The 67,270-nt window shown below is 36.3% G+C and overlaps 7 protein-coding genes, 1 long non-coding RNA gene and 2 pseudogenes across 10 annotated transcripts in view; 7 read left to right on the top strand and 3 right to left on the bottom strand.

Annotated features, from left to right (window-relative positions):
• LOC104723652 overlaps positions 1-1,252 on the top strand; it is a 3,100-nt gene extending 1,848 nt beyond the window's left edge. Inside the window, exons 2-5 of one of the 2 annotated variants that reach the window (XR_002033890.1) lie at positions 5-125; positions 241-307; positions 438-864; positions 1,028-1,252. This is a non-coding gene — a long non-coding RNA (uncharacterized LOC104723652). The remainder of the gene's footprint in view (positions 1-4; positions 126-240; positions 308-437; positions 865-1,027) is intronic. The other variant, XR_757388.2, reaches the window with a different exon arrangement.
• LOC104723651 (probable protein S-acyltransferase 19) lies at positions 2,750-6,911 on the bottom strand. 2 transcript variants are annotated; one of them, XM_010442043.2, is made up of 10 exons: positions 6,797-6,911; positions 6,408-6,693; positions 6,138-6,251; positions 5,547-5,936; positions 5,366-5,434; positions 5,194-5,265; positions 4,984-5,112; positions 4,813-4,893; positions 4,269-4,469; positions 2,750-4,159 (listed from the first exon to the last, which is right to left on the bottom strand). In XM_010442043.2, the coding sequence occupies exons 2-10, from the start codon at positions 6,450-6,452 to the stop codon at positions 3,104-3,106; spliced, it is 2,157 nt and encodes a 718-aa protein (XP_010440345.1). In that variant the 5' UTR covers positions 6,453-6,693; positions 6,797-6,911; the 3' UTR covers positions 2,750-3,103. The 2 variants fall into 2 exon arrangements, with proteins under 2 accessions (XP_010440345.1, XP_010440346.1); XM_010442044.2 differs by having other exon boundaries at positions 6,408-6,690.
• LOC104723649 (DNA-directed RNA polymerase V subunit 7-like) lies at positions 7,712-9,263 on the top strand. Its single transcript, XM_010442042.1, has 2 exons — positions 7,712-8,123; positions 9,208-9,263. Exons 1-2 carry the CDS (start codon positions 7,712-7,714, stop codon positions 9,261-9,263), a joined length of 468 nt encoding a protein of 155 aa, XP_010440344.1.
• LOC104723648 (protein FAR-RED IMPAIRED RESPONSE 1-like) lies at positions 18,317-22,261 on the top strand. Its single transcript, XM_010442041.2, has 8 exons — positions 18,317-18,526; positions 18,806-21,037; positions 21,126-21,179; positions 21,308-21,376; positions 21,471-21,533; positions 21,627-21,695; positions 21,776-21,823; positions 21,919-22,261. Exons 2-8 carry the CDS (start codon positions 18,920-18,922, stop codon positions 21,970-21,972), a joined length of 2,475 nt encoding a protein of 824 aa, XP_010440343.1. The 5' UTR covers positions 18,317-18,526; positions 18,806-18,919; the 3' UTR covers positions 21,973-22,261.
• On the top strand, positions 22,723-24,044 carry LOC104723647 (extradiol ring-cleavage dioxygenase). The gene is made up of 3 exons (XM_010442040.1): positions 22,723-23,048; positions 23,185-23,564; positions 23,643-24,044. Exons 1-3 carry the CDS (start codon positions 22,812-22,814, stop codon positions 23,833-23,835), a joined length of 810 nt encoding a protein of 269 aa, XP_010440342.1. The 5' UTR covers positions 22,723-22,811; the 3' UTR covers positions 23,836-24,044.
• On the bottom strand, positions 26,929-28,104 carry LOC109127297 (uncharacterized mitochondrial protein AtMg00810-like). Its single transcript, XM_019231887.1, has one exon. It carries the CDS (start codon positions 28,102-28,104, stop codon positions 26,929-26,931), a length of 1,176 nt encoding a protein of 391 aa, XP_019087432.1.
• Positions 32,411-37,396, top strand: LOC104728068 (annotated as a pseudogene).
• Positions 37,544-40,806, bottom strand: LOC104723646 (cytochrome P450 97B3, chloroplastic). The gene is made up of 14 exons (XM_010442039.1): positions 40,562-40,806; positions 40,162-40,342; positions 39,961-40,068; positions 39,795-39,879; positions 39,461-39,702; positions 39,197-39,370; positions 39,085-39,132; positions 38,951-39,010; positions 38,779-38,865; positions 38,613-38,701; positions 38,440-38,531; positions 38,273-38,334; positions 38,037-38,186; positions 37,544-37,904 (listed from the first exon to the last, which is right to left on the bottom strand). The coding sequence occupies exons 1-14, from the start codon at positions 40,699-40,701 to the stop codon at positions 37,686-37,688; spliced, it is 1,737 nt and encodes a 578-aa protein (XP_010440341.1). The 5' UTR covers positions 40,702-40,806; the 3' UTR covers positions 37,544-37,685.
• LOC104728067 lies at positions 41,988-44,447 on the top strand (annotated as a pseudogene).
• On the top strand, positions 53,776-54,598 carry LOC104723645 (VQ motif-containing protein 22). Its single transcript, XM_010442038.2, has one exon. The coding sequence runs from the start codon at positions 53,826-53,828 to the stop codon at positions 54,405-54,407; it is 582 nt and encodes a 193-aa protein (XP_010440340.1). The 5' UTR covers positions 53,776-53,825; the 3' UTR covers positions 54,408-54,598.

Here is a 67,270-nt window from a genome sequence, read left to right as displayed (position 1 = left end):
ATAGGAAGCCAAGTAGTCACCCTCGGTGTATCAAGATCTTGGTTTCGGACTATATACCAAGTGTTCCCATCTGTTGGAGCTTGTTGAAGAATAATAAATCCTCAATTGCTGATTTTTGATCCAAGGTAAAAAAGTGTTTTTATTTTTTTTATTAAGTCAAGATATTTAGGTGAAGTTAGTTTTTTTCTGGGATCTCATTGTAGATTGTTAGGTCTGCTAATTCGCATATTACCAATTCAGTGACTCTTGGTTCCAAATTCGTTTTGGTGGTCATAGTCTTCTTTAGTCATGGTTTGGTTCTAAGCGAGTAAGAATCTCTTTCCAATCTTCTCTGTTTTCTCTCTTGTGGTTATGTACCTCTTCACATCTGGAGTTTAGTTAGCTTTGTAGGAATCTGTACTCACATGTGATTTGTGTTCTTTGGATGTGTTTTGCAGTGTTCTTCACGAAGTGGTCAACAGAGCAGACGATGGTGGAATCACACCTCTTCATAATGAATGTAGAGATTCTCTAATTGAAAAAAATAATTCTGTAGTTTTGTTTTCGCTTTGGCGCTTTGGTTATCCATTTTAGGTGCTGGGGGTAAACAACTCTCCATTATGCTTCATGTGGTGGAAACACGCAGTGTTTTGTTTCATTTGGATCATATATGAATTCATTTGGCATTTGTTTTCACAGCTATTGATCGATAAGGGGGCCTGTTTTATCTGCCATGAACTCCAACGAGTTTGTTCTTCTCTCTATTTCTCCGCCTGTAAGATGGCTGCAGGATAGGAAGCCAAAAGCACATCTGCTTTGAAGTCCCAGATTGAATAGCTACAACAGGAGAGGGATGGATTTCAGAGGATGGTGATTGGAAACCAGGTTTGTAAACACTTTAAATCCATTTTCCTGTTCTTCATATCCCTTGTTTAATCCTTTGTAACATTTGCGAGTTCACCAACCTTAGGAAAGTAAGATTTTTACCATTGCTTATGACCGATTCAATTTTATTATGCTGACACTCTTTTATTTTTCCCACTTACAGTTACTATAAGGTGATCTGCTGATGGTATGAGTGGAGATCTATTAGCCTTCTTCCGTTTCTTTATGACTTGGTTTGGTGAAGAAATGTACTTGCCTACTTTTTCTTTATGACTTGGTGATTCAAACATTTGTATTTTTTGGGTATTTGATAGAATGATTCTATGTAAAATATATGTTTTATAAATTTAATGTAAGATTAATTTTATTTATGAATCAATTTGCAATTTATATTTTATGCACTATAGGTTTCAAATAATTGAAATATAGAACATAATAATAATATACATTACAGCAGCATTACCAAAATGAACAAAACAATATTTTATAGCACAAATAACATGATACAAAACAATAGTCTATAGCACTTACACAGCACAAAATGTTTGCTATAAAAACAAACATAATAGCACGAATTAAGCGCTAGTTAATAATATTAAATAGCAGAGTATTAGCGCTATAATAGATCAATCTATCATAGCGCGTAAAAAATGCTATGGTAGGGGGAGTCTACTATAGCTGCTCATTATACAGGTTTTTCAAATGCACTACGAAAACCCTTTAGTAGCATTTATCGTGTGCTAGTAATGTCCATATTTCTTGTAGTGTCATGCAAAATTTATCTCGCAGAGACTCTTCCATGGAAGTTTTACAAACATTACTACCTCAAATCTACTGCTGCAGTTGTTCTATCTTTCAAATCGGAGCTTAAGAACTTCTGGTGAACTCATTAGATCCTCCTTAAGAACCTCTGGTGATTGCATTGTAACCAAACAATTATATCCACATATAGAGCTCGGAGTACATTTTTGGAGTACAATAGGGTGCCATCACTTTTTGCCAACTTCGGGTCGGGTTTTTAACTAAAATTATAACCGATTCAATTATTTGGATCCTCCTTAAGATTGCCGAATATTTTGGACCGGTTTTTAATCCATAGCATACTTAATTACATCCAATTAATGCCCATTGTATCTTAGGAAAGCTCTAATTTGCATACCGAATTTTTTGGACCGAGTTTGACAAAAAGAATTGATAACCCAAATTATGTAATCACATCCTCTTAATCACATCCCTATAATATAGCAACTAATTCAAGATGAGTACATCTTAGGAAATATCTAATTTGCGTTTAATAAACGATTACATATTTGGTAAGATCTTATTAGCTTTAAATATACACTATTAATCCAATAATATCAATTGAGAATCATAATAAGAATATGCCAGATCATTCATTCCTAAATCATAACTAACAAATCGTAAAATGTATATTCTCAACTTGCGAATCAAGAGTTTCTACAAAACTCTACCTACAACCATTAACAATATAATAGACCCGTGGTATACCACGGGGTAAAACCTAGTATAAAATATAAACACGCAGTAAGGATTTGAGTAGGCATGGTACTTCCGTTCGGTTATTTTGGTTATTGCTTATTGGTTAACCAAAGTAAATTTGAAGGTCATCGAAATCAATCAAATAAATTTCGGTTTGGTTCTCGGTTAATATTAAAACAAAATTCACCGATTTTTAAAAGTCAAAACTATATAACTCAAAAAAAAAAAAAGTCATCGTCGTTTCTGTTGGTTTGGCAGCCGGGGCCGTCTACCGAGTGGTTTCCGCGTTGGCGCCAACAGTAGATTTTCATTTTCAGCGTGGTCTACTTTGTTCATATATGTAAGCAAAAGTTCACTCTTATATTTTTGGAGATAGAACAATAGATTACTCAATTTTCTGGATTTTAAAAAAAAAATAAAAGATGACAATAAGAGGAAGAGGTTAGAGATTCATGGAGTTATACAACAAATATTGGTTCTAAAAAGCGAATTGTGAAGAGTCATATCTGGCTAAGAATATCGAACCCGTGGGAGAAGAAATTATCACAAAGGATTCTACTTTCTACCTCATCAACTCATCTGCAAACCAATCCAAGAGATTCACACAATCATATCAATCCCAGAGACTTTCCTGCAACCGTTAAGCTAACTCCATCGGTTTTGGCCCTCAAGCAGCTACCTGTCCTTGTTCTGTCAGTCCTTATATCGGCGAGATCAAAGCCTTGAAAGAGTGATGGTTTTACTTGCGGGTACCCACAGGAGCAAACACTGGAAGTTGGTTTGAGGTTGTGTCTCTTTTGAATCTAGCTTCCCGAGGCAATGTCAATGTTATTCTGTCTTGTCCCTCTCTTCCCGAGTCTCCTTCGTGTCTTAGGCTATCTCTATTCGGGATATTTACCAAGGGGCCTCCAAAGAAGATTGAGTCACCTGTATACGTCAGCCTCTCTCCTTGCTGCTGCGGATGTGGAGCCTTTCCAGATGAAGAAGAATCTTGAGGTGGAAGAACAACTGGTCTTGGATTCTGAGTGTTACCAATGTGTGAGCTAGGAATGGGCTGGTTCTGTGAGGACAATCTGGTTTTTGGTTCAGATGTTGTTGCAGGAACTGATATATATCTGCCGGCTTCTTGGTCCCAAACAACTGATGTTCTTCTCACATCTCTCAGAAGAGAAGCGGCAGGAGCAGGGAGAAGCAGTGGATCAGGATGGTTTCCTTTTTGCATTATCTTTTCATCAAAGGTTGAGTGGAGCATGTGATTGGTTGCTGGATTAAGAGGTGGCCGGGAAGAATTCGACACAGCCGCTGCAGTGAAGCGGTGGCCAGCTGTATGATACTGGGGGAGAGGACTAAGTGAGACAGTCTCGTGAACATGACTTGGACTGCTGAAACTGCTCATACTGTGAGTCCCTGTCTCGTAATCGTCCCGACTACCTTGGCTTGGAGCAAAAGAGTTTCTAGAATGAGAAAACCTTGGATCATTGTTTCTCATCTCTTTACTCAACACACCCCCATTTGCATCTGTGCTTACACTGCTGACAACACTGATGGTGCCACTCCTGGAACTAAGTTCATCATCATGCAAATGACGGTTTTCTATTGGTCTAAGGACAGATGAGGATGCTCTGGCTCTGGCTGCTGCCCTAGTAGCTTCATTTGAATTCAACTTTGCAAGCTTCCAAGCACTAATTTTGACAGGTCTCTTTGGAATCTTGTTGCCCCTCTCTGCTGATTCAGTTGCATCTGGATCTACAGTCGATGGAATCATTCTGGGGTCCAAATGAGGAATCACTTCGTCCTGTAACATAGATAACAAGTACCAAGCAGACATATTATAACTAAACAGAAACCTAGTGGAAGCTCTATGAAAATTGTCTAACTAGAGCTCTTGGAAAAGCAAATGATACCTGATAATCAACAAATACTCTAGGAGGAGTGCACCAGGCACCCTTGTAAGGTAAACCGAGGGAGCTTCCACCACTAAAGCCAGTCGTGGCAGATCCAGAGGGAGAATACAGCACGTTAGGAAGTTCCTCATCAACAGAAGCTCCAGCTGGTGCCTCGCTCATCGCTCTCATTGCCACAACATACTCATAAGTTGTAATTCCCTATTGGTGTTACACAAGAAAAATGAGTTCACATCGCTTAGAACATGTGATCAGCCCAATTACAAACAAAGTAGAGGACATATATTATATACCACATCTTTAAAGCAGTGAGACGAGTCAGAGGAATGGATCATATGGACTTAATCATGAAGGGAAACAAATTCTATTTCACAACTATGAAGATCATGCATTTTCATGTGCTACTCAATTATTTTGGGAACCATGTTGACTACATGATTAAAATAACAATGAATTCTTTTTATACTTTCTTACCAAGATTCATACCAATAAAGCAAATACATTACAAGCATATAAAAGCGATATTGACTTCTTCCATACTCACCTTTTTAATGAGGAGCATGTGGAAAAAGAAAAGTTCACCCAGAGGAAACAATGCCAGCATGGAAACAGCAGTACAGACACCCTACATAAATTGTAAGAAAAAAATCAGGAACATCAACGATAGATGCTAACCCTATTGCAACTGCCACAGCCTTACACTAAGAACACTTACAACAACCGTAGCAAAAGGTGCGCGAGAAAATCCATTCCCAAGTCTATTGACGATTTCAGTTTCCATGTCCTTCTTATTAACAAATACACGCACTATAACTGCAATTCCAACTCCTGCTTCAATAAGGAGCTGAGAAGGAGAAAATATTATTAATTACTGGCTAAGAAAACAGTGAGCTTAAGAAATAGCATATCAGGAGAATATACGTACCCAGAGAAGACTGACAGCCATCAGTGATATAAACGTCATATAATTCTTGCGACCAACACAATTGTTAAGCCACTGTTACATTTAAATACAGCTGTGTCATTATTTGATCACACCCATAAACCGCTAGTCAATAAGTTCCAAGAAACAGTCAATTGTCATGTAAGAAATTTACCCGGCAATGATGATCGAAACAATCTACACATTTGTCGCAACTTCGACAATGCTTGCTGAACTTACGGACCTGTGACAGAGAACACAAATGAATATTAAGAACATACATATGCACATGAAATATTTATGCATTAGATGTAGCTTCCAAAAGCAAAGAACTAAAGCAATTGTAAACATAATACCTCAGCATTGCACAACGTACAAAACAGGGCTTCTTCCCTGTCCCCCTGCTGTTCATCGCTCTCTTCCTTGCCGCGACAATCTTCATAAACAAACACGCCACAGCATATCGCCAAAGGATTAAAGCAAGATTTTTTCTGAGTAGCTTCCACTCTCTGAGCATCTCCAACAGATCCCTTCACGCTAGAGTTTGCAGGTAAAGTAGAAGTCCTCGAGGCAACAGAAGGAGAAGACTGCAGCTGGCTGCCCATTTCATCAAATTTTCTCGAGATATCTTTGGCAGCAGGTAAGTCATCACCTCTGTTTGCACCTCTTTCGAATTCCGACATGATCCCTGGATCTGCAGGATTGATCGCAGTACACCGAACATAAAGAATGAAAACAACAAGAGCCTGCAAACACATGACATAAAGCAGCATAAGAGCGTCAGATATGATTGTCTCGTTACAAAAGCATCAAATAAACCCGGTTAGCCACCTAATCTGCCTTGTCCCCTAACTCTTTATCAGTTCAATGTCATTGCCTAAAGTGATCTAAACCCAACAACGAGCCTGAATCATAAAACCACAGCTTGAGGGAATAAGGTTACATACCACAGGAGAGTAAACACCAAGAAGAATATACTCCCAGATGCGTCCTCCAACAAAAGGAGCGAAGAAAGCATAGTATGCAACAGCCAACAAGCAGAACACCGTAATCGCAACCACCTGCACAAAAGTTCACAAAAGACCACAAATTTCATTAAGCAAAACGCATCAGAAGAAACAAATCAACTAAAACTCAAATTCGTGGACAAAGAAGCACAATGCAGAGAGAATCAAATGATATATCTAAAATTGTAGAGAAGGTTGGGAAATAAAGACCTGAAATTTGTGAGCAGGAAGTTGCCAACCATGTTTCCTCACCATTTTTGCTATCCCCCCCCCCCCCCAAAATAAAAACCTTACTACTTCAAGAATCACAAAATCCAAAAGCGAAACCCTAACGCCGCCGCAAATCGTGAAAAAGATACAATTTTGCTCGCAGTATCGTGGAACCCAGAAGAATAAAAGGGAAACCCAGCTGAGAAAATATCTTTTTTGTCTTCGTCTCTCTCTAAATATATGGTAGGTCAGTCATAGTCAAGTGACGAAAGAGGAAAGTAGACTGCTGTAAATAAATTAAATGTAAATATTAGAGATGAGCTAAGCAATTTCATAATTAGCCAAATATATCTATACTCGAATAATAGGAAGAAAAAGAAGAAACTTACAGGGTAGCCATGGCGGAAGACCAAAGTAGCTGGAGAAGGAAGAAGAAGAGAGAATGTTTTTAAGAAGAAGAGAGAAAAAAAAGACAAAATAGAAAAGCGTTGACAGGCTAAAAGAGTGCGAGACGGACAAATGAAAGTGGTTACTGGTTAGTAGTACCAAAGCTGTATTCTCTGCTGACGTGTCTACTAGGATATTTTCTCTTTTTTTTTTTTTTTGTAAATTTTAGAAAGATAGAAAGAAACTATGTATAATGATTAAAAGAGAATATTGATATAGACTTTGTGTTTTCTTGTTTTTGGGTCAGAATATTTTGTATATTTATAATTTGGATTTTTTTTTATAAAGACAAAATGAATTTATAGAACTTTTGGATGTATGAGTACTTTTTTTGTTATGCTAAATTTGCTAAGCCAAAGCCAAAAAAGAAGTTTACATTTTGGATATATTCATCCTAGCGCTAACGAGGTAACTTTAATCTTACAAAGTTTACATTTTTTTTTAATTACCCATATCTAAAAATCTTTCCTTGTTTTGTTGTTGTTGTTGTTATAATGATGTGGGAACAACACTTCTTATCTTTGAGAACTTTTTAGGGTTTAGTATGTTTTTGTGGATAGATTTAAAGACTTTAAAGACCATAGAGAACTTTTCACTGAGTGATTGACAAATGTGTAGTTTTCATTCCTATGAGTCCAGTTCATATTTGACATGGACAGTTGTTATGTTAATCTTTTGCTACTAGGAGGAAAAAAATATCTTCCAATATCCGGTTATAAGTTTTTATGTAAATGGGAAAAAATGACATAAAGAAAGAAGAATGTTCCTTTTTTTGTTATGCATATTTGGATGTATGATTTTGTTCCTTTATGTTCCTATTTGACAATGTTTTTGGTTTTGGTTTTGAAGGTTGAAAAATGTTTATCAAAGTCAAGTTACAATGGAACGTGATGATTGCAGCTAAAAACATGGACGCGAAAGGGCTGATTTTAAAGAGAGCTATACTCGTAGAGTTACTAGACGCATTTGCTTCCAAGAAAGCAACCAAGGAGCTTGGCTACTACGTGGCAGTGACAAATCTGGACAAGACTGGAGAAGGCAAAATCAGGGAGCACACGGGTGAAGTTCTGTTCCCGGTGGTGTTCAGGGGAATGCCTTTCAAGATCTTTAAAGGAGAGATAATTCACGGTGTGGTGCACAAGGTTCTGAACCACGGTGTGTTCATGAGGTGTGGTCCTATCGAAAATGTTTACCTCTCATACACGAAGATGCCGGATTACAAGTACATCCCAGGAGAGAACCCGATCTTCATGAATAATAAGATGTCTAGATCCCTGATTACAAGTACATCCCACGGTGGCTTTTTGTTTTTTCAAGTCGTTCAACTAACAAAAACAATGATCTTTAAATGTAACAGGAAAGGCTGGTCTAATTTAGGTATGAATTTGTCGGGAAGTCATGATGGATTCCCAACGGCCTTACGAGTTTTCTCGGAGTTATGAATTTCACAGCCGCAAACCGACGGCCATATCCGTTGGCAACCCGTCGGGAAAACTCGTAAGGTCGTTGGGAATCCATCATGACTTCCCGACAGATTATCAACGGACTTATGATTTTTTTTTCAGGTTTAATATATTAAAATTTTTATAATTTACTTTTTAAATTATTGTCAACGGATGGATCACCGACAATTTTCAAAAAACTTTAATAACGATAACATATGACCGGCGGAATAACGACAGTGTTCCGACGAAACTTTCTAACGGACATTGTCTGTTAGGATTCTGTCGGGATATGGTCCAAAATTCCCAACGGACTAAATCCCGTTGGTATTGTCCGACGGATTACCAACAGATTACGACGGTTCAAATCTCGTCATATATCATTCGAAAATCTATCAGAAATAGCCGACTGGAATTCCGTCGAATATTGCTTTGTTTTCTGCTTGCTTGGCAGGTCTAGGACCCTAAATAATATGACCCTACGGCTACGCGTATAAGTGGAGTATCTGATTATCAAGTCTGTTGATCTTAATCAACTCTCGTTGATCTCATCATCAAATCTCGTTGACCCTCTAAACATCAACTCTCTTGATTCTAATCAACGTCCCTCGTTGAGTTTTTGAAAAGAAGGAACTTGAATCTATCTCCATAGATTTACTTTCTTGTTTGGGCTTCCAAACTGAAAAGAAGGGGATGCATATGACCTTTACCATGACAGGTGCGCTTGCTTGGCAGGTCTAAGACCCTAAACAAAAAGATACAAAGTTTGGTTTCATGGATTGCAGGGTATTAATTGGTTAATATTCATTCTTGTCCTGGAGCTCCTTCCCCCTATACTGTGCGTCTCTCTTATCTTCCTGCTGTTTTCATATGTTTCTTGAATACGATCTTTGTGAATGAGAAGATGTCTTGGATTCAGGTTGAGACTACGGTTAGAATTTTGGTGATTGAAACGAAGTGGATGTAGCGTACCAAGTTTCAATTTCGGTGATTAAAGGAATAGACATCGTTTGGATTTTAAAATTGTTCAATATATAGTTTTTGGTCATATCATCATATGCTTGTGTTTGTAATACTCAAAATGATTTCTATGATTACTTTTTTTTCCTGGTTACTGGTTAGCTACCAAACTTTAAACAGACAAGATTAGCCAGTAAAGACATATACTCGATCGAGTAGTTTTATAAAGGACATATAACTCCAACCAAACTCCAACCGGAAGTCATCAACAAGAAAGATCTCTAACCAAAGTTAATCAAATTAAGCCAATATATCTACATAGTCGAGGTTTATATCTTTTATATATCGCATGGGTTATATATGCATTTTAATTTATGTATTAACTTGAAATAGAGATTGAAGTTTCTATTCAATTATATATGTCTTGCAAAATAATTTTCATAAAACTACGTTCAACTACAATATAATATTATAATTTACACATGTTATATATTGTTTCATAAAAGGCTCATGATGAGATAGAGAGAAAAGTTAAGTATATGTTACTAAATATTTGTGGTTACAATGTATTGTTGAAATTATTTAAACAATATATTTTTATAATAATAGAACCATTACTTACAGCAAAACTAATTATATTTGGAGTTTTTGTTACATATGAAAGCACATATTTGTGGCTAAGTCTACTTGCGTGTATAATCAATTTCGAGTTTGTGTGAGTATAAAGTAAATAACACTCGAGCTTTGTTCAAGACATTCAATTTTTCCTATATCATCGGGACCTAGTTCACAACAAATTCACTAGAACAAGATAGCAATTACAACTGCATATGATACAAGCACAATGCTTAAAGCACTACTATACTTATCATTCTTTTCTAGATGAATAAACTATCAAAAGATCTCTCTATCTTGTTGATGAGGCGATATGTCGTATAGGATTTCTTGTGGACACATCTTGTGTGCATCTCTTCAAACTACCTTGAAGCGCGCAAGTCTTCATGAAGGTATTTATATCAATTGCACAACCCATAAGATTGACAACTTTCCTATTATAAAACAAATAGGAAAGTTCCTATTATACAACAAATAGGAATTATGAGATTAACAATTGCACAACCCCTAGGGTTAACAATTTTCTTATTATACAACAAATATGAAAGTTTTTCTCAATGATCACATCTTGAATCTTCCATTCAAGACAAGATGTTCATCCAGCTCAGCACCCGCCACTTGGCTTGTCCAAGTCGGCTTTAAGCTTTTGTACTTCAAATTCTTCAATTCAGCTTCTTATACTACTTAAACTAGTACAAGAACTGCTTCAGACGTTTGATACATCCTCTGGTATATCTAATTGCATGTTCCTTGATTCAACACAACATATTCTCTAATTTGTGACAATTACTATGTCAGCACAATTACCAAGTGCTACTTTTGCTTTGCTCTACCAACATATGTATCAAGTAATAATTCATCCTCTGTATCAGCTTTACCAGCATTTGTATAAAGTAATACTTCATCCTCTGTGTTAGTTTTGTTTGTCTTTGTCTTAACTATTGCACCATCATTGAGACATCTATGATGTATCTCTGTATTCATGTCTCATCCATTACAGTCACTTAGTAGAAATTTCACCACATGTTCTAAACCTTATAAAACTTCAGTCAACACAATATTTTCAAAATAGTTAAGATAAATTATATTTATATCTATATTTGCTTTTTTTTGGAAAATAAAAAACTGAAGAGTAGTCTAGAAAGAAAAGTGTAAGACCTTACTTAATTACTTTATTATATAATTTTATGTTGTCCTATATATTAATTTCACTGTCATCACCTAAAAGTAATAGCTAACAACAAATAATTTTAAATACGATAAATCAATATTAAAATAATTTATTAAAATAATATCACAAAACAAGTATCTTATACTCTAAGTTTAACTCCTTTTTAATAAACATTCATGAAAATAAAAGTGTGTCAAATTGAATAGTTTTTTTTATTTTCTATATATTATCTCTATTTCTGATCATTTTAAAATAGATACTATGATTAACAATAAATTAAATTTTGAAACTATTTTTTTCTGTTATTACATTAGGTGATAAAGAAATTATGTTATGATACCATTCTGTTTATTTATTTTATTTCAGTACATATGTTTTAAAGACAGTCAAACTGTAACTTTAAAATAATAAATATAAATTAAAAATTATTTATGATTATTAAATATAATGTGAGTGTTTCATATATTAGAAAATCTACTTTATTTTTAAATTAGACTATCATAAATTAATTTAGTTTCAGTTTTTACTTTAAAATGTATGAAACATTTTCTAGTAATAGGAAAATTAGTTATAGTGAAGTCAATTAAATTTGGTCATTTTGTTAAATAGTTAATATAAATTAATTTATTTATAGAGATTAGTTATTTCTATATAGAGAACTCGCTTACGATCTTGCATCAATTCTTCAAAAACTGAAGAACATGATGTGGAAGAAGAAGATGATAGGATCGATGATGAGTTATTATTTCTGCAATTTTATGTCATCTTATTTTTATATATATATTTTTTGAAATCTCTCAAAATTACATCTTTGTGCTTTTTCATCCCTATTTTTTAACTAAAAAAGTATTAAATAATATGAGATTTTAATCAAAATCCTCCAAAAACTTTAGGGGGGCAAGGTATTGAATTAATTTTTTTTGGAGGATTTTGATTTTTTTTTGGGAGGGGGAGGGGGTATCTACTAAATATTAAAAACTAATGTTAAAAATAATGCATCAATATACTTTTAAAATATTATATATATATAGATATATATATTTTTATATGTTAAAAGGAAATATATTTAGCAGATGACTATTTTTTATTAATTACAGTTGGTCGCGCTCGCGCATAGGGCATTGGTTACTCCCCTATTATTAATTCAGAAGTATATTTGGCAAAGTAAACTTTTATTTGTATAATTCAAATAATTAAACTATTGCCATGTGAATAAATATCAAAAGTTGAAGTTATTTATTTTTAGTATCCAAAAAACATACTTAAAGTAATTCTAAAAGAAATTAGTATATATAATTTAAATATTTTAAATACTTTAACTTGCTAAAAAAATATTCTTGCAGATCATATTATTGAGCGGGTTAGAGTTTACAAAAATATGATTATTTAGCTTTTTACAGGTTGGTCTTTGTGTATTTTAGTCTGATATCAAATAAGTTAAGTTAACGACATGTATTTTTTTTTCCTTCCAATGACTTTATTTAGGACCAAAATTAAGGTCTGAGTTCACAACAAAATACAAAAACATTGGACATACATTATACAAGGCATATAGTTGGGTACTAGCGACTGCCGCTTTACTTAGAATATCTGCACATGTATTCTGCTCTCGATATGTGAAAGAGAACCGTATGGCGGTCATGATCATATTCAGATAGTGTTGCAGCGAGGATTTGTCATCTTAGTATTGATGAGCTTGATAATAGTGGAATTATCGCCTTCAAATTCTACAGAACGATATCCTAAACCCCATGATGATTGAATTGCCCAAATAAGTGTTGTACATTCTGATTCTTCAATGGTAGCGCGTCCATGGAATTTTCCCATGCCGGCTTCAAGGAATGCACCAGTTGTATTGCGGAGGATCCATCCTAAGCCTGAATCTCTGTCACCTTCATGGTGTGAGGTATCGTAGTTACATTTAACCCATCCTTGGTCTGGTGGTTTCCATTTCTCACCTCGTGGGCTGGATCCGTGACCCCCATGAACTTGGACTGTTTGTGATGACGTATTGGAAAGCCATTCATTTGCATCAGTAAGTGCTTGTGTGTTGATGACATTTTGATCAATCAATTTGTGACTGAATACCAGGTTGTTATGACTTTTCCAGATGTGAAACAGCAACCAGAACGGAGCATACCTAGTGATTTTAGGGAGGCTAGTGTCCTGATGAAGACTTAAGAGGTACCTCAGTTTGTCATCGTAGGCAATAGTCGAATCTGCTAACATGGTAGTAGGGATACTTAGTGTTCTCCATATCGCAATGGTCCTAGAACATGAGAAAAATATATGTTCACTTGTCTCAAGTTCTATACAGCAGGTGGAGCAGTACAGGTTGACAAGGATGTTTCTTCGTCGTAGATTATCAGCAACTCCTATTGCTCGAGAAGCCAGTCTCCACAAGAAATGTTTTAGTTTTGGACTAATATCCGAATTCCAAATATTGGCAGCAATATTTGGCTTAGTAGCTAGTGGAGCTTTAGGTGTGTCTTCATTTCTTGTCAAGGCTAGAGCCTGCCAATAACCAGATTTCACATTGTACAGACCATCTGATGTGAGGCTCCAGAGATAGGCATCTGACGCATCTATCTGAGGGAGATATATCTTCCGTATAAGATAATGGTCGTTCGGGTCAATATATGTGGCTAGCTTATCCTCGTCCCATTGGTTGGTGGCCTGATCAATCAATAGTTGCACTGGTAGCTCAAGACTATGCGCATTAAGTACAGTCGGAGGACGTGGGGGTGAGGTTGGCAACCAAGGGTCTATTCCTATCCTTGTCTTTTGTCCATCTTCTATGGTATATTGGATTCCTTTAGCCAATAGTTCACATCCAAAGTGAAGAGAATTCCATCCATAAGAAGGTTTGTGACCTTTTGATGCATCAAAGACATTTTTATCACGAAAATATCTGGCCTTGAGAAGACGATATATCAAACTCTCCGGTCTCTTAATTATTTTCCAGATATGATTAGCCAGGAGTGCTTGGTAGAATAGGTGGAAGTCACGAAATCCTAATCCACCTTCTTTCTTTGTTGAAATGAGTTTTTTCCAAGCCACCCAAGATATCTTCCGTTTGTCTTTTGGTGATCCCCACCAAAAATTTGCTACTAGCCTATCCAGTTCTGAGCATAACTCCATCGGTAGTTGGAAGCAATTCATCGAAAACACTGGCATTGCATATGCTACAGCCTTGATGAGTGTTTCTTTGCCTGCGAGTGATAAGAACTTGGTTTGCCAACCACCTGTTTTTTTTTGTAACTTGAGTATGGATATATTACAACATCTCCTTCTTTTTTCGGCCAAATTGCTCCGATAATCCTAGATATTTGCCACCACCTCCAATATTGGGGATCTGCAATTTATGTTTTATGCTCTCTCAAGTATGATGACATACTCTGTCTCCAAAAGTGATAGAGGATTTGTCAAAATTTATGATTTGACCTGAAGCCTCACCATACTCCTTGAATATTTTCAGAAGATTAGAATTGTGTTGGTGATCCGCTTTAATGAAAAATAGGGAGTCATCAGCAAACAGTAGATGATAAACACGAGGTCCCCCATTACTAATTTGAATACCCTGGATGCGTCCTTCCCGGGTTGCCTCACTCATAAAAGAACTGAGTACATCAGCACATAGAATAAACAGAGCAGGTGATATAGGATCACCTTGGCGCAAACCTCGACTTGGTGAAAACAAACCGTATGGACTGCCATTGACTAATACATAAAATGTTACTGACTATACACAGGTCATTATCAAGTTGATCCAGACAGAGGCGAATCCCTTCTTAGCCAACACGTCTTCGAGAAACCTCCATTCAATACGGTCGTGAGCTTTGCTTATATCTGTTTTAACCGCCATGTATGAAGTATCACAACGTTTTCGAACTTTCAACGAGTGTAGTAGCTCATGGGCGATCATGATGTTATCAATAATGTAGCGTCCAGGAATAAAGGCAGCCTGACTTTCGGAAACAACATCTGGTAGTACTGCTTTTAACCACTTTGTGAGGATCTTTGAAATAACCTTATAAGTGACATTGCATAGACTGATGGGCCGTAGGTCCTTCATTGTTTTTGGTTCCGTCATCTTTGGAATGAGACACATATTAGTGTGATTCCAGTTCTGTTGCATTACTCCAGTTTCGAAGAAAGCTTTAACTTCTGGTATGATTGATGGTCCAACGATCTCCCAATATTGTTGGTAAAAGGCTGCATTAAATCCATCCGGTCCGGGAGCTTTTGTTCTACCAATGGAAAACAGTGCAGTTTTAATCTCCAGGTCAGATACCTCCTTTGTTAAGCTCGTATTCATCTCATTCGTGACTACTCGATGTACATTGTGGAGGACATGTGGATCAAGAGTCTGAATTTTACTGGTGAATAGATCATGAAAATAGTTGGTTGCTTCTGAGGTGATATCCTTATTGCCATAAACCAGTATACCATGTGAGTCCTGAATAAAAGTAAGTTGATTCCTTGCAATCCGGGTTTTTGTTGAGGCGTGAAAGAACCTGGTATTCCGGTCTCCATGATTCAACCATAAGTTACGACTCTTTAAATGCCAGTATTTTTCCTCATCCTTGTATGCATTTGCCAAAGATCTTCGAAGGTCATGAAGTTGAGCTGTAGGAATAGATGCATCTGTGTGAGCATCGTCAATTTCCTGAATAAGCTCCTTAATACGAAGCGCAGAGTTGGTACCATGATTACGTTTCCAAGCAGAAATTTCTCTTCAGCAATTCTGAATACGCTCGTAGAGTGTGAGATCATAGGAATCCATGTCATTCCAGCTCTGTTTAACTACACTCCCAAAGTCTGGATTTTGACATAGTCTCGTATCAAACTGAAATGGCTTAAATCCACTGTCTGTAGTGTGTTTTATTTTGATGATAGCTGGCCAGTGGTCGGATTCTATCATCTCGAGGTAAATAACTTCAGAAGTAGGATAAATTGCTTTCCACTGGTCGTTTGTCATTGCTCGATCTAACCAACACTGGACCGTGTGTTTACGTCTTTTACCAGCCAAAGTCATATTGTTTCCTTTGAAAGGGAGATCCAAGACTTTGCAAGCCTTAACCATGTTTCGAAAATCTACTAAAGTCCAGTTTTCATGAACAGGACCACCACGTTTTTCATTTGAGTTTAGTATTTCGTTAAAGTCACCACACATCAACCACTCTCCATGTCTAGTAGCAGATATCCTTTGTAAACGTTCCCAAAGTATATGTCTCAATTTGCGAGTAGGATGGCCATAAACACAAGAGAAGTAGAAAGAAACTTCTTTATTATTGATTTTGCAATCGATAAGTTGCTCGTTTACATCATAGAAACAAACTGAAACAGAGTTCTTCCAAAGTAAAGCTAAACCACCCCCAGTTCCCAAAGGAGAAACACACTTAACATTATCATAACCCAACTGAACAGCAACATTATCGACTAGAAAGAGTAAGTCCAGGGAATAAGTTGCCTTAATTCCCTTTAGGCGTCGAACTACTAGGGACCCCTTCAAGCCCCCGCAGTTCCAAAACGCTGTATTCATGGTGCTTCCGGTGGCTTATGGCCCACCGTACCGTCACTGTTGGTGTTTGGGTTAGTCGGAGTTCCTCTCCCTATCTCTTGTGTTGGTTGTGCGGATGTCTCTTGTGGTTGAAACCAGTTGCGAACCTCGAAGACTTCTGACTGACGAAAGTTACGCTTAGAGATGCACTGCTGAGTATCGTCTATAGCAAAGGTTTGTTGCATATCACAGCAGAGTAGAGGCCAAGTAATGTATTATGTAGAAGCATATACCTCTGGTTTCCTCTTTTTAGGAGCAGTCGGATTCCCATCTTCATTCTTGTCCTGTGTAGTCTGACAAACCGGTGCAATTGGTGGCTCTTCGGGGTTAACTGCAGGACCATCAGGGTTGTAGTCGGGATCATCATCTTCATCCTCCGGTGGTGGTGGTGGGGGTTGTTCCCATTCGGACAATCAGATGCATCATGGGTCATTAGACCACAGATAGAGCAAAAGTTTCGGAGTTTCGCATACCGAAACTTCAGGACACAGGTCCTATCCCCAAACTGGAATTGTCTCTAGAACCTCAGAGGGGTGTCAATACTCCACATGAGGCGTACCCAGACGTAGTCCACCATCACAGCAGCCTCTCCGCCGAAATCAGTCTCCATAAATTGGCCTAGAGTTTCGCCAATGAAAGTTACCATTCGGAGGGTGAGGAAATGAATAGGGATTCCTCTTATCTGGATCCAAAATGGGATGGACTTAACTTCATCATCAGCAATCTCTGGATTCCATCGTTGAGTCACGCACATCCAATCATTAAAGGACCATGGGCCTCACCGGAGAACTGCAGCCATGGATTCCTCTGAATGAAACAAGAATTGAATCTTCTTGTTCTCCATTATCCGTCCTGATACCTCATCAGGAACGCCCCACAATCGTGGTAATGTACCTAGCATTGCACAAAGATTTTGCTTGCGAATGTTGACTGGCTTCACAATCAAGCTGAAGCGAGTCTCTTGGATCGCTTCTTCACACAAATCAACAGGGAGGGTGATCGTGTCATCGTCAATTCCTAGTGCAATTTCTTGCAGTTGCCGCCGGATTTTATCCGCCATTATCAATATGAACAAAGGAAAAGAGTAATTTTCACTCTGATCAACCTGACGGATCTAGAGAACAACGCAGGGTTTAAATAGGTTCAGGTAAGAGATGGTTATGGAAGTTGTAACCGTTTTACCGTTATTATCTCTTGAAAAACTGACGATAACCGGCGATCAACGTTCATAACAGAGAATGGACGCGAAGAGAATATGAAGCGATGCGAATGTCTCGAAAGAGAGATTCGTTCATTTTTTTTGTTAACAAGAGGTGTTATGCCAATCTATCAAATACAAAAAGTATTATTCCATTTACTTTTTTTTTAATAATTATTAAAAATTATCCGGCACTATAACGCATGATAAAATCTAGTACATAGTAATGCAAATCAAATTATTCTAAGCAACCTCATAAAAACAACATTCACCTCCTATATATTTCTTTTTTGGAAAAACAAAATTTCGTATTTCTGTTATAAAAAAAAGAAGTAAAATAAACGTCATACATATGTTGTTGATTCTTGACCGCGTCGAAATATGGAAACGCAACGCTTAGACGAGTGATCGAATAGAAAAGAACCTAAAACGACGACGCGCCTTAAACGCTAGACGCGCCTGTAAGAAGAAATCGCGTCAAGAACAAACGTCGTGTAAAGGCGAGTGAAACCCCAAAAAAAAAAACATGTTCAAGATCCCTAAAAATTCCAAAAAAAAATAAACGAACCCTAGATTTTCTCTTCTCTCACGCTCCTTTGTTCCTCACTCGCTTCGCTTCCCTCACTCGCCTCCTTTCGTGTTCTTCTCTTCTTTGCTCTTTTCACTTCTCAATTTTGCCTCCTCTCCCTTTGTCGCTCTCTGGGTGGCCTTAAAAAATATGAAGTAAGCCACCAAGCCCTGAGCAATCCCTCAAGGCTTGAAATTTCCATAATATTTCGTTCTTTCTTAGTTTGAATTCTCTATGATACAGTAAAGTCTCTATCTTTGATGCTTATACTATTGAAAGTTCAGTTCTTTCACCAATTTGTGTGAATGTTTTGGCTCAAAATTGAAACTTTTGTAGTATTATTAGTATGTTTGAAAAGTTCGTCTTTTTGGTTTGAGGGAATATAAAAACTGTTCAATGGTTCTTATGAAAGTTTGGTTGTGCCAATTTTTCAGGGGTTAATGTAGATTGTCTAGTAGTGGAAAGATTTTAGTTTCAAGTTTCATGGGAGCCAATGGTGGGCTAGTTGCTTTGGAGTGTGTTAGTGAATCCGAATGTGGCTAACTTGAATGATGGATTTGCAAGAGAATCTGGTTAGTGATCATGCAGGGGATGAATTTATGGTTGATTCGAGTAGTAGCAGAGATGTAGGAATTGCTGATGATCTCAAAGCAGGAGGGGATCTTGGCTTTAGTGGTGATGTTCAGGATCATGAGCCAAGAAATGGTATAAACTTTGAGTCTAATGATGCAGCGTATTTGTTTTATCAAGAATACGCCAAGTCTATGGGTTTTACTACTTCGATTAAAAACAGCAGACGCTCTAAGAAGACTAAAGAGTTCATTGATGCCAAGTTTGCTTGTTCTAGATATGGTGTGACTCCTGAGACTGAGGGTAGTAGTAGTAGTCGAAGGTCGAGTATCAAGAAAACAGATTGCAAAGCGAGTATGCATGTGAAGAGAAGACCCGATGGGAAATGGTTCATTCATGAGTTTATAAAGGATCACAATCATGAGCTTTTACCTGCCCTTGCTTATCATTTCCGGATTCAGAGGAATGTCAAATTAGCTGAGAAGAATAATATCGACATTTTGCACGCAGTTAGTGAACGGACCAGGAAAATGTATGTTGAGATGTCGAGGCAGTCTGGGGGATATAAGAATATCGGGCCTCTTCTTCAGAGTGATGTCAACAATCAGGTTGATAAGGGTAGGTATCTGGCTTTGGAAGCAGGAGATTCACAAGTGCTGCTTGAGTACTTTAAGCGTATTAAGAAAGAAAACCCCAAATTCTTTTATGCAATAGACCTAAACGGGGAGCAACGTTTGAGAAATCTCTTTTGGGCTGATGCTAAGAGTAGAGATGATTACTTGAGTTTCAATGATGTTGTATCCTTTGACACTACTTATGTCAAGTTTAATGATAAACTGCCACTTGCTTTGTTTATCGGTGTGAATCATCACTCCCAACCTATGTTACTTGGCTGTGCATTGGTTGCTGATGAGTCAAAGGAGACATTTGTGTGGCTGATAAAATCATGGCTTCGAGCAATGGGTGGTCGAGCTCCTAATGCTATACTCACTGACCAAGACAAATTCTTGATGGCCGCTGTTTCAGAGCTCCTACCAAACACTCGTCATTGCTTTGCATTATGGCATGTGATCGAAAAGATTCCTGAATATTTCTCCCTTGTGATGAAGCGGCACGAGAATTTCTTGCAGAAATTCAACGAATGCATCTTTAGATCTTGGACAGATGATGAGTTTGATATGAGATGGTGGAAAATGGTCAGCCAGTTTGGACTTGAGAATGATGAATGGCTGCTATGGTTGCATGAACATCGCCAAAAGTGGGTGCCCACTTTTATGAGCGGTGTGTTTCTGGCGGGTATGTCGACGTCTCAGCGTTCAGAAAGTGTGAACGCTTTTTTTGATAAGTACGTCCATAAGAAAATCACGCTGAAGGAGTTCTTGAGGCAGTATGGTGCGATTCTGCAGAATAGGTATGAAGAGGAATCTGTTGCAGATTTTGATACTTGCCACAAGCAACCTGCGTTGAAGTCTCCCTCGCCCTGGGAGAAGCAAATGGCAACAACCTACACCCACACGATATTTAAGAAATTTCAAGTCGAGGTCTTGGGGGTTGTTGCTTGCCATCCTAGAAAGGAAAAAGAAGATGACAATATGGCTACGTTTAGAGTTCAGGACTGTGAAAAAGAGGATGAATTTCTTGTAACGTGGAGCAAATCTAAGTTAGAACTTTGCTGTTTCTGCCGTATGTTTGAATACAAAGGGTATCTCTGTCGGCATGCCTTGATGATTCTGCAGATGTGTGGTTTCGCCAGCATCCCACCTGGATATATTTTGAAAAGATGGACAAAAGATGCTAAGAGTGGAGTATTGGCTGGTGAAGGAGCAGATCAGATACAGACCAGAGTTCAGCGTTATAATGATTTGTGTAGTCGAGCCATCGAATTAAGCGAGGAAGGTTGTGTGTCAGAAGAAAACTACAACATTGTATTGCGCACGCTAGTTGAGACTCTGAAAAGTTGTGTCGATCTGAATAATGCTAGAAACAGCATCACTGAGTCTAGTAGTCAGCTTAATAATGGTGCTCATGAAGAAGAAAATCAGGAAATGTCGGGCGTAAAAGCAACAAAAAAGAAGTCTGTTTGTAGGAAAAGAAAGGTTGGCTTTTATTGCAAACCAATATATTTGATAGTCGTGCATGTTCTTAGTTTCGAAGGCTTAAGCTCATCAAATTGATTTTATGCAGGGACCACAAGAAGCTGACCAAATGCTTGAATCACAACAGAGCTTGCAACCAATGGTTTGTGGTTTAATTTGAATTTCTGCAATTATTTTGGTCATTGTTACAGTGCATTTTCTTATATGAGATGAAGAGTAGGATGTCTTGAATATTACTTTATAGTTTAATCATTTTAATCGTTTCTGCAGGAAAGTATAAGTTCAGAGGGAATGGGCATGAATGGTTACTATGGTCCTCAACAAAACGGTCAAGGATTGGTATGCTATGTTAGTTCATTTTTACAAATCTGGCTAAGCGTTTCGACATCTTTTTCAACCCTGATACTCAAACCTGTTTTAACTGTGGATATAGTTAAATTTAATGGAGCCACCTCACGAAGGCTACTATGTTAATCAAAGAACCATCCAAGGCCTGGTGGGTTTAGTATATACTTGAATTCTTGAGTCGCTAAAATATGTGCCTAGTATAAGTTAGTAATATGATACGTTATGGTTTATGCGACTTCAGGGACAACTGAACTCCATAGCACCGGTGCAGGATAGTTTCTTTGCGAATCAGCAAGCCATGCCTGGGCTGGTACATTATAGAATCCTCTAGACTGATTATAGAAGCATGATCTTATTAGTAACTATTTTTCGTTTTATTGTCTGGCGCAGGGCCAAATGGATTTCAGGCCTCCACCCAATTTCACTTACAATTTACAGGTCTCAGCTGCTTGAATAGATTCTTCCTAGTTGCTTCACTTTGAATGAGGATTATTATCTGTGCTTTAACCACATGTTGATTTTTTATCTTTCAGGAAGAGCATTTAAGATCTGCCCAATTGCCTGGTAGTTCATCAAGGCAGCTATAGTAACACGTTACTGAATATTTTTGAGAGAAGGTTTGTCCCAGGAAGAAGCTGTTTCAAACATGAGGAAGAAAAAACGAAAAAACTCTCAGATTCTTTCTTGGAGCTGAGTTGCTATGACAAGACGAAATCGTTTAGATTGGTTCTTTCTGTACATTATGGGAATTGGATGCTTTTGATGTGTGGATGTGGGTGAATTATTGTGTATCTGATTGAATAATTTGTGATTACATAGAATGAAACATCTGTAGGCTGTAACACTTTATCTAGAAGATACACAAAGTCTCTGTAATTTGGAAACACTCAAAAAAGTAGTCAAAGAAGACAAGCTAGAGAAGATTAAACTTGAACAAAATTATCTTCAAATGCAACATAACAAGAGTTGAATTACAAAAATTAGAGAAAAGTAGTTAGATAGATTTGTTGTATAACAACAAATCACAAGTTAAAATTACAAGAGATAACAAATTCACATGCTTGTATGGTTACAAATAGAAGAAACACAAATTCACATCTGTGGGCTGTAACACTTTTTATCTAAAAATACACAAAAGTCGCCTCTGTGATTTGAAATACTCAAAAAGTAGTCGAACTCGAAGGAGCCAAGAGAGAGATTATTATTATTCTTTTTTTGTTATTATTGCTAATCCCGTAAAGACACTCCATCCCTGGTCGGTCGTTGGGGTTTTGGTGGGTGTGACGTGACCCAGAGTTGGTGAAAAAGATAATTAATTGAGAAAAAGATCAGAAATTTACCAGAGTTGGTGAAACAAAACATTTGCAAATTAAAGAGAAAACATAAATCAAAGGTTGAGACTTTGAGAGAGATACAATAATTCCCAATGGAGAAAGTGAATCAAACCTTCTTCTTGTCTCATGGATCTCCAACTTTAAGCATAGACGATACCTTGGAAGCGAGACAATTCTTCAAATCATGGACTCACAAAGTTCTTCCTCAAAAACCTAAATCGATCTTAGTCATCTCTGCTCATTGGGACACCAAATACCCAACCGTCAACACTGTTCTTCGTAATTCAACGATCCACGATTTCTCTGGCTTCCCTGATCCCATGTACAAGGTAACCAAAAAAAAAACCCTAACTTTGCTTTGGTCAATCAACAGATTCACAATTAGGGTTCTTAGATCGTTGAATGATGCATAAAGTTTTGATTTTTATAAATCTATTGGGACTGTTTTTTGAATGTTTTCTGTAGTTGAAATATGAAGCCCCAGGAGCGATTGAATTAGGGAAAAGGGTTAAAGAGTTGTTGATGAAAGAAGGTGGAATGAAACGTGTTGATGAAGATACAAAGAGAGGGCTTGATCATGGAGCTTGGGTTCCTCTTATGTTGATGTATCCAGAAGCTGATATACCTATTGTTCAACTCTCTGTTCAATCAAACCAAAATGGGAGTTATCATTATAACATGGGTAAAGCATTAGCTTCGTTAAAAGATGAAGGTGTGCTTATCATTGGCTCTGGAAGTGCTACTCATAACTTGAGGAAGCTTGACAATAGTATCACTCATGGCGCATCGGTTCCTTGGGCTTTGGAGTTTGATATTTGGCTTAGAGATTCTCTCCTTCAAGGAAGGTTAGAGAAAGTTTAAACCTTTTTTTTGCTGATTAAGTTTATGAAAACAAATCATTGATTGTGTATGTGTTTTTTCAGATATGGTGATGTGAATGAGTGGGAAGTGAAAGCTCCGAATGCGAAAATGGCGCACCCGTGGCCCGAGCATTTGTATCCGTTACATGTTGCGATGGGTGCAGCAGGTGAAGATGCAAAAGCAGAGCAAATCCATACAAGTTGGCAACTTGGTACCTTGTCTTATTCTTCCTATAGCTTCACTTCTCCTCTTTGAAACATTTTCAAGCTTCATCTCCTTCACTTGTCTTTGATTAAGCATTTTGTGTGTTCATCTAATAATCCTAATCCTGTCTTGTAGACAAAAATACAGATCCTCTGAGTCTGTACTATTATATATGAATATGCCATGTGAATTTGAATAAATTGTGTTCTTTGTATTTGTAACACTTTTCTCTGTTCAACATCTGAACCTTAAAATCTCAAGAGTGTTTCTACTGTTATATATGCTGAGTGCTGACTAGTCACTATGTCTATGTGTTGGTACTTATTCTGAGCAAGTTTCTCACAATCGTATTATTAGTGGTTAATATAGCCCGTAGCCACTACTTTCATATCATTTATGTAATGTTTAACAACACGTACTTGTCAAGTTGTCATACATCCTAGGAATTCATGAGTCATCCTAGTATTAAAAAGGGGTTTGCTTAGTGAATATGACTCATCCTAGTATTCAACAGGTGACAAACACTAATCAATAGAAAAATATATCCAATGTGAAACTAACTTAAAGACAGAAAAATAGATCTAAGTTAAAGTAGATCCAGGTTGTTAAAAAAAACAAAAAAAGTTAAAAGTAGATCCAATGTGAAACCAACTAAAAGACAAAAAGAAGATGGATTTTTTTTTTTTTTTTTTTGTCACAAAAGAAGATGGATTAGTATTAGATTATTATCCAACTGTGACATAAACCTAAATATAATTGGAAATTTATATGGTTTCTTATTCTTACAATGACTTGATTCATATAATTTTTGTTCATTTTTCAAATATGCGAAAAAGTATCTCTCTTAATAAATATAAAGAAATTATATCATTTTATTTAATAGAAGATCAAAAAAATTGACCCAAAAAAAAACAAAAAAATAGAAGATCAAAGACAAAGATGTAAAGAGGAAATATGAAGATCGAATGGGAGAAAGGAAACAAAAAAACTCAAGAGATAAAATAGCATTGAGTCTTTAACTTAACACTTGATCATTACATCTGATCATTTCACACTTAATGTCACATTTTACACTTACACTATATGGCTTATCTCTTTATTTTGGAGTACAATTTATGACTTCCCTCTCACTCACCAAACAAAGTTTGAGACCATGTCTTATACTCATATCCCAATAACCACTTTTCTTTTGTTTTATATATGTGTTCTCACATCTTCAAAACATGCTTTCAAAGTATTGCCGAGAGCCCGAGACGTACAGCTAGCTATCAAGTGAACTAAGCAAAGAGCCAAGAGTAGGACGTATGCATAGTTTACGATTTATTGAGTGGATTAAAGTGCCCACATTAATTGAAAATCCATTTTAGTTTTGATAAACGTGGTAAAAATCACTTAATTATTAAACCATGTATAGTGGTATATTTGTTGTGCTAAAGTTCTTACACCACTACTCGGGTTGAATTCTAAGCCTGATCGAGAAAAGGAGAAATTAGGTCCGATGGTCCCTCAAAACCGACTACAATCTCATACCCCCTTTTCCATCAAAATAATTTCTCAAAAACCTTTCAGATAATATTACCCTTAATGAAGGTTGTTAAAAGTTAAATATAATTAAACCAGTAATTTTTCAACGAAAAACACAGTAGCTCAGTGGTTGCGAGCTCCATGCGCACGTGCGCGCATCCAGGATTCGAATCCCACTATGCGGGGTACAACTAGGTACAACTAGGGTGCAACGGGTACAACAGGTACAACTGATACAACTAGGATGTTTGATTTTTATTTAAAAATTGTTAAAGGGGTAGTTTCGTCCTTTCATTAAAGAAGAGGGGTATGTAGAATTAAAGTGGATGTGTAGAAAAGAATTCTTGGGATAAGGGCACAAGAAAATTAAATCACCCCCAAAACACAATAATTCAGTCTTTTTTTTTTTTTGTCAACACTATAATTCACAGTCTAAAGTCTAAACATATAAATTTTATAATTCAAATGTCTTTGCTTTCGATCATTTCTAAAAGATTTATAGCATATTTGCGTTCGTTCATTTCAAGCGGTTCTACATCGTTATTTTATTTTATTTTTTAAAATATTGAATTTTTATTGCATATGTTATGATTTGAATTTCTAATAGATATGATGGATGTGTAACTAAATGAGAAATTTTGAAGTGCATTTTTTTTTGTCAAAAAAATATAAATATATATATATATATATATATGTACTTCTTATTTTTTAATATATGTAAATTACAATTTTAATTATTAAACAAATGTGTTTTGTTTTTTTGTGTGGTAGATGACTGAATTTGAGAAATAATGGTGTTTTTATCACTCTGAAATATCTAAGAGAGGAGGACATAATCGAGTTTGGTACAGTTTTAATTAACTCTAAGACGTTGATACTAACGGATTACAAGCATATATGCATTAAAGCATCTAGTCTAGGTGTCCCTCACCTCAACAATAAATTATGTTTTCTGAGGTCCATAGGTTTATTTACACATACCTTGATAACAAAGAATATACCATAACATTGAGATTAATGGTTCGAAAAAACTGTTTAGCGACTCTAACAAATAAATTTCTAGAGTTGAATGCATGACAGATATTATGGATTGATATAAAGAAAATTTTGGAGAGAGAATTGTTAATAAGTCGCTCGAAGGAGTTGCTAGAAACTATCAAGTGGATATTGGAAAGATTGGAGAAAAACTTGTTTCTCAATCTAGCAAAAAATTGCAAGACTAGTAGGTGAATTTTGAAGTTTTTAAGTTTTCTGTACACTCTAGGCGTAAAAAAATTGGTGGATATTCTAGCCGAAATCATATGATAAATAGAGGAAAAAATATCGGCTGCACCACACCACGAAAGAGGTAGACAAGGTGAGAGAGTTGGAAAAATGAGATAGATTATGATTTTGATTTTTGATTTTTGATTAGCTTTTCTTTGTTTCGGTTTATTACCAAACTAGTTGTTGTTGGAGAAGAGAGAGAATGAGTTTGATCAGAGAAAGTTTGTTTGAAAATCTTATCTCATTCAATTGATTAAATGAAAACTATAAAAGTTATGTGTTATATACAAGTATAATCTAAACCAACTAAACCAGGGCTAACCAATAAACCTATATACAAACCAATAGTCCCCCTCAAGATGAGACGAATATATTTTGAAGACTCATCTTGGATTTCAAATGTTCAAATTGAGGAAGAAACAATGGTTTAGATAAGATGTCTGCCACTTGATCTTCTGTTCGAACATGAAGCATCTTGATGAGACATTTATCCAGCTTCTCTCGAACCGTGTGACAATCAACCTCGATATATTTGGTTCGTTCATGGAAAACGGGGTTGGTGGAAATGTAGATAGCAGCAGTGCTATCAGAGAAAATAACTGGAGTGGAAGGAAGACCAATTCTCAAATCAGACAGCAACGTAATCAACCACATCATTTCGCAGGAAGCAAGAGCAAGAGCACGATACTCTGCTTCAGCAGAGGAACGAGAGATAGTCTGTTGCTTCTTGGATCGCCATGATATAAGAGAGGACCCCAAGAAGATAGGAAAACCAGTAGTGGAACGTCTACTGTCGGGACAAGAAGCATAATCCGAATCAGCAAAGCCTTTGAGAGTAAGGTCCGGGTCTGCAGAGTAGGAAATACCTTGTCCAATAGTTCCTTTGATGTATTGTAAGACCTGATAAACCACTGTGAGATGAGAGGTGCGAGGAGCAAAGGAGAACTGGCACAACTTATTCACAGCAAATGTAATGTCAGGACGAGTGATCGTTAAATACATCAATCTGCCAACGAGACTGCGATACATCTCCTTATCCTCTAACAAATCACCAGAAGTATTGGATAACTGCAAATTTGGGACCATAGGAGTATTTGCAGCCTTGCAAGCCAACATACCAGAAGTTGTGAGAAGTTCAAGAGCATACTTACGCTGACAGATCGAGATTCCAGAAGTATTGCGAGCAATCTCCAAGCCCAGAAAATTTTTAAGAGGACCAAGCTCACGAAGCTTAAAACTCTGTTTTAAAGCAGCTGTTAAGGCATTAGCACTCGATTCTGAAGTGCTGGCAATGACTATATCATCAACGTAAACCAAAACAGCAAGAAAATCATTCCCACGGCTTTGAACAAAAAGTGTGTGATCACCATGACACTTTGTGAACCCCAATTGCAGAAGAGAGACTGAAAATTTGAGAAACCATTGACGGGAAGCTTGTTTTAAACCGTAAATGGACTTCTTCAGGCGATAAACTGCATTCTTAGGCAAAGTAACTCCCATAATCTCTTCATAGCCCTCCGGTAGCCGCATATATATATACATATATATATATATATATATATCTTCTTCCAAATCACCATTTAAGAAAGCATTTGATATATCAAGTTAGTGGAGAAACCATTTCTTTGAAGCGGATATCTTGAGTAACATCTTCACAGTGACCATTTTTGCAACTAGAGAAAATGTCTCATTATAATCCAGACCCTCTTTTTGAGTGTACCCTTTTGCTACCAAACGTCCCTTGTATCTTTCAAAAGTCCCGTCGACATTGAACTTCAAGGTGAATACCCACTTGGAGCCAATGACTTTCTTGCCAGGAGGGAGGGTAGTGATATCCCAAGTGTGTGTACGTTCCATAGCTCCAATCTCCTTATGCGCTGCATCACACCATTCTTTGGAGTTCTTTGCCTCATTGTATGAATGAGGAATATGAATTTTAGTAATGTTATTGATATATAACATATACGATGGTGAGAGGTTCGAATAATAGAGAAAAGAGGAAATGGGATGAGTGATATCATTGTTCAGAGAGTAACAATGATAATCATTTAAATGAGCAGGAGGTTTCCTTACTTTGTGAGAAATTTGTGTTGATGGAGAAATTTGTGATGATGGTGAGGAAGGAAGAGGAAGAGATATGGTGTTACCTGGAGACAAAGAATCCATCGGTGTGACGTTGTCGGCAGGAGGAGACTGTTGTGGGGGATCTGCCAGTGGAAAGATTTGTTCATGAAACTCAACATGTCGTGATACAACAACATTACTCACCAAATCCATCACCTTGTAACCTTTAAAACCAGTCGGATATCCCAGAAAAATACATGCTCTCGATCTTGCTTGAAATTTATGTCGTTGCTTTGGAGAAGTCGAGACATAGCACATGCAACCGAAGGTTCTAATGCGAGAATAATCTGGTGACTTGGTCGTAAGAATCTCATATGGAGTCTTGTCGGAGAGTAATGGAGAAGGAGTCCGGTTTATCAAGAAGACAGCGGTGAGAACACAATCTCCCCAGTAAGAGAGAGGCACTTATGACTGAAAACGTAAAGCTCTTGCAACGTTTAGAATATGTTGGTGCTTACGCTCCACAACTGAATTCTGTTCAGGTGTCTCAGGACATAAGTGATATGAAACAATCCCTTTTGATTGATAAAATTGAAGGAACTGCAACTCTGGAGCATTATCTGATATGACTGATTTAACTGCAGTGTTGTATTGTTTTTCAACTTGATTGATGAAAGCAGGAAATACTGAGAGAACATCACTTTTGTTCTTGAGTAAGTAAATCCAAGTAGCTCTGGAGTGATCATCAACAATTGTCAAAAAATACTTATACCCTTCAACTGTTTCCACTGAAAATGGTCCCCAAATGTCTATGTGCAACCGCTCAAAAACCGTATTACAAATATTGTTTTCAGAAGGAAAAGAAAGTTTCCTCTGCTCAGCCAAGTGACAAACATGACAATAAGCAGGATTCTTATTCTTATGTGTAGTAGTTCCTAAAGCTTCAGAAATAACATCCAGTCTTGAATAAGAAGGATGACCAAGCCTCATGTGCCATGTTCCAACATCCACCATTGCATTTAGCGAAACTGATGAAGATGCCGTATCAAGCACATAGAGTTTTCCAATCCTGCGACCTTTACCAATCATCACCCCCTTGATAGGATCTTGTATTTCGCAACAAGAAGTATCAAAGGTCACACGAGAGCCAATGTCATCAGTTAAGGAACTGATACTGATAAGGCTCAAACGGAATTCAAGGATAAAAAGAACATTCTGTAGAAGGAGATCCTCGGTCAATTGAACCTTTCCAACTCCACTGACCAGTAGGCAAATTCACAAAACTAACCACAGAGGTATCCAAGGAAACAAAACTGTTTTTGTCATGTGACACATGGTGAGTTGCACCAGAGTCAATCACCCATTTGTCAGTAGATAGCATATGTTTCGAGGCTGCTAGAATACCAATAAAAGAGTATGTGGAAGGAGAGAATGTGATACCGGGTGATCAAGTGGAGATTGAGGTGTTTGTGAAGTACTCGCTTCAGTCGGAGTTGTAGCAGTCGGTGCATTAGACAACTGAGAGCTAAATAAAGCAATGATGTTCTGCAAATGATCCTTCGAGAGATTACCAATCAAACCATCAATGTTGACTGGAGACTTATCAGGTGTAGGAGAAAAAGAGACTTGTGCAGCAACAACAGGTGGTTTCAAAGATTTGTCACCAGATTTACCTTTAGGTGTGAAACCAGGTGGAAATCCATGCTTCTTGTAACATCGCTCAGCAATGTGTCCAACTCGGTTGCAGAATGAGCAAATAGGACGACCTTTGTGCGGTCCATTTTGCACATACATGACAGTAGGAGAAACAGGAGAAAATGGAGAAGAAGGAACAACATTCTGAGAAACTTGAAAAGCTGAAGAAGGAGCAACATGTGAGAATCCTTTCTGACTGTCGTCCTGATCCAAAATGTTGTAAACTTCAACCAGAGTAGGCAAAACCTTCTTTGCAATTATCTGTCTACGGACAATAGCATAAGATTCATTGAGACCAGCCAAGAATTTAACAGTCTTTGCTCTCTCTGCTTTCAGGTGAAGTCGAGCTCCTTTACCACAAATGCAAGGATCATCTGGTTCCTCCGTACCATCAAGTTGATCCCAAAGTGTCTTCAGATGAGTATAGTACTCAGAAAGAGACATGGAACCTTGACGCAGGTCTTGAATCTCCTGAGTGAGATTATATGTACGTGGGAGATTGGTCAAGTGAAAGCGACCGTAAAGATCATACCATATATCCGTAGCATCTCTTAAACGCAAGATACTACGGTAGATCTGAGGACAAACAGCATTTAATAACCATGATTTCACCATATTGTTGCATCTGGACCAGAGATCAAAGTTTGCATTGGTCACCAAAGGCCTAGGTAAACTTCCATCAATAAACTTAATCTTATTCTTAGCATCCAGTGAAATACGCATAGCATAGCTCTAGTCATCATAGTTCGTTTCATCTAAACGAAGAGAAATGATGTTCAAACCTGGGTGGTCAGCGCTGTGCATATAGAACAAAGACCGAGAAGGATCAGCGATCAGCGGAAGAACAACATCTCGCGAAGCTCCAACAACCTAAGATTCGGTAGCTGGAGGAGAAATCAGAGCAGAGATGTTGACATCGGAGGTAGATCGCGTCGATCTTCGAGCAGCGAGACTTGATTGGACCTTCGAACGATTTGGTTTCCGATTCGCACGAGCTACAATCACTATTGAAGCTAAAAGCAAGAACAGCGAAGCTTAAAGCGAGGTCAAGGATGGAGATAGAGAGCTCAAAAACAAAAAATCAGGATGAAATCGGAGCAGATCGAAGCGTTGAAGGCTCTGATACCATGTTGGAGAAGAGAGAGAATGAGTTTGATCGAAGAAAGTTTGTTGGAAAATCTTATCTCATTCAATTGATTAAATGAAAACTATACAAGTTATGTGTTATATACAAGTATAATCTAAACCAACTAAGCCAAGGCTAACCAATAAACCTATATACAAACCAATAGTTGTTTGTATAGAATGTAGTGGAACTGATATAAGATACAATATTTGTAACATTTTCTTATTTTTCTTTTGTATATGCACTTGAACTTGAATGTAGAGCAACAACATATGGAATATTTTGAAAGTTTTTAACACAATTTCTGGGAATTACTCTTTTAATTTTTTGATGATTTTCTTTTTGTGAAAATTTCCTTTTTGAATTGTCTGTTATACATTTAGGGTATAATTTTGAGATAGTATGATTTAATATTTAAATTTAGATTTTAATTCTGAAATTTTAATGTCAAAATATTGTGCTATTTTTGGAATTTATATATAATGTGCTAAATTTGAAAACAAAATTTATTTTTTTACTATTTGTGAGAATTACCTTTTTAATTTCCCTACTGTTAGAATGATTTATCTCCTTATTTTCTTAGGTTATATATAACGTTTATTTAATCTTTTGTTACTTTTGACCATGACGTAGTTAAACCCCATCAAAGAGAAAGTGCTCCGTCCACTAATCAATATACGATTTTATCCCCTATCCTTAGGTTTTATTTTAAAGAGATGGAACTGGTGAAGAAAAAAGATGGAATCATGCGACCACCTCAACAGACTAAAGCCACTAGTTACCACACAAGACTAGTCTTTCACAGATGAAAATTTTAATGAAGAAAAATTGAAAAGCACACGAAAATTTCATGAGCGTAGCTTATATAATAGACATATAATCTTAGAGCTTTCTTAGCTTATAAATAGACATATCTAATCTTGGATCTTCTTCACAACCAAAACTTCTCAAATGGATTATCATACCAAGAGCATGCCTAATCTATTGTGGTTTACAGTTCTTTTAATACCAGTCGAAGTGGTTTCGTGTGCGAGACAACATCATATAAATTTCTTGGCAAAAGAGGCAGATCTCGTGACAGATTTGCCCGGACAGCCTGATGTGACTTTCAGACATTACGCTGGTTATGTTCCTGTCGATATATCCAACGGAAGAGCTTTGTTTTATTGGTTCTTTTAGGCCATGGATCTCCCTAAAGAGAAACCTTTAGTTCTCTGGCTTAATGGAGGTAAACCCGATATAACTACAAATATTGTAACATTTATTTTGTAATGATAACATGTGAAAAGTAGACTGATAAAGCGGTTCCATGCATGGTTAAGTTGGTATTTTTCTAATGTTGTCTGATGGGCGAGAACATTTGGACTTTTGTTATTGGTCCAGGGTGCTCTTCTGTGGGATATGGAGCAACACAAGAAATTGGTCCGTTTCTAGCGGACACCAAAGAAAAGGGACTTAAATTTAATATATACGCATGGAATAAAGGTAATCTTGTTTTATTATACAATTTTGCTACCATCATCATCATCATCATCATCATCATATAATTCTATAATAATTAATGAAAAGGGTTGGTTTGCTTATGCAGAGGTCAACATGCTGTTTTTAGAATCTCCCGTTGGCATTGGGTTTTCGTATTCAAACACAACTAGCGATTATCTAAATCTTGATGATCACTTTACAAATAGGTCTATTATTCATACTATATATATACTCTTTTTTTTAGGACAAACATATATAAAGTTTTTGTCCTTAAACTAGCTAGCTAGGGGATTTTATACATAATATTAGTAAACATAATTGTATGTTTTATTCTTTTTCTGTCATCAGAACAAGATGGATACACCTTTCTTTGCAACTGGTTCAAGAGATTTCCAGAGCACAAAGGAAATGACTTCTATATCGCAGGAGAAAGTTACGCAGGTTAAAATAAAAAAATCATCTTATTTTAAATTTTAACAAATATATACCTCTAACTCTAAGATTCGGTTTTATAATTTTTTGTTGGCCAACGTGTATTATATAGGAATATACGTACCCCATTTTAGCAGAGGTCGTGTACGATAACAATAAAAAGAACAATGATTTGTCGCTTCACATCAATCTCAAGGGTTTTTTGGTAAGTTTGAATATCTCAAATACTTGCTAAGTGTAAATAAACTATACAATTTGCATGGCGAGATCTTAAATTCAAATCATATATGTAAATCTAATCCGACGTCCCATTTATTTCTTCTTTTTGCTATTCACACTACAAATAAAATGGTTGATTGCATCACTTAAACAGTATCACAAAAGTAAATGATATCACAAAAGTAAATGATATCAATTTAAATAATTTATTAATAAATGATGCATGATTATGTGTTTAGCATCAATTATTATTATTGATGTCGTAATCGAATAATTTGACATCAGTTAAATAAAAGTGATATAATTTTATTTGAATTTGCATCAATTCAAAAATATTTAACAGAAAATATAACTTACACCACTTAATATAATGATACAAATTTTATATCAATTAAATAAATGATACAAACCTGATATCAATAATAAAATGATGTTAATTCACACACATTCTATTTAAATTAAATAAATATATGTATTCCAGAATTTTATTATATCAGTTGCATAGAACTGATGCAAGTCAATATTAATTTACATGTGTCAAAACTCAAAATATTCAATATTAATCTCTTTTATTCTCCAAGGATCAATTTATTTTTCCATATAAAATCAGAATCAAACATATATTACTATTTCCCAAAAAAAAGTTTTATAAATTTCTATTATTAATTATTTTAAAGATACGAAAATAATATTTATAAAAAAATAAATTATGTTTATTTTATTTTATTTATGAAAATATAATAAATACGTTTTCCGCCTAACAAACCTGCAAAAATATTTTATTTTCAAATAATTAATCATTATTTCACAAATATTTCCATAATTAATAATTATTAAAAAAATCTTAAATGTTTAAAAATCAATATTATCACAAATGTTTAAAAAACAATATTATCACAATTAATCAATATTATCACAAATGTTTAAAAATTAATATTATCACATATATTTTCCATAAATAATAATTATAAAAATAAAAGAAAACAGATCTGTTTAGATATCGTAACCTGTTCTCCATCTATAAAAGAAAAATAAAATTGAGAGTGATCAAATCAAATACTTTTGTAGAAGTTCTTCTTTGAATGTCAACAAGACAACCACTGGTAAATCAAATTATGTATTTATAACACATCTTCAGCATATAATCATCACATCTAAAACATTTAAAGGTAAAATTTATGTTCTTCTCCCTATTTTATATCAACTTTTTTTTATGATCAAATATAGAATTCTAATTGTTCCTCTGTTATTTTTGTTTATGTATTCAGAAAATTTCAAGATAAAACAACAATGTCATGAAGACGATGGAAAAGAAAGGGAGGGAACAAAAGCAATATGTGTTTCATATAACACGATACATATGACACTTCAGCAAGAAGAAAAAAAAACTCAGTTATCAATTTATGATCTGAGTTCATATCAGTCTTTTTTTTTTTCTGTTTGTAATTCAACGTTGAATTTATGATCTGATCATTTCATATTAGTTTTTTTTTTCTTTTTGTTGAATCTATATTAAATTAGATGCACTGTATTTATGTTTATTTATTTATTTTGTAAATAACAATTTTAATAAAAGATATTAGTACAGATTCGAAAAGATTTTAATAGATATCAAAGACAAAAAATTTCATATTAAAATAATTTCGAACATATTTTAAATAAATGAATCTGTTATTATTATTAAAACAAGATTTCATTTATAAAAACTGACACAATAATATAAAATCATTTGTTAAAACTGATTTAATCATCAGTTTGAAATAAATTGATGTAAATTATTTGCATCAACAAATAGTAAATCTTTTTTTAAAGTGATACAAATTATATTTACATCATTTAAATCTGATGCAAATAAAGAAAAAAATGATTGAAAACAACATATTTTTTGTAGTGCCAGTTGGGGAATCCTGATATATCAAATCCAGATGATTGGAGAGGCTGGGTGGATTATGCATGGAGCCACGCAGTCATATCGGACGAGAGTCATAGAAACATAAACAAGTTGTGCAATTTCAGCAGCGACAATGTTTGGAGCAATGTTGAGTGCAATGAAGCCATGGCAGAAGTTGACAAGCAGTACAACGAGATCGATGTCTATAGCATCTATACCCCCGCTTGTGAAGGAGCTTCTGCGCAATCGTTTTACTTGGCATCAGCTCAATTCGAAACAAATTATCAAATTAAATCTAAGAGGGTATGTGTATAATATTTTTAAGTTATCACATCAACAAAATACGTTTTCTTTTATATTTTAGGCCGAAATTTACATTTCCAAACTACTCTTATCTTTAATACCAGAAAAAAAAAACATTATTCTCTGTTTCACAAAGAGTGTATATATATGTTAAAACAACATTTAATCATCAGTTTCAAAAAACATTATGTTAAAACAACATTTAATTTAAAAAGAAAACAAAAAGTGTATATATATGATCCTTAAAATTATTCTCTGTTTCACAAAGAGTGTTGCTTCAAAAATTATTTTTGTTTCATCACAGTATAACACTAACGACCATCTTTTTTTCAATGCAGATTTTTTAATAAAATATCAATTTTATCCCTAATTTTTCAAGTTAATTGAAGGGAAACTAGTTTAGTGTATTAACAGAAAGGATATAACTATCAAAAATTTCTTAACTGTGTTGAAAGTAGTAAAATTAGACTCTTTATAAAATATAGAGGTATTAAAAAAGCTATATCAAGTGTCTTTGGAACTTAACAAATTGCTGTTGTTTGCATGCATGCTTTAGATGCCGCGAAGGCGCTTGGGTGGATACGACCCGTGTTTAGACGATTACGTGAAAATATATTACAACAGAGCAGACGTTCAGAGCTCTTCACGCAAGTGACGGAGTTAATCTCAAGAACTGGAACATTTGCAAGTATGTGTTTTATATTTTCTTTCCGATTTTTTTTTTTTGGGGTATGATATATGATAGAACTTGTCTGAATAGTTCTTGGTATTCTGATATTACAGTATGTAGATCTTTCATGACTGGACTTATTTAGTGACCTCAGTATTGCCTATATACGAGAAACTCATCGCGGGAGGATTGAAGATATGGGTTTACAGGTAAATTGCAAAACAAAACCAGTACTATCAAGATTGAATATTAAATGGTTTCTAATTAGATGCAATATTTAATGGTATAGTTAGATGCACATCGTGTACTATTTATTCAAGATTTCAAGTCATTATTTTCAGCTCGTTTTCATTAAATAAAAAAAACTATGGGTTTATGCCAAAAAAAAACAAAAAAAGAATCAAGAAGAATAAAAAAACTTATGGACAGTGAAGCTTATATGTATTGTAGAAAAATAAAATAAAAATGTATTGCTTCTTAAGCAAGTGACCACTATACGTTCTATTCTACAATACATAACGCCGGCCATCCCACTGGCTAAACCGTTGGCTTGGTTTCCTTTCTGTGATGGCTCTCATTGGTGACACAGACGGATGTGTTCCAGTACTAGGAACTCGGTATAGCTTAAACACACTAGGCTTACCCATCAAGACACCTTGGAGGCCATGGTACCATGAGAAACAGGTCAATATATGATCTCATATGATAGATCATCTAATTAACCGGTAATCTTAGATTCTTGATGATTCTTGTATTACAATAAACAATACAGGTAAGTGGGTGGGTTCAAGAATACGAGGGTCTAACATTTGCAACGTTTAGAGGAGCTGGACATACAGTGCCTAGCTTCAAACCAAGCAGCTCCCTCGCCTTTTTCTCGGCCTTTATCAAAGGGGTTCCTCTGCAGTCCTCACGGGCAGAGTCGAACATCAAGGATTAAAAAGATGATTTGGTACTCATATATGGAGTCTTTTAAGGTTTCAAAAGGTTTGGAAGATTATGGGTTTTGTAATGTGAACTTGTCTATATGGCATATGCATAGATAAAGATTGTAAGCGAGAAGATGTAACTTTCTATGGAATGATCATTATGATCAAAGGAAAGCTTTCAACACTACGTCAAGTAATTTTCAAAATGTACGTTTGCTGAATCATAAGCAATTCTTGTCTCCCATTTACACTCTTTCAGTTTCAAGTTAATATTGAGGTATTTTTTGCCTCTCCTAAATTTCATTTCGACCTTTTCTTTAGTTTACACCACATCCCATTTTTGGCATGAATCGTTGCGCCGCTCACGAGTTCAACGGATTCCGGCGATCCACGCAGCTCAACATCGAACTTCTGTAACAACATAGCTAGTGCAACGGTAGATTCCATCAGGGCAAACTGGTCACCAATGCATTTCCTTGGTCCTCCACCAAATGGTAAGAATGCAAAGTCTGCTATGATCTGTTCTCATCATAAATACAACTCAAAAGGTTTAGTCTTGTAACAAGGCACAAGAGAGGTAAATACAGAAGATTTTTCAGTTGTAGACTGATCCCTCACTAAGAGAAAGATTTGTAAGTTTTGGATTTTCACCTCGTTCGGATATAGTGCCCCAGGACTTCGAGATGGATCAAAGCCAGCCCATCCTTCAATTCCATTGCTCTCCTTTGTTCTTAAGAACCTCTCGGGCTCAAACTCGTGGGGATTATCCCAGAAGTAAGGAGATCTATGGAGATTGTACACCTGTAAGCAAATACACAACATGGGATTTTAAGAAAACTCCGGGTTCTATTGAGGAACCACTAAAATAATTAGAAACTGCGACTCACAGATATGAAGATATCAGTTCCTTTTGGAACTTGATAACCACTTTTTTCACCTTTGTATCCTCCTGTGAATGCAAGCAGTAGGGAAAGACATGGGTAAATTACAGATATATGAGCTATGGACTAAGTCACTCTCAAGTAGTTGTGCAGGTTTAGAATTTGAAATATACCGGGCAAGGTTTCTGGTTTGAGAGTGCGTCTGATGAGCAAAGGTGGCTGAGGATAGAGACGAAGGACTTCAACAACGATCAGTCGTATGTACCTGCAGAAGCATGGAAAAGTCAACGATTTAAGTAGAGACCAAAAGAAAATATTAAAGAAGATGTCTTTCAAGTTAACGTACTCAAGCTTTTTCATTGATTCATAAGTAGGTGCACCTTCACCAAGCACGGCATCAATCTCAGCTTGAGCTTTCCTTATTTTTTCCGGATTCTGCAAATTTAATAGAGAATGCTAAGACTGTACAATGAGGTTTAAAGCAGTCACGGAGAAAATGAAAAAGTGCATACTTGTGAGAGAAGGTATACAGCCCAAGTAAGAACTGCTGCTGTTGTCTCGTGACCAGCAATTAGCATAGTCATCAAGTCATCCCTCAGCTGTAGAAACAATTGTGTCAAAAACAGATAAACCAAACACAAAAGAGTAAAGTAAGTTTGTTAATCAGAAAGTGATAAATCTTACCTGCCGGTCATCAATATCAACACCGCGCATATCGACTAAGAACCGCAAGAGACTTGCATCCTATGGATATAAGAGTACACAATCAGAGGAGTTTCATAATGGGATTAAAAAAAGGTAAGGATTCTTAGATAAACCTTGAGATTAGAGTAGTCCCTTTGCTGGAGCTTCTCTACATCTGTTTCCTGATAGAACAAATAACAAAATGAGAACAGAACAGCAGAATCAAGAAGAAAAGAAGTGAAATACCTCTCTTGTCTCTTTGGCATTTTGAATGAGTCCATCAAGACAATCATTTATAATCTTCAGATCGCTTTGGAACTTCCGTTGCCTCGGAACTATCCATCTGGCAGGAGGAAAATTCCAATACGGGAAGTAAAAAGTAGATCGATGCTCTGCCTCGTAAAGAGTTCCATAAACTGCCTGTGATGTTAACAGAAAACATCAATGGTCTGCTTACCTTCGAAAGACTAGTGAAGAGCCAATTCGTAGAATGACTTAAAATTCAAAAACCTTAATCACAGGGGACTCTTTTGTGACAGAGCCAAAGTCGTAGTTGAACACGCTAAGCCCTATAATATCAAGAGCCAAACTCGAGAATTCTGCTTCCAGATCCAACTCGATCACGTCCTCTCCACTTGAAACTTCTTTGTCCCTTAAGAGTTTCTCAGATTTCAATATCATTTTCTCCGAACAGTCACTAAATACTTTGACCATGGCCTCCAGATACATTGTATGGAACGCAGGAGTTATAGCTACAACACATATTGGAAGGAAACAATCATTAGTGCCATGGGCTTATGATACTGCAATATCAGAAACTTAGAGATCACAACGTGCTTTATACCTCTTCTCCTTAGCTTCCAGGTATCTAGATCAGCCGGTATCAACCCTTTTCCCATAATCGGTTCTAAGATCTCAGCAAGAACTCCCTATATAAACACAGGACATTAACTGATGGTACAGAAGTAAACAAAAGAAATGTCTCTTCATCAATCGAATATTCCCGTTACCTTGTCATAAGAAAAAGCGTTTTCCCGTAGGACATGCCTTGCAACAATAGGATCTGAGATGACAACAAAAGCTTTTGGACCAAACGCAAGCTTGTACACTCCTCCATGCTTTTAAGGCAAGAAAAAAAAACCACAGAATCAAACAAACTAGCTACCAAAAACTAAAACATTGAGATGATGAATCCACATTATAATATGTACCTCCAAGAACCAGTCGTAAAGCGATAAAAAGAGAGGCTTTCCAAACAAATCAGAGACAGCTCCTTCAGCAGTAGGCATTGAACCCAAACTTCCACCACTTAAGAAATTAGTAAGAAGGTTGCTCGCATTGTCCAAAATGTTACCATTCGTCTTTGGTTCTTTGGTATCACTAGATTGGCACCTAACCAAAAAAAAAAAAAAAGCTTCCCCACAAAATCAAACTCCGTTTACAATTCTATTCCAAAAGCTCTAACTTGGTCTTCTTCTTTGGTTCTAAATTAAAAATCAATACTTTATACTGCAAAAAGCCCCCAAATTTCATCAAACCTAGACCTAATCTTAAAGTTGCAAGCAAAAAAAAAGAGATTTTAGAAGGTGGAGAAAGCAGAGAAACCCCAACCTGATGGAAACTGAAGCTCTCCGGGAATTAACAGAAGAGGAAAGAGTCTGAGAGTAATCACTCCTACCCAGATGAACACCGCCGCCATGGAAGTAACATGAATGAGTAGCAGCGGCAGGGAAAGCCATGGCAGCTACCATCTTCAAATGAAACGAGAAGCTCTAATTCTAAAGATTGAACAACTTTGAACATGTTTTCTACTTCTTTACTTTATCTATTCGCTGAAAATGGCCACTTCCAGCATAAACGACACAAGATTGCTTGCACTTGCAACAAAAGATTGTTTAGTGCTGTTTAAACTGACACGTGTCTTTCTATTATCTAACTCAACAAAGATTTAGCACATTGGTCAGATGGTCAAAACCGCAAAAGTAGGTTTGGTAAATTAACTGAGCCAAACGTATCGACCCGAAACTGAAATTGGAGAACCGAACCAAATTTTTTGTAATATCAGAATGTTATTATATAAAAGTTTGGTTTTTAACAATACATATATTATATCAAATTGAGATAAACTTTTTTAAACCTCATCTTAATTTGGATATATATTTAGGCAATATTACTAAATGACTCTATTCGTTGTATTTAAAACCTCCATTTCTTGTAAATCAATTACACAGTTAAATGGCCAATTACGATATAAAAAAACAGAATAAAGAAAAATTAGAGAGAATATAAAGTATAAATTATTTTAGTTGAGATGTGCGATTTTGCATACTAGTATCATTTGGTATGACTAGTAATCTTTTTTTACTTAAAAAGGTTATGAGTTTTTCCAAAAACATTTAGGTTTTTTTTGCATTTTATGTTTCCTTTTTTACACTTAATATTTTTTATCTTATAAATATTATGCGTATTTTGTTTTTCTTAGAGGATGATGAAAAACAGCTAAAGAAAGAGGGACAAAGAGACAGAGAGGAAAACTTTTCATAACTCTAAAAAACTGATTATAGTTAAATTATGCGGTAGTGCCTGGAGAGAAAGAGACAACATCTTGTTTAAGGTGAATACATATGGATCTCTATTTACTTATGTTTCTAAATTTAGGTATGGTAATAACCAAATAAAAGTGAGACGACAAATCTTAAAATCTTAAATGATCTGTTCTTACTATAAATTACAAATTTTAGGACAAATCTTATAGATTAAAGTAAAACCATATGTAACTTGATATCCGATTTCTATCATTGGAATTTCAAGTAAATATTTTCTATAACTGATTAGTTAACTGGTTGCTCGTTTGTTATTTTCTAAAACATGTGATCTTAGTTGGCTTCAATTGTGAACATCGCACATCTATTTAAATTCTCATCTTCCAATTGATTTTGTAACTCACAAGAAACTTAGTTTTCTTTTCTACTAATAACACTCTCTTCTCCTTACCATTTACTTTTTCACTGTAAGTTTTACAATTACGGTGGGCACAATGAGCTCCTCAGGAGAAGAACGCGGTGTTGTTGTTGCGGAGGCCGAGCCGCCAAGAGGGAATAGAAGCCGATTTGCTTTTGCTTGTGCAATCTTAGCATCAATGACGTCTATCATCCTTGGTTACGGTTTGTATTCGTTATGAATTCTTATCATTCACTAACGACCCATATCAAGGTTGGTTTGATTTTATGGTTTAGATAATTATCCTTACATTTTATGGATGTTGCAGATATAGGAGTGATGAGTGGAGCTGCAATTTTCATAAAAGACGATTTGAAACTGTCGGACATACAACTTGAGATTCTTATGGGGATTCTAAATATCTACTCTCTAATCGGTTCAGGCGCAGCCGGTAGAACTTCCGATTGGATTGGAAGACGATATACCATAGTGTTGGCAGGAGCCTTCTTCTTTTGTGGTGCTCTTCTCATGGGTTTTGCCACAAACTATCCTTTCATTATGGTGGGTCGTTTTGTAGCTGGTATCGGTGTCGGTTATGCTATGATGATTGCACCTGTTTACACCGCTGAAGTCGCTCCTGCTTCTTCACGTGGTTTCCTTAGATCTTTCCCTGAGGTACAATAGATTCTACCTTTATTATTATTTGAACTATATATATATAGAATTTTACATGGAGGTTGATGATAATATGTTTATTTTTTTATGTAGATATTTATCAACATTGGTATACTTTTAGGATATGTGTCCAACTACTTCTTCTCCAAGCTACCCGAGCATCTCGGCTGGAGGTTCATGTTAGGCATTGGAGCGGTTCCCGCGGTACTCCTAGCCATAGGAGTGTTGGCAATGCCGGAGTCCCCACGGTGGCTAGTCCTCCAAGGTCGCATTGGAGATGCTTTTAAAGTTCTTGACAAAACCTCAAACACTAAAGAAGAAGCCATCTCTAGGCTCAATGACATCAAACGTGCGGCTGGAATCCCTGATGATATGACAGACGATGTTATAGTCTTGCCAAACAAGAAGACTGCTGGGAAAGGGGTATGGAAGGACCTTCTTGTTCGACCAACCCCGTCCGTTCGACACATCCTAATAGCATGCCTTGGCATCCACTTCGCCCAGCAAGCCTCTGGAATAGGTGCAGTTGNTTCTTCTTTTGTGGTGCTCTTCTCATGGGTTTTGCCACAAACTATCCTTTCATTATGGTGGGTCGTTTTGTAGCTGGTATCGGTGTCGGTTATGCTATGATGATTGCACCTGTTTACACCGCTGAAGTCGCTCCTGCTTCTTCACGTGGTTTCCTTAGCTCTTTCCCTGAGGTACAATAGATTCTAGCTTTATTATTATTTGAACTATATCTATCTATATATATATATATATATATAAAGAATTTTACATGGAGGTTGATGATAATATGTTTCTTTTTCTATGTAGATATTTATCAACATTGGTATACTTTTAGGATATGTCATGTGTCCAACTACTTCTTCTCCAAGCTACCCGAGCATCTCGGCTGGAGGTTCATGTTAGGGATTGGAGCGGTTCCCGCGATATTACTAGCCATTGGAGTGTTGGAAATGCCGGAGTCTCCACGGTGGCTAGTCCTCCAAGGTCGCATTGGAGATGCTTTTAAAGTTCTTGACAAAACCTCAAACACTAAAGAAGAAGCCATCTCTAGGCTCAATGACATCAAACGTGCGGCTGGAATCCCTGATGATATGACAGACGATGTTATAGTCTTGCCAAACAAGAAGACTGCTGGGAAAGGGGTGTGGAAGGACCTTCTTGTTCGACCAACCCCGTCCGTTCGACACATCCTAATAGCATGCCTTGGCATCCACTTCGCCCAGCAAGCCTCTGGAATAGGTGCAGTTGTGCTTTACTCTCCGACCATCTTCTCAAAGGCTGGACTAAGATCCAAGAATGACCAGCTTTTAGCTACGGTGGCTGTCGGAGTTGTCAAGACCCTCTTCATCGTGGTAGGGACTTGTGTGGTTGATCGGTTTGGACGTCGTGCCTTGTTGCTTACAAGTATGGGGGGGATTTTTATTTCCTTGAATACACTTGGAACTAGTCTCACAGTAATCGATAGGAACCCCAGAAAACTATCAAGTGGGCTATAAGGCTTAGCATTACAACAGTAATGTCTTTTGTGGCATCATTCTCAATAGGTGCAGGCCCCGTGACGTGGGTTTACTGCTCAGAGATATTCCCCGTGAGGCTAAGAGCTCAAGGTGCAAGTTTTGGAGTCATGTTGAATAGACTTATGAGTGGTATTATCGGAATGACATAACTGTCTCTTCCTAAGGGTCTCACCATCGGTGGTGCGTTCCTTCTCTTCGCTGGAGTTGCGGCTGCCGCATGGGTCTTCTTCTTCACTTTCCTTCCGGAGACACGTGGTGTGGCTTTAGAAGAAATGGAGAGTCTCTTCGGGAGCTACAGCGCAAACAAAAAGAACAATATTATGAGTAAGGATAAAGAAGTTGTTGATGAATATTGAGTCTATATGAATAAGGGAAGACGTGATACGATTACTTATCTTTTACTTGCGTATCGATCTCTTTACTGTGCACATATTATGTTTCCTTGTATAGCTTCTAGACTCTATATAAAGTCGTATGTACTATCCTCTAATACAAATCATAAATTCATACATTTTTTATATGGTATCAGAGCAATCCTATACCGAGACCTAATTTTTTTTTTCTCTTCTACTCCGCCGCTCTCTTTTTCTTTTCTTTTTTGCTCATCTCCATCATGTCTCAATCCGACAACTCCCCTGTCAACACCACCGTGAATGCCACCTCTGAAACTGTCACACCAAACTCTGAAGCTCTTCTCAATGTCAATATGACAAATGTTACACGGCTCACTCCTACCAACTACATCATGTGGAGCCGTCAAGTCCATGCTCTTATTGATGGGTATGGTCTTGCCTCTTACCTTGATGGCTCCAAAGCGTTTCTTGCCGAAATTGTCACAGTCAATGGCACCAGTATCCCCAATCCTGCGTACACCAACTGTCTCCGTCAAGACATGCTTCTCTACAGTGCACTTCTCGGTGCTATCTTCGTCTCCATCCAGCCGATCCTCTCTCGTGCTCACACTACCGCTGAGATCTGGACCACACTTGCGTCCACCTATGCCAAACCGAGTCGTGGTCATATCCATCAAATGAAGATCCAACTCAAGAACTGGAAGAAAGATACCAAAACAATCGATGTGTATCTTCAAGACCTTACCACCCGTTTTGATGAACTGGCACTTTTGGGCAAGCCTCTTGATCACGAAGACCAAGTGGAGCTCATCCTTGAAGGTCTTCCCGGAGGAGTACAAGACCATCATTGACCAAGTCAAAGGTCGTGATACACCCCCCCCACCCTCACTGAACTGCATGAGAAACTCATTAACCATGAGTCCAAGTTGCTGACAACCCAACCTCTCATGTCCACACCAATCACGGCCAACGTTGCTCTCCCTCAACGTACCAACACCAATACTCGCTCGCAGTATCGGTTCACTCAACGCAACACCAACTGGACTCCCTCGTCTCGTCATCCTAATGACTTCCGAGCACCCCGTCCGTATCTTGGTCGTTGTCAGATCTGTGGTACTCAAGGCCACAATGCCAAACACTGATCTCAACTCGCCATGTTCCAGCAACAGCAACCACATGCTAACTTAACCACTACTAATGCTTGGCTGCTTGACTCTGCTGCAACTCATCACATCTCCTCCGATCTTGCCAATCTCAGCCTGTATCAGCCTTATACTGGTGGAGAACAAGTGGTTGTTGGTGATGGCAAGGGTCTTCCCATCACTCACACTGGTTCGGTTTATCTCCCATCTCAAACTCAACCTCTCCCACTCACCAATGTTCTTTATGTGCCAGACATTAAAAAGAATCTCATTTCTGTTTATCGCTTGTGCAACGCTCACCGTGTTTCCGTTGAATTTTTTCCGGCGGCTTTTCAGGTGAAGGCTCTGAGCACGGGGATCCCGTTACTCCAAGGCCGTGTCCGCAATGAGCTCTATGAGTGGCCATCCTCCTTTTCTCCTCCTTCCGCCTAATCCACCACCACCACCAATCTCAAAGCTGATGCTTCTACTTGGCACTCTCGACTTGGCCATCCTTCATTCTCTATTTTACAGAAAATGCTTTCTAGTTTTAATTTACCTGTTTCAAATTATCCAATAAAACCACTTTCATGTGGTGATTGCTTCATCAATAAGAGTCATAAGTTATCTTTTTATAAGTCTTCTATACACTCCTCTCGCCCTCTTGAATATTTATTCACCGATGTGTGGACTTCCCCTCTTCTTTCTGTTGATAAGTTCAAGTATTATCTAGTTATTGTGGATCACTTTACTAGATATACTTGGCTTTATCCCCTCTCCCAAAAATCACAAGTCAAAGACACCTTCATCAAATTCACCTCTCTTGTTGAAAATCGATTTTCTACTAAAATTGGAACTCTCTTCTCCGATAATGGTGGCAAATTCATCGCTCTCCGCTCTTTTCTCTCCACACATGGCATCAGTCACCTTACCACTCCTCCTCACACCCCAGAAAAAAATGGCCTTGCCGAAAGACATCATCGTCATATTGTTGAAACAGGTCTTGCTCTCCTCACTCATTCTGGTCTTATGCTTTCTCTACTGCTGTTTTTCTTATTAACAGAATGCCCACTCCCATACTCTCCTTCCGATCTCCCTACTCTAAATTATTAGCCCAAACACCAAACTATACCAAACTAAAAATATTCGGCTCTCTATGCTATCCATGGCTAAAACCCTATACTACTCACAAACTTCAACCCAAATCTGCACCCTGTGTCTTCTTAGGCTACTCTCTCACTCAAAGTGCATATCTTTGTCTTGAACCAAAATCAAATCGTTTATATGTTTCATGCCATGTTGTCTTTGATGAAACCCAATTTCCCTATAAACTTCTCTCAAACTCTTTGTCTCCAGCTTCTCCTAAAACTACACAACCTTCCTCTTCATGGCTTCCTCCTCTCACCATTGTGCCCTTTTCTTCTCCACCACTCACAGCAGCTCCGTCGCGGTCTTTGGAGTCCCATGGTGCTTCCACGAGCTCCGCTCCTTCACCACCGTCAAGTCCACCGGAATCAACTCACCAATTGTCGCACCATCCTGCTTCACCGTCTACCCCGACGTATGTTACCAACACCACTCCGGACACATCGCCTCCACAATCGCTCTCCCCGACGTTGCCATCTCCCTCACACTCGGCCCAACAGAACTCATCACCACCAAACTTGGCCCATTCTGCAGGCCCATCCACTTCTTCTGAAGTCCACAATGCTCCATCTTCACCTTCGCAATCGTCCACAAGTCAAGATTCTCCATCCCCGACACGACAGCTTCCCTCCGCCTCTACTCAAAATCCTCAACAGCCGCATGTTCTTCTGCCTCAAAATCAGCATTCAATGCAAACACGATCAAAGAATCACATTGTCAAACCAAATCGGAAATTTGGTCTCTCGTCTATTCTCACTGCTGCCTCCACAACCGAACCCCAAACTGTGGCACAAGCTCTTCGTGATCCTCGATGGCGTCATTCCATGTCAGATGAATTTAACTCTCAACTCCGTTATCGCAACTGGAATCTGATTCCTCCGGACCAATCTTACAATGTCATTGACACCAAGTGGATTTTTCGAACCAAATTTCTTCCCGACGGTAGTGTGGACAAATTCAAATCTCGACTGGTTTCTAAGGGGTACAATCAACAGCAAGGGATTGATTATCAAGAGAATTTCAGTCCGGTTATAAAAGCAACAACCATTCGCGTTGTTCTTGATGTTGCTGTCTCTCGGTCATGGCCAATTTGACAGATCGATGTCAACAATGCTTTTTTGCAGGGAACACTCACCGAAGATGTCTATGTCTCTCAACCAGAAGGGTTCGTTGATCCTGATCGTCCAACTTATGTCTGCAAGTTGAACAAGGCGTTGTATGGGCTTAAACAAGCACCACGTGTGTGGTATCTTGAACTCAAACAATACCTTGTAAGTGCTGGTTTTCGTAACTCTCTCTCTGACACGTCTTTGTTTGTTTTTCAACGTCATACACTCTTGCTCTACGTCCTGGTCTATGTTGATGACATCATAGTCACTGGCAACAATGCGGTAATGGTTGAACAAATTCTCACCAAGCTTGGCGATCGCTTCTCCGTCAAGGACATGGTGATGTGTCATATTTCTTAGGCATTGAAGCAATCCGCACAAAGTATGGTTTACATCTCAATCAACGAAAACATGTGTAAGATTTGTTGGTCAAAATGAACATGCAGGATGTGAAACCAGTAGCTACACCAATGGTAACAACTCCGAACTCACACTGGTTGGCAAATCTCATTCCAATCCCACTGAGTATCGCACCTTGGTTGGAAGTCTTCAATACCTCTCGTTCACCAGACCGGACATTGCGTACGCCGTTAATTGCTTATCACAGTTTATGCACTAACCCATGTCAGATCATTGGCAAGCAGCAAAGCGTGTGCTATGCTATCTCGCCGGAACCAGTTCCTATGGTATGTACTTCAAGAAGGGCAACCCCCTAACACTCCACTGTTTCTCTGATGCTGACTGGGCAGGTGATGTTTCCGATTGTGTTTCTACCAATGCCTATATCATTTATCTCGGTGGTCAGCCTATATAGTGGTCTGCTAAGAAACAGAAGGGTGCTGCGCGTTCATCAACTGAAGCTGAGTATAGAGTTGTCGCTAATGCTGCTTCCGAACTCATGTGGATATGTTCTCTCCTCTCTGAACTTGGCCTCTCACGGACTACTTCACCAACAATCTACTGTGATAACATTGGTGCCACCTACCTCTGTGCTAACCCAGTATTTCACTCACGCATGAAACACATCGCCATTGACTATCACTTTATCCGTGAACTCATCACCAATGGCAAACTACGGGTTGCTCATGTTTCCACAAATGATCAGCTTGCTGATGCGTTTACCAAACCTCTTCCGCGTTCAACATACCAGTATTTGCGCAATAAGATTGGAGTCACTTTAGTCCCTCCATCTTGAGGGGCGTATTGAGTCTATATGAATAAGGGAAGACGTGATACGATTACTTATCTTTTACTTGCGTATCAATCTCTTTATTGTGCACATATTATGTTTCCTTGAATAGCTTCTAGACTCTGTATAAAGTCGTATGTACTATCCTCTAATACAAATCATAAATTCATACATTTTCTATAATGAACAATGAACAAAATTTGTTTCCATTTCATTATTTGGTCAATGGAACGTCAAAAGATTCTCATAACCGAATCTTCATGGGGCGAGTGCGACTACAAAGAAGATTAATAGAGGATTTGACTTGCCATGTTTAATCGATCATTTTGTATAGCTTTCATAAAAATAGTAAGAAACTCTTAATCTGTAATTTCTGTTAATATTAATGCCACATAGGTTTGATTACTTTGTTTGGACGATTTGCAAGTTTATAATTTAAAAGTGTGTTTGTTGTGGGTCAAAAAGTGATTGTAATGTAGTAGAAGATTCTAATGGAAATTAACGATTTTTCTAATTGTTTAGGCCATGAATGTTTGGATGATTGTAAGACGGTTTTAGATTATAGATTGTAGATTTTTGTTTTTGGTTTATAGATTTTGCAAAATAAAATAAAATTTTAGAAATAAAAATTGAAAATAAAAAATTCATAGAGGGAATTCTTAAAAACCCATTAACATGAACGTGACCAGTGGCGGATCCAGAACTAAAATTAACATGGGGCATATATAACTTTTTTTTTGATATAATAGTTATATCTTTTTTTTGCATCTCATATTTTTAAAATTTAAGTTTCTGAAAAACTTTAAAAATTCAACTTTTTTATGAGGAATATCATTGTCATTGATTTTTACATTTTTGAAATCTAAACTGAATCAAAAATTGATCTACTGAATTTACTAGATGTATTTATTAATATTTTAGAAAGTACAAAAGCAAATAACAAATTAACTTGTGCATTTTGGAATATAAGTAAAAAAGAAAGAAAAAAATGTAAATAACAACCAATTAAAAATGTAAGAAACAAGAGAAAAAAATTGTGCATACAAAATGAAAAGACAAAACGGGGCATAATAAATGAAGAACAAATAATATTGGAAATATGAAACACATCATCCCTAACATCTACTCCGACACTAATAGTCATTTGAGCTAATAAGCTATAACAAACAATAGGTAATCTTTTTTTAAATATAATTAGCATGGGGCACGTGCCCCACCTAGTCCCTCTTTGGATTCTCCCCTGTTATGTGACATGTGTCATTTGTTTCAATAAGATGTTGACAAATGTTAATTAGAAATGTTTTTATGTTATGAAATATATAAAATATATTTAGAAAAATGGTAAATCCTACTATATTAATTGAGAAGTACAAATATGAAACTAACATTATAAAAAATTACATTATCATGCCATTGGTGTTAAGGCAAATATTTAATTTTTCAATAAAAGTTAAAATGTAATTTAATATTAGACAAATAAAATCTTTTAAATAACTTTTAGTTTCAAAATATTTATTTTCTTTATCTAATTAATTATATGGCTTTCTCTAATATCCTTGACGATTTCCACCTGCTTTGGGCCGCCTTTCCCCTCTTCTCCCTGTCCAAGAAACCTCGTTCTTCAAATTTGAGAGCAGATTGTCTTGCTCGGTCGTTTAGATGTTTAAGTTCATCTATTTCATTTGTAAACTCTTTCCCTCTGAGTTGGGTTACCAATTCTGGAGTACTTTTCTAATTAATGTTTGGTTGACAAAAAAAAAAATTATAAAACAATCAGAATTTTAAAAACTAAGATTTTATATATAAGTATATTATATAAATATTTTTTAATAACTCTATTTAAAAGATTTTGTTTAGATTTTCAATTATGATTTTCCTATCATCTTTTTTTTTTTATTTTATTTACAAATTGTTTTCAATTATCATATAATACTTATGTTTAATAATTAAGTAGAATTTTTTTCTGTATATGTTGTGATTTGAATTTTTTACAACAAACATATATTACTCAATCTATGAAGAAAGAAATGTGTGTTTTAATGTTCCACATTGACGGGTTGGTAAAACTAAATTTATGTTGATGATAAATTAAAAAAATTTATTTGCTCACAATTATTATATTATAATTAATACTTTAAAATATTTCACAAAATAATGATGTAAATACAACAAACCAACAATATAAAACTGTAATATACATCAAACAAATTAAAATACTATAATATTCTATAATAACTACTATTCTAAAAGATGTATGTAAATTTACCAAATAATTTCAATATAAAAATAAATACTATCTTAGACAAAATAATTTTTATAAATAAATATAACAATAATTTTTAGAAAAACATGTTGAGTCGTGTTGTATACAGCACGAGATATCTCCTAGTTAATATATATTTAACTCTACAAATAAACAAAAATGGTATACTATATAATAAATAAATAATAACATTCTATTTTTATGATAAAGACTTTGATTAATTTTATTGAGGCTTGTAGAAACAGATTGTTTCTATTTAGTTGGTACATTGGCTTGTAAATTGTTAACTATGATTCAAAACCAAATTAAATTCTAAAACTAAGAATCAAAAGAGTTGAAATGGAACCGAGCCAAATATTCAAGTGGATTAGACAAAAGTTTTAGAAGGCGAGAAGAAAGACTCAAAAGTTTGTTTGAAAATCGCAAGCTATTGCAATTACAATTGAGATTGCAATTTTAAAACTATGGGATCGTTGCAATTAGTGATAAGATTATTCTTCTTTTTTTGTCACGCAATTGATCGTAAGGTTGTTCGGATTGTTATTTGTTGCGACTGATTTTTAAAAATTCGGAATTATTACATTTAATATTTATTTGTGTATTAGTTGTAACATTTTAAATTATGTATTCTATATATATAAATTTAAAAATATAAACTAAGTACTCTACCAGAAAATAAAATCATAAACCAAGTCATATATAGAGCAAAACAAAATAAGTTATAAATTTGAATCAATAATCAATAAGGTAGTCTACATCTTACTTGTAATGGTGTCACGTAAACCTTTCATAAATCTTTTAATGGATCATTTGATCAGCTCAGAGTTCTATCACTGATCGGCTACGTAAACTTTTCGTCACTAAATTTTTAAATCGCGTTACTGATTTATTGTGTACTCACAAGTTTTAATTAAAAATCGTAGCAAGTAGCAACTAATTACAGCGTTTAATTGCAAAAACATAACTGTCAAACGAACATCAAACATTTTTTAAACCAAAAAAAAAAGGGAAAATCACTAGTTTGACCCAAATTGAGCAGTTAATTGCTAGATTAACTCCTAAAATTTAAGGGTCAGTTAGGTTAGTTTTATACCGAAAATACCCTTTTTTGCTTTGTTAGGAAAAAAAAAAGTCAATATTACCCTTGGTTAAAAATTCCTGCAATTTCGTTTTTTTTTTTTTTTTAATAAAAGTCTGCCATACAAGTAATGGCAGATTAATTTGCAAGTGGCAGATTTATTGTCAATGGCAGTTTTTCTTTGGCAGACTTATTTTAGATGGCAGATTAATTTGCAGAGTTTGACGGCAGATTTTGTTTCTTTGGCAGATTTATTTGAAGTGTGTAACGACAGTTTTTTTGTGAACAACAGATTTTCTTAACGCGACATACTTATTTATAAAGTCATGACAGATTTTCATTGTTTTAGTCAATTTTCTTGGAATTTTGTGGCAGATTTTTTATGATTGTTGTAACAGTTTTATTTTTCACTTAAAAAATCTGTCACATTGCGACAGATTTATAAACGTAAAATTAATTGCTAGTTTGACATATAGTGGTGACAGATTTTTTGTAAGTTATGACTGATTTTTGGATTGATGGAAAAATCTGTTGTTTGATAACAGATTTTCGAAAGTCTTTTTAAAATTGCTATATTGACCCACATGCACAATATACGTTATGGCAGATTTTCTTATGTTATGACAGTTGTTTTTTCCTACTAAAAAATCTGCTGCTTGATAACAGATTTATTATATATGAATACAATGATAACAGATTTGTTTTATGTTGATATAGTGACAGCAGATTTTTTAGTCATACTTTATTTTTAAAAATTATATTAAAACAATAAACATCATATTTTTTAATCATTTTGTTTTTTTCATAATCATATTTTTTAAATCAAAATATTAAATGCTATATTGTATTTTCGTTTTAAAAAAAAAGCTAAAAAAAATCTGGGTTTTTAGTCATTTTACCTAAAAATTGTGTCATTCTAGTTATTAGATAAATTGGAGTGTTAATCTAGCAATTAATTGACAAATTTGTGTCAAACTGGTATATTTTCACAAAAAAAAAGAAACATCACACATTTTTTTCCTAGATCTTCTTCTCGTTACAATATTCTTNCCCTTGGTTAAAAATTCCTGCAATTTCGTTTTTTTTTTTTTTTTTTAATAAAAGTCTGCCATACAAGTAATGGCAGATTAATTTGCAAGTGGCAGATTTATTGTCANTTAAATTTTGTCACTAACCAAAGCAAGATAAAAGTTCATCAAGAAAAAAAGAAAAAATTTAATTCCAGAATTGAGAAATACAAATCGACAACATCAAACGTTAGGCGACGACAACCTTTTTAAAATCCACGTGCACGAAGAAAACAAACCAAAAACCAACGGCTGTGATGTGTTAGATGGTCTTCCTTTGACCAAGTCGAACCAATTATTAAGTTTATACAATTTTTTTTTTAATAAAACAATGAGAAAGTCCATAAATACTCAACAAAAGGGTTCTCGTCTTTGATCTCTCTCCCATACCATAATAATAAGAAGAAGATGGCCAACTCCAACAACGACTGGTCTCAGTTCTACAACAACCAAACCTTCTTCACCACCGCTACAGCCTCCACAGTCACAACCACCACCACCACCACCGCCACATCAGCTGAATCTCCCCTGAACCCCGAAACCCGCCGTGTTGCAAAACCAACACGTCGGAGGTCTAGAGTCTCGCGTCGTACACCCACTACACTTCTCAACACCGACACAGCTAACTTTAGAGCCATGGTCCAACAGTTCACTGGTGGTCCATCAGCCGTGGCTTTCGGGTCTTCGTCTTCGTCTGGTTTTAGTCTTACCTCGTCGGATCCTAGTGCCGGAGCTCCGTCCATTGGCTATCAAGCTCCTTGGCAATACGCTAGTTTGCAGAACCAAACGGCTCATCATCACGAGCTTCCTCAGCAAGAGAGACCGTACATGTTCTCGTCGTCAAACAACGTGAGTACTCTAAGCTATCCTAACGCGGTGGTTTCCAATGGTTTTGTAGCGGCGGATGAGAGTAGAGACGGCGGAGAAGAAGGAGGAGGTTATGCTCCGTCGTCGGAGAGGAGTAACAATGTTGCTTCATGGTTGCAATGAGGAAACGGTGAATTATCATTCTTCAGAAATGGTTATTTATTTTTATTTTTTTTTACCAATTGGGAAGGGAAGAAAAAACACATAAAAGGAGGAAATGTTAGGTATACTGACTTTGTTTGTAGCAGAATGAAAACTTTGACTATTGTAACTTTTTTTAAGTTGTGTTTTATTTAAATTTCATATTTTGAGGACTTTGTCGACGCATAAATTTGAATAAACTAAAATAGCATTTACCAAATTGAGATATCGTCAATCCAAAAGTTAAGAGCTCATTTAGGAAGAATAAAGATGGCTTTGGAAACAAATGTAATGATCAATGTGATCATATGATATGGTAAATATTGATATATATTTTCGACTACAAAATTATACGTTATGTGAAATTTATGGAGTGTTACTGGATAGTGTATTTTAATGGAGTTAGATGTATTTCAAAATAAAAGTGAAATCTGCTGTTATTCAATTATGTAGTTGATAAAGAACAAGAAAATTCAGTGTTATATTCAATATCGACTTATTAGGTTAAGACTATCGAGTGTCATACGTACGTAATGTATATACATAAATAAGATTATAAGGATCCCGTAGTCGTATTCTATTGACCTCAAATTCTTGTTTATTTCTGAAAGACTGAAACTATATGGATCCATGATTTGGTTGCATGGGTGTGTGAAACTAACTTTTATATAAATATTAAGAATTGAATAGATGAAAGTTCTTTTCGTTTTGGCAATAGTTGCGGGTATCATATGACTTGTACAAAGAAAGGTCTATATATGAATTGTCTTTTCCATTTTCTCCTTCCTTCCATGTGATGATTAACTTTAAGAAAAATCTTAGTTGGCTTTTCAATTTAATGAAGAATTTTCTCTAAAGAAAGAGAAGTAAGGAATATTAGTTTACAATGCCGCCGTTGCTTTTCGTTCGGAAACAAGGGAAAGTGAGTCGGTGAAAGTAGGCTACCAACATGTGAAGAATCTTACGTGATGTTTTTCTCTTTTCTTTTCCTAAAAAGTGATTTATAATGGGAAAACGAGTGAAAAAACAAAAAAAAGGGTTAGAGCCTTATAGGACATGATGAAGGCACATATTTACATTTTTGGAGAAAAAAAATCCTTACGTGAATAATGTTTCCTTATTTCCTAATGTGTTTCCATTGTAGCATTTAACTTGAAGGGTGGCATTCCGGACATGAAAGGCGGGTTAGAAGCACTTAATGATCCTCTGTTCTTAACTCAGCTTTTAAAGCACTGTCAGTGAACCAGATATATGCACAATCAGCAGTAGTAGATGTGCTTCTTACATGCTCAGTAAAAAATGTTGACGTTGATGATGACCTCACATATCTTAGTGCTTCGGGGTCTATCTTATCTTCTTTAACCACATTTGGCCTCTGCTTCCTCTTCGTTGGTTTTGAATCTTGATATGTTGAGAAACATTGTTTTTACTGCGCTGAGACTCTCATGAAGCATCAATTTCATCTCTAGTCAAAATCATCTTACTTGTTGAGGCATTATTATTAGCCCTTCGGATGTGTCCAAAAACATCAAAAGATATTTTGTTGGCTCTAGCCAAATTCCGGAATGAAAAGTGATCAAGACCAGTCATACTGTTGATGTCTCCACTGAGTCTCCATCATACGTCTTCCTTAAGCAATTACCCAAAAATTTATAACTTATAAGTGGAAAAATGTTTTTTTTGGAGATTCAAAGTTAAACGTGAAAAAGATAATAATAATAATCATCATAATAAGTGAAGTGACCTTAGTGCATTGCCTAATGGTAAGTACTTAATGCAAAATGCACCATCACACCATGATCAAATTCTGCTTTTTATGAATGTAGAAATTTGGCTAATAGATCGACCTGTTTTAGTCTAATGATTGACCAGAAAAAAATAGTCATCATAATAATAATAATTATTATTATAATAATAATAGTAGTAATAATAATAATAATAATCAACATATCAGAAAACTTTTTGTATTAATCAAAATAAATAGTGTCTCGCAACACCAAGGTCTTCGACTATAGTAAAACACAAAATCCATTACCAGATGACATCAAAACCTAATTGCTTGTGAAATATTTTGATTCCAATATAGAAAACTTATCACAAACTAAAAAAATAAAAAACAACCTCTCAAATCAGTAATATCCAAAAGAATCTAAAACTGTAATTTAAATAACACCAAGAAAATATAAAGTCATGCATCATTGCAAAATTATATTAACGAAAATAACTTAATACTACAATTATCAAGAAGAAAACAAACTCAAAACTACAAATTCTAGTCTACAATGTAATTTGTTCAACTAGCATTGAACAAAGTCTTATATAACAAATTATAAAAACAACATAAATAATAATTTGAGTATAATTTGGCCATGTTTTTGAAATTAGGTATAATGAATTATTTACTTCTTAAGTTAACCTTACAACCTATAACATAGTTAAATAAAAACTAATAAAAAATATATTATTAGATCACTAAGTTCTAGCAATTATTTATGTCAGTGATTTTTAAGTATCTTTGAGTTACTTTAAATATGTATCTATGTTATAAACTCACTGAGTCTAAGACCATCTCTAGTGATTTTTCCTGCTTTTTTCCTTTATAATAGAGATCCTCTATAATAGGGGTGAGTTTTACTCCAACCCACCTCTATTCTGATCGCTATTTTTTCCTCTATATATAGAGGAACCCTTTGTAGAAAAAATAGAATTCCTCTATAAATAGAGGAAAAAAATAGTAATCTCTATTTTAGAGGTGAAAATAGAGGTGGGTTGGAGTAAAACTTAATAGAAGATCTCTATTATAAAGGAAAAAATAGAAGACCACTAGAGATGCTCTTAGTCATAAACTCATAATATATACATATAAAATATGCAAAAAATTCTACTGTTTGTTTATGATTTTGATACACTGTTTTCAGTTGATTTACATCTCTCCTTAAAATCCTAAAGCTCAATCAACCATATAATCCTCGCCATAATTATTTCATATGCTACTAGATTTCAGTTCTCGTTTTCAAATTGATAACCTCTTTCTTCTATTCTTTGTTGATTTCTAGTGCACTTACACTTTTGTTTGTATGGATTTGTTAGATTTTGGGATTCTCCTCATTTTTAAGAATTTTTGTGCAATAAAGTTTTTTTAATTAAACGATCTTTACATGATAATTTTGATAATTTAGTTAGATTTTTCATTTCTCCGCATATCTGAGAAATTTTAATTATGAAAACACAAATCATAAATTGTCTATCCTGATAATCTTCTAATTTTTCATTGTTTTTTTTGTTTAATCGAGTTATGGTGCACATATCCTTTTTGTGTGATGAAATTGATGTATTTAAAGATTTTCCATGATTTAAGAAGTTTATGATTTGATTTATGTTTACCGCTTTGCAATTTGCATATGAAACACTAATATCATGTAACAATGAATCTATATGTTTTAAAGATCTTGTGGATTAAAAATGTATTTAAATAAGAATTCAAGAGTTTTTTTTTAACCAATCATTAAATTAAATTAAAAGAGAATTCCAAGATTGGTTGCCCAAACAGACATATAAGAGTTTACAAAAGAAATTTCATAAATTAAAAATTTTGAAGAACGGATAAAACAATTTGATCCTGATCAAGGTGAAAGTAGGGAAAGAATTCAAGAGTTTTTTATGAGAAGATCAAATATATCGATATTCATCTATGTTTTATTATAAATGTTGTTGTAGAAAAGTCAATGGTTGTAACGAAAAGATCTAGGTCGATTCCGGTTTCTTCTTGATTTTTGTCACGGTGAAAATAGTTGAAAATTACACCAACTTGCAAATTGCCACTGTTACTGTTGCAATCGAATTCACCGATCAGGATCTTCGTAGATCTGATTTGAAATTGAGAAAAGAAAAGAAGTAAAAACAAGAAAGAACACACGCGATTTAACGAGTTCGGTTAACCGATGTGGTTAACCTACGTCTCGCCGGAGTTTTATTTCCGGAATCCACTAACTTGCTCGAACTTGAGCTCACCACGATGGTTACAAGATCATACCGATCTACTCTCTCTCTCTTTCTCTACAACATACAACGAATGAATACAAAGGAAGAAGAAGAGCTTAGATAAGCATAAGTCCAACAACCTTTCTCACGTGTGAGGCGTGTGAAATAACCAAGAGAGAAAGAGGACGCGTGGCAACTTCTTAGCGGATCAAATAACCTAAAGCGGACCTCAAAGAATCCTCGGTTATCCAGCTTAACCAGCTGATTAATGAGAACCCTCTAAACGGATTAGAGTCACTCTCACACTTAAGCCAAAATCGAATTAACAATCTCAGACTACAACCTTCAAATCTCCACCTTAGTCTGAGATTACTTACTTGGTGAAACTCCCTTTTATCCAAAACTCGGATACATGCTTAACGTTCAGCAGGACGACTTCAGTTCCTGGTAACCCGAAGCATCTGTAATGCTTCCTGAAACTTGGCAATAGGCAATACCTTGGTCAAAATGTTCGCAGGATTGTACTCAGTGGGAATCTTCACAACCGTGATCTCTCCTTTGTTGATAAGATCCCTAATAAAATGATACTTCACTGAAATGTGCTTAGTACGCTCATGGAACACAGCATTTTTAGCAAGTGCTATGGCACTCTGAGAATCACAATGAACCTCCACCGTCTTATGTGGAAAACCAAGTTCCTCAACTAAACCTTTCAACCAAACAACTTCCTTTACTACTCCTAACAAAGCAACGTACTCTACTTCCGTTGAAGACTGAGCCACAACCTTTTGAAGTGACGACCTCCAACTCACAGCATTGCCTCCTACAGTGAAGACCATCCCAGAAGTCGATCTCCTATGATCAACATCTGCAGCATAGTCGGAATCACAGTAACCAGTAACGACAAAATCTCCTCTTCTTCTAAAGTCCAAACAAGTCCTAACCGAACCACGTATATATCGAAGAGCCCATTTAACTGCCAGCCAGTGATCCTTGATTGGATTGCTCATAAATCTGCTAATTAAACCTACCAGATATGCCAAGTCCGGTCTGGTACCAAGCATTGCGTATATAACACTTCCTACTGCACTCTGATACGACATCTTCTTCATGAAACCGGCATCTTTCTTCAAGTTGTCTTCTGTAGCCGACTTTAGATTAAAATGAGCTCCCATGGGAGTATCCACAGACTTAGCTTGATCCATACGGAAATTGCTCGGAACCTTCATCAAATAGCCTTCCTGAGATATCTTTAAGCTTCCACTCGATATGTCCCTGATTATTTCCATACCCAGAATCTTCTTTGCTTCTTCAAGATCCTTCATCTCGAATTCTGAACTCAATACCGCCTTAAGAGCAACGATCTGACTCAAGTCAGTAGAAGCTACCAATATGTGATCCACATACAGCAAGAGATACACAAAGACATCACCTGAAAACCTTTTGAAATACACGCAGTAGTCATACTCGCTCCTAATGAAACCCTTTTGAACCATAAACTCATCAAATCTCTTGTTCCACTGCCTTGGGGCCTGCTTCAAACCATATAATGATTTCTTGAGTAAACATACCTTTTCTGGATGTTTTTGATCAATAAAACCTTCAGGCTGCTCCATCAGTATATACTCATCTAGATAGCCGTGAAGAAAAGCAGTCTTAACGTCTAACTGATGTAGCTCCATGTTGAAGTGGACTACTGCAGATAGAATGTATCTTATCGATACATGTTTCACAACTGGAGCAAAAATCTCCTGATAATCTATGCCCTCCTTCTGAGAAAAGCCTCTTGCCACCAGCCTGGCCTTAAAACGTGGATCCTCAACACCATGAATCCCAGCTTTCCTTTTGAAAATCCATTTACAGCTGATGACACTCTGTCCTGCAGGTTTGTCAACCAGATCCCAGGTTCCATTCTTCCTTTGTGAATCCATTTCCTCATTCGCAGCTCCCAACCATTTATCGCTATCAGAACTATTCATAGCTTCTTCAAAACTGGAAGGTTCTGAGCCTCCTCCATCTTCTGCTATACAACAGACATATGCAGTAAGATCCTCTTCCTCTGTTCCTACATCATAATCCCGAAACCTGACTGGAGGATTAATTTGTCTCCTTGATCTGTCTCGAGCCAGTTGATAATCACGAAGACCTTCAGAAGTATTCCCTTGACTCCCAGTTTCCTGAATCTGTCGAGAACTGACTGACTGCTGGTCTTGTATGGAAGTCTCTGTCAGATCTCCACCTTGAAAAGTACTATGTGTATCCTTGTTCGTACCTACAAAATCAAAACTAGAAACGTCATCAGTACTAAAAATAATTTGTTCATTACCTGACTGTTGTCCGCATTTGATCTTTTTGTACATGACATCCTCTCGAAACACCACATTCCTACTGACAACACACTTCTTGTCTTCTAGAAGCCAAAACTTAAACCCTTTAACTCCTTCCGGATAACCAGTAAAAATTCCTTTCTTCGCTCGAGGTTCAAGCTTTCCCTCACTGGAATGAACATAAACCAAGCAACTGAACCTCCTCAGGCCGCTTAAGGATGGCATCGCTAAAGTCCAAACTTCCTCATGAACCTTGAAGTCCAGAGCAGATGACGGAGATCTATTTATCAGATAGACCGCTGTAGAGGCTGCTTCAGCCCAAAACCTCTGACCAAGACCACTCTCGCTCAACATACTTCTTACTTTATTCATGATAGTTCGATTGAGCCTCTCAACAACTCCATTTTGTTGAGGAGTATATGTGCATGTCCTATGCCTCACTATACCCTCATCCTTGCAGAAACTGTCAAACTGATGATTACAGAATTCCAGACCGTTATCTGTTCGAAGTCTCTTTACCTTTCTCTCCGATTGAGTCTCAACCATTTTCTTCCAGTTGACAAAACTCTTGAAAGCCTCATCCTTAAAACGCAAAAAATATATCCACACCTTTTGTGAAAAATCATCTGTAAAGGATATGAAGTACTGACACTTCCCTAAACTCATAGGAACATTGGGAGAACCCCAAAGGTCTGAATGAATGTAGTCCAGTTTTTCCTTCGTAACATGTTGAGCTGAACCGAAGCTGACTTTGTGTGTTTTTCCAATAACACAGTCCTCACAGAAACCTATCTCCGTAGACACACAATCCTTCTTATCAAGAACTTGAAGACCCGTCTGGCCGATATGTCCGAGTCTACTGTGCCAACAACATGGCTTTGTCATCTCCCTTGACCTGATCTGCAACCTTCCTTGACTCAACAGCACAAGCCTCCGAAACTTTAGCACTACCTTGAAAAATATAGAGAGACTGACGCCTCACTCCTTTCATAAAAACAGTATTACCCTTCACGACCTTCATAACTCCATTACCACCTCTGAACTCGCAACCTTTGGCTTCGAGTATGCCAACCGAGATCAAATTCCTTGAAATGTCAGGCATGTACCTGACCTCATGGAGCAGAAAAGTGGTTCCATCTGAGTTTTGGAACCTAACCGAACCAATTCCCTATCCCTCACAGTAAGTATTATTGGCCTTTGGAACCTTACCATAGGAAACTTCTCTTAACTCGACGAACACATTCCTTCTCGAAGTCATATGGAAAGAACATGCAGTGTCCATGATCCATTCATCTTCAGTGATTTCTCCCATGATCAGATTGACCTCGGACGCCACTAAACCGACGAGATCTTTGGCATCATCTTTAACCATTGCTGCTTCACCCGGATCATTGGACTGGCCTTTGGTTTTGTTTCTCTCAATCTACTTGTAGCACTGTTTCTTGAAATGCCCCTCTTTTCCGCAGATCCAACAAACTTTCTTACCTTCTCTGGATTCAAACCTAGATCCACCCATATTGTTACCTTGATCTGCCTGATACGTCGAGCTCCTAGTAAATGCTTTCCCTCGAACGTACAAGCCTTCTCCAATCTGACTAGAAACCCTAGACTCATCACGAAACTCCAACTCTTTGGACTTCGTAGCACTGATGACATCCTCCATCTTGATCCCATCTCTTCCATACTTCAACGTTTCTTTCAGCATGTCATACTTCTCTGACAGAGAACTCAAGATCAAGATAGCTTGAACCTCGTCTGGAACTTGAATCTGAAGATTATTCAGATCCGATATCATCTTCAAGAACTCGTCTATGTTATCATCCAGTGCCTTTGAGTCCTGCATCCTATAGTTGTAAACCTTGAGCTGTAGATACACTCGATTTGGCAAAGACTTTACCAGATACAGACGTTCGAGCATTGACCACGCTTCAGCTGCCGTCGTACACTGATCAATCTTCCTTAGAACTTTGTCACCGATGTTTAGAAAGATGATATCTAACGCCTTCTCGCACAAATCTCTTCTTGACTTTTCATCTTCGATCCGTTTCTTTTTTTTCTCCGGATCTGCTTCTTCCGCCTCCGTCAAAGGAGCAAAAGGTTCTTGCTCCGTTAAAACCCCTTTGAGACCTAGAATCCTCAGGTGAGCCAACATCTGTGTCTTCCAAAGAGAGAAGTCACCGAATCCGTCAAACACCGCCACCTTGAGCTTCGTATTCGTCATCCTCCTTATCAGATTTGACAATCGGGAACTAAACCTCGCTCTGATACCAATTTGTTGTAATCGAATTCACCGATCAGAATCTTTGTAGATCTGATTTGAGATTGAGAAGAGAAAAGAAGTAAAAACAAGAAAGAACACACACGCGATTTAACGAGTTCGGTTAACCGATGTGGTTAACCTACGTCTCGCCGGAGTTTTATCTCTGGAATCCACTAACTTGCTCGAACTTGAGCTCACCATGACGGTTACAAGATCACACCGATCTACTCTCTCTCTTTCTCTCTACAAAACTCTCTCTTTCTCTACAGTATACAACAAATGAATACAAAGGAAGAAGAATAGCTTAGATAAGCATAAGTCCAACAACCTTTCTCACGTGTGAGGCGTGTGAAATAACCAAGAGAGAAAGAGGACGCGTGGCAACTTCTTAGCAGATCAAATAACCTAAACTGGACCTCAAAGAATCCTCGGTTATCCAGCTTAATCAGCTGATTAATGAGAACCCTCTAAACGGATCAGAGTCACTCTCACACTTAAGCGAGAATCGACTTAACAATCTCAGACTACAACCTTCAGTTACCAATTACCATCTACCTCGACGAAGATGCGAGACAGTACGGATCTCCAAGGTTATACAACTATTTGATTATATAATTACTATTTTTATTTTTTGTGATTTATTTTGCTAACTTCTTCTCTAATAGTTTTTTTAGCGTCGCTAACGTACTTGGTCATTATGATTGGAAGAAAACCCCATCAGTCCGGTGCAAATGTTGGAGAGATCTGGGGAGAACTTGAACCCTATATAAACCGATGATGCTACATTGGTAGCTATTCGAGATAGCACCACACAATACATCAACAACATCCAGCATGAAAGAGAGAGACACAATAACTAAATGCTGATTTTTCTTATGTCTAATTATTTATTTTTGTTGTTGCTTTGGTGTATTTGGTGAATGATGTTGTTTGTTTTTTAACTAATGAATTGGGCCATAAGGCATAAGCCCCTATTTTTGATATGTTGAAAAGCAAATTAAACAAGTATGTCATCAATGAAGAATGAAAATTTTGATCAAAAAAATAAAACTAAACAAAAAAGAATGAAAATTTTCAATGATCCTTAATGGTCCTCATTCATCAGTCTTCTTATTAGATCTAAGAAGAGTCTTCATGGATGCAATCAAATGCGGCTCTACTTTCCTCCACCGCTAACAAAGTTCATGATTTTTTCACCACTTTTGGTAGATAGATTCATGGTTTTTTTTTTGACATTTTTTTCATTTAGATAAGATAATAGTTGAACTATTATTTGTTGTTGAGTTCTCTCGTTTAAATGAATCATTAGCCATTGGTTTCGGGTAAAACATATTTAAGACATTGGTTTTTGAATTTTTGGAAGTATATGGGGGAGAGTACCCAGTGACATTCTAGTCATCAATAATTACCAGTTGAATAACATCGTCAAAATCAATGTTGGTTTTTGTATAACATATATTAGTTCATATTTGAAATTTGATTTAATAATCGTTCATGTAGAAAAACACGTTTTGTTGTAATTTAGGTATAAAAGCGTATATGCAACATGTTCGTATTGACTTTCGCCGGTTTTCGTAATAGACCTATATGTTTATTTTGAAGATCTTGTGGATTAGAATAAATTATGGAGTACTATATTTTGTGGGAGAGAGATAAAAAAAAGTTTTTATGTAAAGATTTTTTGAAAGTTTATCTCTGTTTTACTAGAATAGTAAATGGTTGTAACAAAATCAATAATTGTTGTCCGTTGCTTTAAAACAAAGAGCAAAGATCTTACTCGATCCCCATTTCTTAATTTTTATCAGACAAACATTAATGGATTAAAATGATAAATTAGAAAAGTATTTTGTCGTTTCACATAAAATTATTTTATTTTATAAAAGAGAGACATACATTAATTTCAAAAATTACTTATTTTATATTACAATTAAAATATTTTTTTTTTTGTCCCAAATATCGAGAAGTTAGCAAAATACTTTGCTCGGTGAAACTTCGGCTTGCCGGTGTCAGGATCTTGAGTTCTTCTTTGCCTCTTTTCGCATGTTTTGCTCCCTTTTAAACCTTTTCTGGCTTTTATCTCAATTATTTCGAAAGATTCAGAAGTCTGCGCAAACCTTCTCCACTCCGCTGCCGAGCTTCAAAGTCTGATTCTCTTCCGGAGATAAACAGCGGAAGAGTCCTCCAGCGACCCTCAATCCAACTCAAACCCTTCTCCCAAACTCTACGATGAAGCTAGTAAATTTGATGCTTCCTCAATTCTTCAGATATGATTTATTTCTTCCCTTGGCTGAGGCTTCTCTTCATCCGATGAAAGCGTCAAAGGTACAAGACGCTGCCGCTTCTTGGATAGAATGCTCTTGGCTGCAAAAAAATTAAGACGATACAGAAGAGGCTACCTCTGCTCCCCACCAAACCCTTCTTCGCCTCAAAGACTTTGTGCTTCAGGTCTTCGCCGCCGCCTTCTTCACCGATGCTAGCTGGATCCAGGCTTAGATCTTACTCGTCATTGCGCCGTCACACCATCGCCACTCTCTGTCCAGCAGTTGATGAACTAGGGTTCCCTATGATGGACCTTTGGTCACATTTAAGCCTATTACCCATCATTTGATCCACTACCAAAAGAATTAATCCATGCTCTCAAATTTTATGACTCAGATCTATGTACTTCTCTTCTACACCTACGACATCTTTCGTAAATATTTTCTCTAATCTCTATGGCAGAATCCAGTTGACTTATGAATTGATTGTGCTTAGTTGGTCTTGGTTCCATTATCTTGAAATCCTACCATCATTTTTATCTTTGGTATGGCTTTATGAACGCTTAAACCTTCTAGCTCCCTTTCGACAATATAATTATGGTTGTAAAGCTCGCTACCTAGATCCACTTATAATAGTCTTATGTCAAGCTCAAATTCTTTAGTACTGATTATCCCTGCTTGGTATAGTAGAGGATTCCTCGGTAGCAGAACATTGGTTTCTTCTGAATTGTTTGGAAAATGTTTATGTCGAGGCCATGTTGTTGAGTTTTAATGGTGAATTTGATCCGACAGTCTGGTTGACCTTTGGTGCTTGTACCCATTGCCCCCATATGCTACCTACAGCCACAAGATCAAATGCTTGGGTCTAGTTTCATATCTGTGGGCTAAACCGACTACAAGGTTTGTGTGGAATTCTTCAATCTCTATGGCCATGAGCTTCGTATGAGGGTGGATCCACCTGCTTTGTTACGCTTTGATATCCATCTCTTGCAAACCTTTGTTGTAGCTTCATCTAAAATCATGAGATATGTTCCTAAAAGGTTGAAGGACTTTGCTCCAAGGCTCTTGAACCCTATCATGTGTTTGGCGAGAAGGCCTTTACGTGTTCCCCCCGTAGAGCATTCTTTTACAAGCTCGAATGCATTATCCGCTAGAGCCGCTTATGACTACGGTGGAGGATTTCGTGAAGCCTAGCTTTAAGGACGAATCCGCCTTAGACCCCATAGATTCTTCAATTATTGTAAAATTTCTTAAAAAAGTTTGAAAATCTCTTTTACAAACTCATGGAACTTTTATCTATACTTTTCTTTGCTTATCTTAAATCATGTTGTATGAACTCACCTTTTTCAGGTTTTAGATTGAATGAAAGTTTTTGTTTGTCCACAAAAAAAAAAATATTTTTGTAAACATTTTTTTTCTGGGTTAACAATATTGGAATTCTATTTTAATTAATGTTTAGTTGGGAAAAATAAACAAGAAATATACACATAAAAGAAGATCTATATATATCCTGACTCATTAAAAAAAACACAATACATATTGATAATTTAAAAAAAATTAGAAATTATTAAATTATCTGAAAATACGTAGAAACTAAAATTATCGTTAATTAGAACTACAAAAATAACAATCCTCATTTTGATATAATAGATAATATTTATCAAGAACGTTTTATACCTGCGTAATAAATAAATAAAACTATATATTTAAATCAAAAATACTATGATGTCAGTGTTCAAACATGGCCGACCTATGATCTCACCATCTCTCAATTATTTTTCACAAAATTGTCGTAATTCACACTTTTTTTTTGCTTTAAATGTGAATGTGAGACCATAACAATAATATATAAAATATTAGTTTAGGTTCCAAAAATTGAAAACTATTTCTTATTAAAAAAAAAAAAAAACTAATTTAGAAAACCGCGCGATTGGAGGGAAAGCCAATAAATAAACTGAAAGATAATAACAACATTTAACAAACAAAATCCAAAAACCCAAAAAAAAAAAAAAAAAAAAA

Source organism: Camelina sativa, chromosome 11 (genome assembly GCF_000633955.1).
Source record: "Camelina sativa cultivar DH55 chromosome 11, Cs, whole genome shotgun sequence".
Lineage (NCBI taxonomy): Eukaryota > Viridiplantae > Streptophyta > Magnoliopsida > Brassicales > Brassicaceae > Camelina > Camelina sativa.
The sequence above is the reverse complement of the archived record's forward strand: the minus strand, read 5'-3'. Positions and strand labels throughout refer to the sequence as shown.

Excerpts from the sequence above, each read along its gene's own strand:
- LOC104723645 (XM_010442038.2), top strand. The coding sequence starts at position 53,826 with ATGGCCAACTCCAACAACGACTGGTCTCAGTTCTACAACAACCAAACC.
- LOC104723646 (XM_010442039.1), bottom strand. The coding sequence starts at position 40,701 with ATGGTAGCTGCCATGGCTTTCCCTGCCGCTGCTACTCATTCATGTTAC. Across the intron at positions 39,880-39,960 it reads ACGCTTTTTCTTATGACAAG|GGAGTTCTTGCTGAGATCTT; the intron begins GTAACGGGAATA and ends GTGTTTATATAG. Across the intron at positions 39,703-39,794 it reads CTGGAAGCTAAGGAGAAGAG|CTATAACTCCTGCGTTCCAT; the intron begins GTATAAAGCACG and ends TATGTGTTGTAG.
- LOC104723648 (XM_010442041.2), top strand. The coding sequence starts at position 18,920 with ATGATGGATTTGCAAGAGAATCTGGTTAGTGATCATGCAGGGGATGAA. Across the intron at positions 21,534-21,626 it reads AAAGAACCATCCAAGGCCTG|GGACAACTGAACTCCATAGC; the intron begins GTGGGTTTAGTA and ends ATGCGACTTCAG. Across the intron at positions 21,696-21,775 it reads AGCAAGCCATGCCTGGGCTG|GGCCAAATGGATTTCAGGCC; the intron begins GTACATTATAGA and ends TGTCTGGCGCAG.
- LOC109127297 (XM_019231887.1), bottom strand. The coding sequence starts at position 28,104 with ATGCGGCTACCGGAGGGCTATGAAGAGATTATGGGAGTTACTTTGCCT.
- LOC104723649 (XM_010442042.1), top strand. The coding sequence starts at position 7,712 with ATGTTTATCAAAGTCAAGTTACAATGGAACGTGATGATTGCAGCTAAA. Across the intron at positions 8,124-9,207 it reads CATGAATAATAAGATGTCTA|GGATTCAGGTTGAGACTACG; the intron begins GATCCCTGATTA and ends AGAAGATGTCTT.
- LOC104723651 (XM_010442043.2), bottom strand. The coding sequence starts at position 6,452 with ATGGTGAGGAAACATGGTTGGCAACTTCCTGCTCACAAATTTCAG. Across the intron at positions 5,266-5,365 it reads GTTTCGATCATCATTGCCGG|TGGCTTAACAATTGTGTTGG; the intron begins GTAAATTTCTTA and ends TAAATGTAACAG. Across the intron at positions 4,470-4,812 it reads ACATGCTCCTCATTAAAAAG|GGAATTACAACTTATGAGTA; the intron begins GTGAGTATGGAA and ends TAACACCAATAG.
- LOC104723647 (XM_010442040.1), top strand. The coding sequence starts at position 22,812 with ATGGAGAAAGTGAATCAAACCTTCTTCTTGTCTCATGGATCTCCAACT. Across the intron at positions 23,049-23,184 it reads TCCCTGATCCCATGTACAAG|TTGAAATATGAAGCCCCAGG; the intron begins GTAACCAAAAAA and ends TGTTTTCTGTAG. Across the intron at positions 23,565-23,642 it reads GATTCTCTCCTTCAAGGAAG|ATATGGTGATGTGAATGAGT; the intron begins GTTAGAGAAAGT and ends GTGTTTTTTCAG.